This window comes from Oncorhynchus keta, chromosome 15 (genome assembly GCF_023373465.1).
Source record: "Oncorhynchus keta strain PuntledgeMale-10-30-2019 chromosome 15, Oket_V2, whole genome shotgun sequence".
NCBI classification, from domain to species: Eukaryota; Metazoa; Chordata; class Actinopteri; order Salmoniformes; family Salmonidae; genus Oncorhynchus; species Oncorhynchus keta.
The window spans coordinates 41,824,794-41,889,987 of record NC_068435.1 but is presented as its reverse complement, the minus strand read 5'-3'; the positions used below and the strand labels follow the sequence as shown (position 1 = coordinate 41,889,987).

The 65,194-nt window shown below is 42.9% G+C and overlaps 3 protein-coding genes across 5 annotated transcripts; 2 read left to right on the top strand and 1 right to left on the bottom strand.

Annotated features, from left to right (window-relative positions):
- Window positions 1-9,474: 9,474 nt before the first annotated feature.
- On the bottom strand, window positions 9,475-14,656 carry LOC118394969 (myeloid-associated differentiation marker homolog). The gene is made up of 2 exons (XM_035788689.2): window positions 14,492-14,656; window positions 9,475-11,559 (listed from the first exon to the last, which is right to left on the bottom strand). The coding sequence occupies exon 2, from the start codon at window positions 11,423-11,425 to the stop codon at window positions 10,544-10,546; it is 882 nt and encodes a 293-aa protein (XP_035644582.1). The 5' UTR covers window positions 11,426-11,559; window positions 14,492-14,656; the 3' UTR covers window positions 9,475-10,543.
- An 11,122-nt stretch (window positions 14,657-25,778) lies between these two features.
- Window positions 25,779-34,522, top strand: LOC118394967 (peroxisomal biogenesis factor 19-like). 3 transcript variants are annotated; one of them, XM_035788688.2, is made up of 8 exons: window positions 25,779-26,034; window positions 28,607-28,704; window positions 28,930-29,092; window positions 32,875-32,960; window positions 33,122-33,295; window positions 33,428-33,586; window positions 33,678-33,722; window positions 33,834-34,522. In XM_035788688.2, exons 2-8 carry the CDS (start codon window positions 28,669-28,671, stop codon window positions 33,918-33,920), a joined length of 750 nt encoding a protein of 249 aa, XP_035644581.1. In that variant the 5' UTR covers window positions 25,779-26,034; window positions 28,607-28,668; the 3' UTR covers window positions 33,921-34,522. The 3 variants fall into 3 exon arrangements, with proteins under 3 accessions (XP_035644581.1, XP_035644579.1, XP_035644580.1); XM_035788686.2 differs by lacking the exon at window positions 25,779-26,034 and adding an exon at window positions 26,076-26,602; XM_035788687.2 differs by lacking the exon at window positions 25,779-26,034 and adding an exon at window positions 27,589-27,755.
- Window positions 34,523-36,561: 2,039 nt separating this feature from the next.
- Window positions 36,562-64,900, top strand: LOC118394966 (coatomer subunit alpha-like). Its single transcript, XM_035788685.2, has 28 exons — window positions 36,562-36,801; window positions 39,337-39,450; window positions 39,552-39,625; window positions 44,082-44,162; window positions 44,331-44,407; window positions 44,516-44,625; window positions 46,597-46,706; window positions 49,106-49,205; window positions 49,477-49,695; window positions 49,933-50,083; window positions 50,255-50,321; window positions 59,572-59,647; window positions 59,787-59,869; window positions 60,008-60,233; window positions 60,479-60,617; window positions 60,722-60,884; window positions 60,976-61,122; window positions 61,214-61,403; window positions 61,500-61,595; window positions 61,719-61,931; window positions 62,062-62,151; window positions 62,671-62,777; window positions 62,891-63,037; window positions 63,124-63,447; window positions 63,535-63,645; window positions 63,771-63,932; window positions 64,050-64,244; window positions 64,420-64,900. Exons 1-28 carry the CDS (start codon window positions 36,762-36,764, stop codon window positions 64,477-64,479), a joined length of 3,672 nt encoding a protein of 1,223 aa, XP_035644578.1. The 5' UTR covers window positions 36,562-36,761; the 3' UTR covers window positions 64,480-64,900.
- Window positions 64,901-65,194: the final 294 nt, after the last annotated feature.

Below are 65,194 nucleotides of genomic sequence, written 5' to 3'. Positions count from 1 at the left end.
ATAAAAACATCACCATGAAAATATGTCCGTTTAAGATGAAGATGTCCGTTTTCTTTGCATTGGAATGCGTCTCAATCCACCACATCTGCATATGTGACACTTCCACATCTGCGGTGAAAGGTGACAGAGCTAGAGCGGTGTTTGTCAGACCATGAGACATCCCGAAAATCAGTCTTCTCACAAAATCGTCAGTAGCGTCCGAACGGTTTGGCCTACAAACTATTATGGGAAGATGAGATCACACCATGGTGTTCTCCGTTTTGCCCTACGACCCCCACAAGCGTCTTTGGACTCATCTGAAGTTGGTCCAGCTGATCTGCCAACTTCTGTCCGTAGCGTCCGAACAGTTTTGGCTACACACTAATATGACCCCTCTATGCAAAGGTGAGGCTCTCACGAACACGTACATGTCGGTTTTGTTCTAGGACAGGGCTCTCAAGACTCGTCTGAAAGGTCTCCCAGTACCAGTCAAAAGAATTCATGGAAGTATACAGTATATGGAGACTGTTCACTGAGAGAAATAAAGGGTTAAATACATGTATTTAAAAATAATATGTTTCCTGATCTTTCTTCTATCTCTCAGATATAGGACACACACTTCAGATCAAACTTCCTTTAGATAATTGTTTTGGGGGGGTGGGAGGGACTATCTGTTATTCAATGCATTTGTATGGGCTAATAGCAGTAAGGCCAAAAACATTTAATCAAATATTTTTTTAAATATATTTTTGGAATACTTCAAGGGGTCTTAAAATTCTAAATCAAATAGCAAAATTATCCTTGGTATGACCTTAAAACAATTCCAAATAGCTTAGTAGAACCCCTCCCACAGCTTAGACAGGGCTTAGACTATTTTAGTGTCAGAAATAAGGGGTTAAATGCGTGTAAAAATGTTAAACGATCATTGGCATGATTTTCTGAAAACAATTCCATATAGTTTAAACTCTTATGGGTTAAGACCATGCATTTGATAACAGTTCTCTTACATTACATCTGTATGGAAATGCTTCTCTGTGTCTCTTTCTCCAGTCTGATGAAGAAATAGAGGATGCATGTTGAATCATAATCGGAGGGTGATGAGAAATATTTACTTTCGCACACTTAGAGAACACACCCCCTTTACAAAGTTGCGCAACTAAGAAGAATAATACAGCACTCATATCCTCTGGTCCCTCTGGGGTGTGTGAATGCTATGACAAGCCCCACCTGTCGGTCTGTCCTCCCTGCTGTAGCTGAGACTGTATCGTGGCCCCTGTGTTTATCTATCACACACAGCAGACAGACACCCTCCTGATCAATATGGTAGTAGATCTCCAGTAATCTGTCATGCTGTGCTGTTGCCACTGAGGTTACCTGTGACACTTTTGATAAAAACATACCACAGTGCGTGTGTTATATAAAACACAAATCATCAGTGTCATTGATATTGCCATTGATATGAACAGTCCTTTCCAACCAAACATCATTCAACTAAAACCACCACCACAAGGGGGTAGCAGCATCCTCTGCAAATGATAACAGATGTGTTTCTAACGCCATTAGTTTGGTGGCAACAGCTGATATCAGGCTTGTGATAAAGAGCCGTTGGGCTAACAGTGAGGCCATTAACCCGGAACCTGAGTGAGGTTGATATAAAACAAAATCCTCATAGGACACTAACTATAGCAAATCTGTTTTTGGGCTTTGGGGATAGAGAGTCGGATAGGGTCGGATAGGGTCAAGAAGACCTAAACGTGATAATGTGTAATGGGGATGTGATGGCGACAAATGAAGAGTAGAGAATGGGGAAACAGGATCCAATTTTCTTTTCGCTTCACAACGTAGCAAGAGGGTATTAGTATTTCAATGATTGTACTTGACTTGTTTAAAGGTCTTTCTCACGTCGGCTGCGGAGAACGTGATCACACAGTCTTCCGGAACAGCTGGTGCTCTCATGCATGTTTCAGTGTTATTTGCCTCGAAGCGAGCATAGAAGTAGTTTAGCTCTTCTGGCAGGCTCGTGTCTCTGGGCAGCGCTCGGTTGTGCTTCCCTTTGTAGTCTGTAATGGTTTGCAAGCCCTGCCACATCCGATGAGCATCAGAGCCGGTATAGTACGTTTCGGTCTTAGTCCTGTATTGACGCTTAGCCTGTTTGATGGTTCGTCGGAGGGCATAGCGGGATTTCTTATAAGCTTCCGGGTTAGAGTCCCGCTCCATGAAAGCGGCAGCTCTAGCCTTTAGCTCAGTGCGGATGTTGCCTGTAATCCATGGCTTCTGATTAGGGTATGTACGTACGGTCACTGTGGGGATGACATCATCGATGCACTTATTGATGAAGCCAATGACTGATGTGGTGTACTCCTCAATGCCATCGGAGGAATCCCGGAACATATTCAAGTCTGTGCTAGCAAAACAGTCCTGCAGCTTAGCATCTGCTTCATCTGACCACTTTTTTATAGATCTAGTCACTGGTGCTTCCTGCTTTAATTTTAGCTTGTAAGCAGGAATCAGGAGGATAGAATTATGGTCAGATTTGCCAAATGGAGGGCGAGGGAGAGCTTTGTATGCGTCTCTGTGTGTGGAGTAAAGGTGCTCCAGAGATTTTTTCCCTCTGATTGCAAATTTAACATGCTGATAGAAATTCAGTAAAACTGTTTTAAGTTTCCCTGCATTAAAGTCACCGGCTACTAGGAGCACCGCCTCTGGGTGAGCGTTTTCTTGTTTGGTTATGGTGGAATAAAGCTCATTCAATGCTGTCTTAGTGCCAGCCTCAGTCTGTGGTGGTATGTAAACATCTACGAAAAATACAGATGAAAACTCTCGAGGTAGTCAGTGTGGTTTACAGCTTATCATGAGATACTCTACCTCAGGTGAGTTATAGCTTGAGACTTCATTAGATATTGTGCACCAGCTGTTATTTACAAAAATACATAGTCCGCCGCCCCTTGTCTTACCAGACGCCGCTGTTCTATCCTGCCGGTACCGTGTATAACCAGCCAGCTGTATGTTGATAGTGTCGTCGTTTAGCAATGACTCTGTGAAGCACAAGACATTACAGTTTCGAATGCCCTGTTGGTAGTTTAATCTTCTGCGTAGGTCATCGATTTTATTCTCCAAAGTTTGCATGTTTGTTTGTAGAATGGAAGTGGGGGTTTATTCGTTCACCTGCGAATTCTCAGAAGGCAGCCCGCCCCCTGGCCCCTTTTTCTCTGCCTCCTCTTCACGCAAATCACGGGGATCTGGGCCTGTTCCCGAGAAAGCAGTATATCATTCGCACCGGGCTTGTCAGACTCGTTAAAGTAAAAAAAGGATTCTGCCAGTCCGTGGTGAGTAAGAGTCATAAGAGACGATAGCGGCAACATTATGTAGAAAATACGTTTAAAAAACAAGTTACAAGCAACACACATAAACTAGCAAAAAAACAGTCAATTGGGGACACGTACAATGTCAGCCTTCTTCTCCGGGGCCTAGAGGTTGGAATGGGTATTCTAGTGGCCACATTATTGTGCCAGACATTTTCTGGAACAGAACAAACTCATTACGTCCAAAGTGGGAGTTGTTGCCCTCTCCTCTCCTGGTCATCTCTTTGTACGCCACAGCCATGTTAATGCCACTACCCCTCTACTAGGCCTCCCAGTAGTAGTGCCTTGACAGAGCCTCAGTGCACAGCACTCCAGTGATCAAACCTCTCTGGGTAGTCAGGACAGGAGTGGTCCCTGGCCCTCACTGGCACCACCCTGTTCTCCTCAGACATAAGCTGAGCTGACAGGAATCTACGAGCTGACAGGAATCTACGAGGGAAGAGGATGGAGGGAAGGAAAGGAAAGGAGGAGTCAGTTTAGTAAAGTACAACACTAATATGAAAGGAATGGTAACAAGAGGATTAATAGAATCAACAGAACACTGCCACGGTGAAGATTTAGCCCTGAGCTAAGACCAGATGCAGCACTCTTGTCATTAATGGAGTTGAAACTGACTTAAAGTATAATAAGATCTCTGGTCTGATCTGGGGCTCTGCAGGAGTTTCACTGTGCCTGCTATGAAGGAGTAAGAATTGGACTTTTACAGTGAGGAGTAGTAATGTTCTATAGAAAATGCTAGCATGACAGTGGTGTCCATTCTCACCTGCCCTAGATTTGTTGGGCCATTCCCCTTTGAACATGTCCTTCAATCTCTACCGACGTCACACTTTACCAAAATCCCCCAGAGGAACCAATGTGATTCTGGGTGTTTCTGTGAGTTCAGTCGATGTAGAGATTGACTGGCACTTCTAGAAACCAGGAGAGAGGAACGAGAAAACAAATACATAAAACGGTACCAGTCAAAAGTTTGGGGACACACCTACTCATTCAAGGTTTGTCTAACAGTTTTTGCTTTGTCATTGTAGGGTATTGTTTGTAGATTGATGGGGGGAGGGGGGCTACAATTTAAATCATTTTAGGATAAGGCTTTAACGTAACAAAATGTGGAAAAAGTCAAGGGGTCTGAATACTTTTCGAATGCACTGTATATACAGAACCAGTCACCTACTCATTCAAGGGTTTTTCTTTATTTGTACTATTTTCTACATTCAAAACGATGAAATAGCACATATGGAATCATGTAGTAACCAAAATAGTGTTAAACAAATCAAAATATGTTTTTCTTTTTTGATTCTTCAAAGTAGCCACCCGTTGCCTTGATGACAGCTTTGAACACTCTTGGCATTCTCTCAACTAGCTTCATCAGGTAGTTAGTTACCTGGAATGCATTTCAATTTAACAGGTGTGCCTTGTTAAAAGTTCATTTGTGGAATTTCTTTCCTTCTTAATGAGTTTGAGCCAATCAGTTGTGTTGTGACAAGGTAGGGGTGATACACAGAAGATACCCCTATTTGGTAAAAGACCAAGTCCATATTACGGCAAGAACAGCTCAAATAAGCAAGAGAAATGACAATCCATCATTACTTTAAGACATGAAGGTCCAGAAAATGTCAATAACTTTGAATGTTTCTACAAGTGCAGTCGCAAAAACCATCAAGCGCTATGATGAAATTGGCTCTCATGAGGACCTCCACAAGAAAGGATGACGTAGAGTTAACTCTGCTGTAGAGGATAGGTTCATGAGAGTTACCATCCTGAGAAATATCCACCCAAATAAATGCTTTACATTTTTTAACTAGGCAAGTCAATTTAGAACAAATTCTTATTTACAATGACAGCATACCCTTGGGAAACCCAGAAGACGCTGGGCCAATTGTGCACTGCTCTACGGGACTCCCAATCACAGCCGGTTATGATACATCCTGGATTCGAACCAGGTTGTCTGTATTGACACCTCTAGCACTGAGATGCAGTGTCTTAGACCGCTGCACCACTCAGGAGCTCTGCTTCACAGAATTCAAGTACCAGACACATCTCAACGTCAACTGTTCAGAGGAGACTACGTGAATCAGCCCTTCATGATCAAATTGCTGCAAAGAAACCACTATTAAAGGACACCAATAAGAAGAAGAGACTTGCTTGGGCCAAGAAACACGAGCAATGGACATTAGACCGGTGGAAATCTGTCCTTTGGTCTGCACAGAGTAGATGAACGGATGATCTCTGCATGTGTTTCCCACCTTAATGTGTGGAGGAGTAGGTGTGATGGTGTGGGGGTTCTTTGCTGGTGACATTGTCAGTGATTTATTTAGAATTCAAGGCACACTTAACCAGCATGGCTACCACAGCATTCTGCAGCGATACGCCACCCCATCTGGTTTGTGCTTAGTGGGACTATAATTTGTTTTTCAACAGGACAATGACCCAACACACCTCCAGGCTGTGAAAGGACCAAGAAGGATTGCTGTCTCTGGCTCCACACCCACTCACGCCTGGCCAAAATACAGAACTGCAGACCTGAATGTGCCTCAGAAAAAACACAGCGGGGAGGCGTCGTTGTATTCTCTGCCACAAGAAATTGGATCAGCGTTCTCGTCACTTCTCCTGTTAGTGCCTTTTATGTAGGGAAGATAATGATCCATCATGTATGACATTCCTGGGAGTTTGGAAACTTAAATGTTTTATTACCATAGCATTTTTGCATGTTCTCTATAGTTATGTAGTTGAAAATGTATCAATTGACCAATTTGGCCACCTGGGTACATTTGGGCAAACCCGTGAAGGACACCTGGGAGACTTCATACTAAATATTATGTTGCTCTCTCATTCTTGAATGTATCAGTCTGAAACTTTGCACACACACTGTTTCCCTGTTGTGGACACAATCCCCAGCTTCCTACCTCAATGTATTGCCTTTGTTTTGCATTTAAAAAAAAAAAAAAAATAAAACTCACGTTTTTTAGTTTGACCAGATCTATTGTGTTATATTCTCCTACAATTAATTTCACATCTCCACAAACTTCAATGTGTTTCCTTTCAAGTAGTATCAAGAATATGAATACTGTATCCTTGCTTCAGGTCCTGACACAACAGTAGTAGGCCTGATTACCAACAATGACAAGGCAACCTACAGGAAAGAGGTGAGGGCCCTATCAGAGTGGCGCCAGGAAAGTAAACTCTCCCTCAATGTCAAACTAAATGAAGGAGCTAGCAGAGGGAGCATTAAAGACACCCAGAGCCTGCAATGGCATTACCATAACCTCTAGGCTGTGTCAAGTTCAACGAGATGCCCACTAGACCGTAGATTGCTTGGTCTGAGCTCATAATGAAGCCTGGCCCTTAATTGCAGGTGCTTTTGGGTGACAGCGGGAGAACAGTTAGGGTTAGAAGCACAATTCGACCTCAGGAACATTCCCGAGGTCCTCCCGATCAGTGCAAGCCTAACCTTGACCGTGTGGCATTAACCCTTAACAGTTAACTACTCCTGGATTTTTTTTGCCAAAGATACGCCAGAAATAACACCTTTTACCGGTGCCCTGCTCCGAAAATCAAAGCTGTTCACTTCATGCATCAATATTTTTTGCGAGCCACAATGCACGCTCCTTTTGCTCTTTAGATACACACGATATCAACACCATACCACTCCTGGTTACTTTGATTGCATCCACTTTTCCCAACGCCTTCTTCACCATCCTCGTGACTTCCAAAGGGTTTCCCAAATACACATCTTTATCCCCAAAAAATTGCTACAACAAGGAATGATTCATTTTTCCAAAACAATTTTTGCCCTTTTTGTTCCATTCTTGGACTTTTTTCGCTAACTGTACTCTACCGCTTTCAGCTTCAAATTACACTTCTGCTTCCGTCATATCACAGTCCTCCTCCAATGCCAGTCATGGCCCAGCACACAACTGATTTCTGATCCCTTCTTCTTCTTCTTCTTCATCTTCTTTGGACTTTATATGGCGATTGGCAACCAACTAAGAATCGGAACCTATTTTTCAATTTTCGCCTAAAATGACATACCCAAATCTAACTGCATGTAGCTCAGGACCTGCAGTAAGGATCTGCATATTCTTGATAACATTTGAAAGGAAACACTTTGAAGTTTGTGTAAATGTGAAATTAATGTAGGAGAATATAACACATTAGATCTGGTAAAAGATAATACAATGAAAACAAAACACGATTTTGTTTTGTTTGTACCATCATCTTTGAAATGCAAGAAAAAGGCCATAATGTATTATTCCAGCCCAGGAGCAATTTAGATTTTGGCCAATAGATGGCAGCAGTGTGTAGGCAAAGTGTTGGACTGATCCAATGAAAAATTGCATATCTGTTCAAAATGTTATATCAAGACTGCCCAAATGTGCGTAATTGGTTTATTAATACATTTTCAAGTTCATAATTGTGCACTCTCCTCAAACAATAGCATGGTATTCTTTAACTGTAATAGCTACTGTAAATTGGACAGTGCAGTTAGAGTAACAAGAATTTAAGCTTTCTGCCAATATCAGATATGTCTATGTCCTGGGAAATATTCTTGTTCCTTACAACCTCATGCTAATCGCATTAGCCTACATTAGCTCAACCGTCCCGTGGACGCGACACTGATCCTGAAGCTGACTTGCTAAGTTAAATAAAGGTTAAATAAAATATTTAATAAAAATATGACTGAGCTTATGTGTGACACGGGTGCAACTTTTACTGGGGACGGAGGGTGGCATGTCCCCCCCACATTCTGAAAATGCATTTAGTATCGCATTGGAATATGATACAAAACGAGGCACGGGTGTGCTTTAGGACCATGTGGACGCCTCCGAGTGGTCGGGTAGACTGTTTGGAGTGTTTATCCGACTGGATAAAAATAATATAAAAAGAAGAAGAATCATGTCCCCCCCACTTCTAAATCCAAAGTTGTCCCCCTGGTGTGACATACTGTATACTCATGCTGGCCACACCGCTCGCATTCAAAATACATTTATACATACATGTTATTCAATAATTTCATTCAAACTGCTAGCGCTTGTCAACGAGCGTCTGCATAGCCAGGTGCTAAAACAGAACATAGTTCTATTTTTGACACTTGTCGCACTGCTAGTCCCTCCTGTCCAGTTTGTGGTGGTATTGCACCTTAAGAACAAATTATTATTTACATTGACGGCCTTCCCCGGGCAAACGACGCTGGGCCAATTGTGTGCCACCCAATCATGGCCGGATGTGATACATAGTCAGATAGTCTGAAGAGATGGAGATGCTTTGCACGTGGAAACATAGTGCCACATTCAAAGCAACTGCCTGAACCAATGGCAGACACCTGACAGTCCTTAACCCAGAATGGACAAGTCACTCAGATCCCTGATACAGAGTTCACATTTTAATATGGGAAACAAAGTTCTATAAATGTATATATATCTTTTTAGAATTGTACCCCACTTTTTCTCCCCAATTGTTAGTAGTTACTATCTTGTCTCATCGCTACAACTCCTGCTCGGGAGAGACAAAGGTCGAGAGCCAACCAAGCTACAATGCTTCTTAACACAGTGCGCATCCAACCCGGAAGCACCAATGTATCGGAGGTAACACCATGCACCTAGTGACCTGGTCAGCGTACAATGTGCCCGGCCCGCCACAGGAGTCGCTAGTGCACGATGAGACAAGGATATCCCTACCGGCCAAACCCTCCCGAACCTGGATCACACTAGGCCAATTGTGCGTCGTCCCACAGACCTCCCAGTCATGGCCGGCTGCAACAGAGCCTGGGCTCAAACCCAGAGTCTCTGGTGGAACACTGCGATGCAATGCCTTAGACCACTGCACCACCCGGGAGGCCTTAGTTCTATAGATTTTGATAGAAACTTACCTTTAACCTTTAGATTTAATTTTGTTGAAATTATATCCATCAATCCCAGTCTAGAAGGCGCCAAACATATTGCTTCCTTATAGTTTTCAGTCACAGGAATGGGCATAAGTATTCTTTGTGCACATAACATGCTTTCAGAAATGGCCATATTCTGTCATGGTTAAACAACTGAGGTTGAATGGCAAGAGATGATTGTTTTTCAGTCCTTACCTGTTTCTTGGTGCTTTAAATAGTTACAGACACAAGAAGTGACTGTCACACAGGCTCAAATAATATATCACATGGCTTTTATTGAACACTGGATTATATTCTCCCAAAACACTGATGTGGTAGGCACATTGTCAACAGGCACAGTGGAATAAAAAAAAACGAAACAAAAGGACATGTCATGTATCAGTAACAGCAGGAAGTGGAGCCGAAGACAATGCCGCGAAAAGATCTCCCTCTCTATGACAAAGTGGACATTCTCATCCACGAGAGCAGACTGACACAGTAGTACAAACCAATGGGCCTGATTAAAGAGAATACATGTAACTAACAACTTTCTTTTTTTATTCTAAAAGATGTTTGTTTTTTTTACAGCTCATCACCGACAGAGAATGAGTTATAGCAAACAAGTGTCAAACAGTAAATGCGCATTACCTTTTGAATATAGTCTTTCAACATACAATAAACTCTTGACCAAACAGCTCGGCAGAATATGAAAATATATATTTTTTAAATGCGAAAACAGGAATATAAAATCACCAAAAAGCTAGGCAACTTCCTAAACTTTCATTTTTTTCAAACTTTGGAGCAGTGTACACATGTTCTAGGACTTACTTAAGGGTTTGAATGACATTTTTGTTGTTGTTACTTCTTAACTCCAAACTAGGTAGGTGTGAGTTGTTCTGTAAACTAAATATTACATCTACTAACAGTATTTCATCATTTCTAAAAAGCCATGCTCATAAAAAGACCATTCAAAGTTAAGATTGAACTATAGTAACATCAACATACTCAATAAATCCATCCTGTCTATGGAACACTGTGTGTGTTTGTGTGTCAGATAATCAGAGATAAAAAAATAAAAAAATAAAAAAAAGATCTGGTCCATCTAATCTGAGTTCTTGGGTCCATAACACCATCATTGTATAAGGATGTTTTCCTTTGCATGAAATACCACAGCAATTCCCTCAATGTATAGTCCCTCTCTGGGTGAGTAGGTGACCTCTTTCTGAATATTGATATATAAATGCCGCAAAATACAGTAAGCAGTTTATTTCGTTACCTCTTCATTTCTACTCCTCAACCTCTCTCTACATTGTAATCAAATCAACTACCTCCCGCTTCCTTCCTCTTACACAGTAACAAACACCAGTCGGGCAGAGTAGATCAGGTCTGCCAGGTAGAGCACAAGGTTAACTGCGGTGAGCACAGCCACAGCCATCTGCCTGTCCCAGTCGCACAGCCCTGCATATCTGCCACAGCCATAGGGCCTGGAGGATCCCCCGTGCTTCTTGTCAAACTTAAAAATGGGCCAGATGATGGTGGCGGAGAGGTACATGGCGACAGCCAGAACGGCGTAGGCGGACAGGAAGCGGGCAAAGGGGAAGGGCAGGCAGCCGGTGCACTCACAGATACACAGCACTATAATGGCCGCTGACAGGATGAAACAGATGCAGAAGACGGCCAGGCACCACCTCAGTGCATTGTGTGAGTCGTAGGACACTGGGTCGCTGATGAAGACGAAGATGACGCAGGCTACAAAAGTCTCACACACCTTCAGCAGACCCGGGGCGGTGGCCATGTAACCTGCTACCTCTCCTGGCCTGGCTTTGCTGATGCTCACCTCACAAATGTAAGCGATGGTTGCCAGGCAGGAGAAGACGGTGGCCACAATGCGGTAGTTTTGAGTCTCGCTGCGGTAGGTCTGGCCCTTGAGGAAGTAGAGGGGGAAGATGATGGAGGCAGAGAGGCAGAGCAGGGAGGCGTAGCAGGCAAAGGTGATGGGGAAGTTCTTCCAGGAGACAGGGGCACGGGTCTGCAGGCCAAACAGCTCCACCAGCAGCACCAGCAGGGTCCCAGCGAAGCTGAAGGCCCAGCAGAACACACACCAGTCCCCTGTGCCATGGGAGAGGTTGGCCCCATGGACGGTCACAGCAAAGGCCACACAGGAGAACACCAAAGCACACAAACGCACCCAAAACAGGGGGTTGGAGTGCACCACTACTATCGGCATGATGGGATATGGATGATGCTTGACAACTAGAATGGGTTAGATTAAAGTGAAAGGCTGAATAGGCTGGAGATGAGATATTTATGTGGAATACTGTAGGACTACTGTTCTTGGTGCATCAGGTGCAGAGGGATCTTCTAAGGAGACACAGAATTGAGAGCAGCTTCAGTAACAAAGAACAAATTAACAGAATGCATTCATATAAAAACAATAAAGTTCTAATGGCAAGTCTTGATTCCATTATGGTTCTCATAAAACATTCGTAATGGTGTATCATATTTGACGACATGAGGGCAACAGTTATATTTTCTTTCCAATATCTCCTTGTAAATGTAACATAATAGTGGGTGACAATACACAAAAGTTTATCAATTCAATCATGGATTTTGCATTTTAAAGATCATGTACAGTTGAAGTCAGAAGTTGATATACACTTAGGTTGGTGTCATTAAAACTTCAACCACTCCACAATTTTCTTGTTAACAAACTATAGTTTTGGAATGCCGGTTAGGACATCTACTTTGTGCATGACAAGTCATTTTTCCAACAATTGTTTACAGACAGCTTATTTCACTTATAATTCACTGTATCACAATTCCAGTGGGTCAGAAGATTACATACAATAATTTGACTGGGCCTTTAAACAGCTTGGAAAATTCCAGAAAATTATGTCATGGCTTTAGGAGCTTCTGATAGGCTAATTGACATCATTTGAGTCAATTTGAGGTGTACCTGTGGATGTATTTCAGGACCTACAGAGCCTCTTTGCTTGACATCATGGGAAAATCAGTTTTAATAACTCCAACCCAAGTGTATGTAACCTTCCGACTTCAACTGTATAAGAGGATGTGAAAGTATATAGGTTCCTTCTTTTAATTTTCATTCTCTGAGAAGGCTTAATCAACTGAGGGATTCCTGTTCTAAAAGTCAGTGAGTCAGTGTCACTGGACATGCTTTTACCCCCCACCCCCGCTTTTCAGACAGGCGTGGTGCTGAGAGACCCCCACCCGAACTCACAGCCAATCTGTCATCGGTCACTAAAAGTCTCATTATCCAGAGACACAACAGGCCTGAGTAACTATTGCTCCCTCCCACTCCCCCAAGCCACTCTCTCCTCCAGTCCCCTCCACAAATGGTAAAGAGTCTATGCTCCCAGATTACATAACGTAGGAGGGACTAAAAGAGACACACCTGTTTACATTAACAAAATGTCTTGTTCAGACAGCAGGGGACAGAGAGTGGGAGCAAGAGGGAAGGGATATGGATAGAGAGAAATAGAGGAAACAGACAGATGAATAAAGATGTTAAACTATGGACAAACTCAAAGTGAGAGTGACCAAAGCAGTCAGGCAGAACAGGCTAGTTGAAGTAAGTAAAATGGGGAAATCCCTGTGCCTTAATCTCAGAAAGGCACACTTTAAACACAACGATGAAGAGGAATAGCAGAACAGTGAGTCACCTCCCTCTGTCATTCTCTCTCTCTCTCTCATGCACCCTCCCTCTTGTAAGATTTTCCGACTCGTTTATTTATCCCAGCTATGCAGACTACTGCCAAACTGCTAACTGAGTCAAAAGGTGCCAAGTCCCCTCTCCCGATCTCTCTTTTTTAAATATTTGACTCTTTTACCTTCATAAATCTCTCTCTCTTTCTGTATCCCTCTCTTTTTCTGTCTCTCTATCAAAGAGAAACACAAATCACGTAAACCACTTAAAATAAACCTATGGGAGGAAGTAATGGAAAAATCCATCCACTCCCAGCCATTACTTGGTACTTATGAAATCATGTTAGGAAAATGGGTAAGCCACCTTTTAGGGGGTGGCATGGAAAAGACAGCCTTTCCTTTAGAGAGGTGCTAAAAATAGGCTCATAGGCTCACACATAGCCTGGACAGGAGGGGAAACAGGATATACAATAGTATACAATAGCATACTTTTGCACAGTCACACACACACAAGCTTGAGGGTGAAGAGGGCAGGCTCAGTGTTTGTTTGAGGCAGGGGTCAAGAGCGTTGTCATGACACAACAGGGTTAACTCGATTTCACCCTTAATCCAGATAAAGAGCCATAGGCTCCCAGACTGCTGGGCATAGACACAAGGGACTCTAGTCTGTCAGCTAATGATCCCACAATGGAGGGAGGGAGAAAGGGAGAGAGGGAGAAAAAACGAAATAGAGGCACAATACAGTGATGTAAACAGGAGACACTGAATACCATAATATTGATATATTTTAGTCACTGAGGATGTCACAGAAATACCCTTGGCCATGATGTACTGTATTGTTAAAACCAACGTGTCCTAAATGTTCACGTTGTTTCACCATGCTCCATAAGTGAGCTGGTCAGATGCAACAATATAGGGGGAAATATTTGTCTTATAACAAGTGATCTGATCAAGTAGTAGTAGGTACTATAGGAACGCCTGCACCCACATTCCCACAAACTACCAGAGCCCTCATAATCAAAATATTCATCTGAAATCGTTTCACTACTTTCCTGTTATTCTGACAGCCGTAGCCTACTGTTATTCTTCCGTTATTCTGGTTGCTCATTGACAACCACAGTCTGGGGTGGGTGTGACGCTCAATTGTGCCGCGCCCTGGAGTTTCTCAGTGTTAGAACAAAACGAGTGTATCCCCCCCCCCCATCAAGTCATTCATATGAGGCAAAAGACATTTAAATGGCAGAACAGTTTTACAACACTGCAGAAGTTATTTTCGTGACTATCCCTGTGTCCAAAATACTTCTAGGCTATTTGATGTGCAAAAGGGATGTCTCAATTGCATAGTGTAGAAAGCTGACTCTGAAAGAGAAACAACAAAAACTGTAAAAGGCATGCAGTTAGGACGTGTTTAAAACTATAAAAGGCATGCAGTTAGGACGTGTTTAAAACTATAAAAGGAATGCAGTTAGGACGTGTTTAAAACTATAAAAGGAATGCAGTTAGGACACGTTTCAACTGGTTGTACAATTTGTCGTCATCGTGTTGAGAAACAACAAACAAAAACACTCTCAAATAGACCTCTATATTTCACAATCTCAAATATAACACTGTAACCAAAATGTATTACCTTTGCTACGTTGTGGCTGCAATATCCTCAGTTCTCTCTCAGGATCTCCAATCGAATGGGAGTTTGCAAGCGTAGCCCTCCTAGTCCGTTCTTCCTAGTCATAGTAAGAAAAGCACATCCACCCAGCTCCCCGCCCAGTGCAAACCAAATTAGGTATCAAATGTCGCCATCATCTTTCTACTGCGCGCCATCCCATCCCTCCTCCACGCAAAATTGCACTCGACTAAGTAGGCTAGTTTCTAAGATGAATTGGTTGTACGTTTTCTGTAGGCTACAAGTGTGTTGCCAAATTCTAGAAGTCTGGATCTGTGCCTCCTCCATCAATAGGTCAGTATCTGAATAATCACTATATTAGCAACCTGATATACACAGTGCCTTCTGCAAGTATTCACAAACCTTTAGATTTTCCACATTATGTTGTGTTACAGCAGGCCTGGGCATTTTCCATGGAGGGCCACATTAGAATATACTTTTGGCATTGCGGGCCAGAATCATATTACAGGATTATACATCTTGACAGATATACCTACTATAAATGACATCCAGATATGCTACTTATTTTACTTTTTTTAACATGCAGAAATAAACCACATCCATGTTCTCCTTTTGGTAGATGAGTAACAAATAAAAAGCAGACATTGAATATCCCTTTGAGCATGGTGAAGTTTTGTTTTAAATGTTTTTTTTTCACCTTTATTTAACCAGGTAGGCTAGTTGAGAACAGGTTCTCATTTGCAACTGCGACCTGACCAAGATAAAGCATAGCAGTGTGAACAGACAACACAGAGTTACACATGGAGTAAACAATTAACAAGTCAGTAACACAGAGAAAAAAGGGGAGTCTATATACAATGTGTGCAAAAGTTATTAATTACACTTTGGATGGTGTATAAATACAACCAATCACTAGAAAGATACAGGCGTCCTACCTAACTCATTTGCTGGAGAGGAAGGAAACCGCTCAGGGATTTTACCAAGAGGCCCATGGTCTTAAACAGTTAAGAGTGTAATGGCTGTGATAGAAAACTGAGGATGGATCAACAACATTGTAGTTACTCCACAATACTAACTTAAACGACAGAGTGAAAAGAAGGAAGCCTGTACAGAAAACAAACTATTACAAAACATGCATCCTGTTTGTAATAAGGCACTAAAGTAAACCTGTTAAAAATGTGGCAAAGGAATAAACTTTATGTCCTTATGTTTGGGGCAAATCCAACACAACCCATCACTGAGTGTGATGAGTGTCAATCTTCATATTTTCAACCATGGTGGTGGCTGCATCATGTTGTGGGTATGCTTGTCATCAGCAGGGACTGGGGATTTTTTTTTTAGGATGACAATAAACAGAATAGAGCTAAGAATAGACAAAATTCATGGAAGAAAACTTGGTTCAGTCTACTTTCCAGCAGACACTGGGAGAAAAAAAAAATCACCTTTCAGCAATAACCTAAAAGACAAGGCCAAATATACACTGGATTTGCTTACTGAGATGACATTGATTGTTCATGAGTGGCCTAGTTACAGTTTAGACTTAAATCACCTTCAAAATGTATGGCAAGACTTGAAAATGGCTGTCTAGAAATGAACAACTAACTTGATAGAGCTAGAACAATTTTTAAAAGAATAATGTTATACAATCCAGGTTCTTAGAGACTTACCCAGAAAGACTCACAGCTGTAATCGCTGCCAAAGGTGATTCTAACATGTATTGACTCAGGGGTGTGAATACTTAGGCTGAATGAGATATTTCTGTATTTCATCATCAATAAATATGCAAACACTTCAAAATACATGTTTTCACTTTGTCATTATGGGGTATTATTGTGTGTAAATGGGTGAAACAAAATCTATTTAATCCATTTTGAATTTAGGCTGTACCAACAAAATGTGGAATAAGTCAAGGGGTATGAATACTCTCTGAAGGCACTGTAAATTAATGAAAATAATTACAGATTTATTAATTCAATTGATTGTCATTTAGTTATTACAGTTTCATTTAACATAATGGTTCATATTTATAGCAGGCAATGTCCTTCAAATGGTATAATATTACATCTGTAACCTATAACAATATGTTATCAGTCAATGGCTACCAAAAAATTATTTTGCAGGTACTTCTTTGTTGTCGTTGACATTATTTGTATATGTTGCTAAGAAACAGAGACAGTTCCCATGGAAACCACTATTTATTTACTCCCCTAATGACTAGTTTCTCAGAAACAGACTGAAGGCATCTGAAGTTTTACAATGCTGCACCACAAGTATGCAAGCACGCACACAACACACTCTCTCTCACACACACACTGGTGCCTGTTTGCAACTGAGGACTATGTCCACGAGCCCACAAGAACACCTGAGCCCTATACTACTAATGTAGTTTAAAGTTTTATTGTCACGTGGCACACAAGTGCAGTGAAATGCCTCTGGCAAGTTCAACTTTGGATTTCAAATATATATTTAATTTAACTAGGCAAGTCAGTTAAGAACAAATTCTTATTTACAATGACGGCCTACCAAATAGAAAAAGGCCTCCTGTGGGGAAGGGGACTGGGATAACAAAAAGAAGAAGATGTAGGATAAAACACACATCACAACAAGAGAGACACCACAACACTACATAAAGAGAGACTTAGAACAACAACATGCATGGTCGCAACACCACATGACAACAACATGGTAGCAAGACAACATGACAGCAGCACAACATGGTAGCTGCACAAAACATGGTACAAACATTACTGGGCAGAGACAACAGCACAAAGGCAAGAAGGTAGAGACAACATTACATCATGCGAAGCAGCCACAACTGTTAGTAAGAGTGTCCATGATTGAGTCTTTGAATGATGGGATGGAGATAAAACTGTCCCGTTTGAGTGTTTTTTTGCAGCTCGTTCCAGTCACTAGCTACAGCAAACTGAAAAGAGGAGCGGCCCAGGGATGTGTGTGCTTTGGGGACCTTTAACAGAATGTGACTGGCAGAACGGGTGTTGTATATGGGCTCCTGAGTGGCGCAGCAGTCTAAGGCACTGCATCTCAGTGCAAGAGGTGTCACTACAGACCCTGGTACGATTCCAGGCTGTATCACAACCGGCCATGATGTGGAATTCCATAGGGCGGCGCACAATTGGCCCAGCGTCGTCTGAGTTAGGGTTTGGCCATCACTGTAAATACATATTTGTTCTTAACTGACTTGACTAGTTAAATAAAATACAAATGTGGAGGATGAATGCTGCAGTAGGTATCCCAGATAGGGGGGAGTGAGGCCTAAGAGTGTTTTATAAAAAAGCATCAACCAGTCAATCAATCAAATTTATTCATAACACCCTTTTTACATCAGCCGATGTCACAAAGTGCTGTACAGAAACCCAGCCTAAAACCCCAAACAGCAAGCAATGCAGGGATAGAGGCACAGAAAAACTCCCTAGAAAGGCAGGAACCTAAGAAGAAACCAGGCTATGAGGGGTGACCAGTTCTCTTCTGGCTGTGCCAGGTGGAGATTATAACAGTACATGGCCAAGATGTTCAAACACTCATATATGACCAGCAGGGTCAAATAATAATAATCACTGTGGTTGTAGAGGGTGCAACAGGTCAGCACCTCAGGAGTAAATGTCAGTTGGCTTTTCATAGCCGATCATTCAGAGTAAGAGACAGCAGGTGCGGTAGAGAGAAAGAGTAGAAAACAGCAGGTCTCGGACAGGTAGCACGTCCGGTGAACAGGTCAGGGTTACATAGCCGCAGGCAGAACAGTTGAAACTGGAGCAGCAGCGCGACCAGGTGGCAGGTGGACTGGGGACAGCAAGGAGTCATCAGGTCAGATAGTCCTGAGGCATGGTCCTATGGCTCAGGTCCTCCAAGAGAAAAGAAAGAAAGAGAGAATTAGAGGGAGCATACTTAAATTCACACAGGACACTGGATAAGACAGAATAAATACTCCAGATATAACAGACTGACAGCATAATTACTGGGGGCTGAGACAGGATGAGGGGGGGGTGAGACACTGTGGCCCCGTCCGGCCATAACCCCGAACAGGGCCAACCAGGCAGGATATAACCCCACCCACTTTGCCAAAGCACAGCCCCCACACCACTAGAGGGATATCTTCAACCACCAACTTCAACCAGCCGAGTATAGCCTAAAAAAGATCTCCCCCACGGCACGAACCCGAGGGGGGCGCCAAGCCGAACAGCAAGATCACGTCAGTGACTCAACCCACTCAAGTGACGCACCCCTCCTAGGGACGGCATGGAAGAGCACCAGTAAGCCAGTGAGTCAGCCCCTGTAATACGGTTAGAAGCAGAGAATCCCAGTGAAGAGAGGGGAACCGGCCAGGCAGAGACAGCAAGGGCAGTTAGTCGCTCCAGTGCCTTACCATTCACCTTCACACCCCTGGGCCAGACTACACTCAATCATAGGACCTACTGAAGAGATGAGTCTTCAATAAAGACTTAAAGGTTGAGACCGAGTCTGCGTCTCTCACATGGATAGGCAGACCATTCCATAAAAATGGAGCTCTATAGGAGAAAGCCCTGCCTCCAGCTGTTTACTTTGAAATTCTAGGGACAATAAAGAGGCCTGCGTCTTGTGACCATAGGGCAACGACCCCAAGCAATAGGACAACGACCCTAAGCACACGGCCAAGACAACGCAGGAGGGGCTTCGGGAGCAAGACTCTGATTGTCCTTGAGTGGCCAAGCCAGAGCCTGGACTTGAACCTGATTGAACATCTCTGGAGAGAACTGAAAATAGCTCTGCATCAACGCTCCCCATCCAACCTGATAGAGCTTGAGAGGTTCTGCAGAGAAGAATGGGAGAAACTCCCCAAATACAGGTGTGCCAAGCTTGTAGCGTCATACCCAAGAAGACTCGAGGCTGAAATCGCTGCCAAATGTGCTTCAACAAAGTACTAAGTAAAGGTGTCTGAATACTTATGTAAATGTGATATTTTTGCTCATTTATAAAAAATATTTAAAACATGTCTAAAAACCTGTTTTTGCTTTGTCCTTAAAGGGAATTATGTGTAGATTGATGAGGGAAAAAACAATTTAATCCATTTTAGAATAAGGCTGTAACCTAACAAAATGTGGAAAAGGTCTGAATACTTTCCAAACCGTAAATGGATGGGAGAGCTTCCTACTGCCTGAGTTATGTTGTTGATGTAAATTGAGAAGAGCCTGGGGCATAGGATCGAGCTTTGGGGTACTCCCTTGGTAACAGGCAATGGCTGAGACAGCAGATGTTCTGACTTTATACACTGCACTATTTGAGAGAGGTAGTTAGCATGCCAAAGATCCTCAGAGACACCAATAGTCCTTAGCCGGCCCACAAGAATGGAATGGTCTACCGTATGAAAAGCTTTGGCCAAGTCAATAAAAATAGTAGCACAACATTGCTTAGAATCAAGGGCAATGGTGACATCATTGAGAACCTTTAAGGTTGCAGTGACACATCCATAACCTGAGCGGAAACCAGAATGCATACCAGAAAGAATACAATAGACTTCAAGAAAGCCATTCAGTTGATTATTGACACGTTTTTCCAACACTTTTGATAAACACGGCAAAATAGAAATTGGCCTTTAAATAAAGGACAAACTGTGGCTGCCTTCCAAGCAATGGGAATCTCCCCAGATAGGAGAGACAGGTTAAAAAGGTCAGAGATAGGCTTGGTGATGATAGGGGCTGCAACCTTAAAGAAGAAAGGATCTAAACCATCTGACCCAGATGGTTTTGGGGGGTCTAGTTTAAGGAGTTCCTTTAGCACCTCGGACTCAGTGACTGCCTGCAGGGAGAAACTTTGTAGCGGGGCAGGGGAAGAGGGAGGAGCATCGGGGCTAGTCACATTAGAAGGGGTAGGAGATGAGGAAATGTTGGACGGGAAATGAGGCATGGCTGAGTCAAATAGGAATCCTGACTTAATGAAGTGGTGATTAAAGAGCTCAGCCATGTGCTCCTTGTCAGTAACAACCACATCATTAACATTACGGGACATGGACAGCTGTGAGGAGGAGGGTTTATTCTCCAGGTCTTTAACCGTTTTCCAGAACTTCTTGGGGTTAGACCCACAGAGAGAGAACTGGTATCACGAAAACGGCTTCTAATTCAAATCAGATTCCGTCCCTCTTGCAAAAACTGCATCCTCATCCACTTCATTTGCGGAATACAACTGATTCAATATTTTGAATCTGTTTTTGTGTACTAAAAAATTGTAACGTTAAAATCACATTACACATTTTGTAATGACAAATGCATTTGAAACTTCAGGCACAGTAAAACTTTTGTATGACTTATTATTTCATTAATAGGAGTGGAGAAAAAGGTGCTTGTGCATTGATAATATCATGACTTTCCAGTCCTGAGATGGAGATCGGGCGTGCCGGCTAGGCTAAGGTCTTAAGACCCCCCCAGTTTTATGATGGTCATAAATACCTTCCCTTGGAGGGAGAGACCTAAGTAGAACAAAGGATCATCTCCTGTCAAATCTCCTGCATCCCCAAAATTTGAGAATTAAACAATATTTCTATTTGTTAGAAATGGTCAGCGGAGACTAAAATAACCCTCAAGTTAAATTTGTTTTCATGTTGCGACATCATGAAAGACAGTATAACCACATAACTGTATCTCTGTCTATACTTCTCAATTATGTGGTTTGCATCTGAATGAATGTTGTATAAAATGAATGATTAAGTATCAGAATACTTTTGAAAATATAGAAATGTAACTAAAGTCTTCTAAATAAGAAAATGTTTTTTTTAACGTAAAGTTTATCCAGTCAGTAACTAAGCCCACGTAAGCACAGACATTATGCCAAACATAATGGAACACCCTTTTTCCCCAAGTGTTTAAAAGGACTTGCTGAAGAATTGACATATTAGACCAGTTACGTGCAGCGCCAACTGAATACGTTACAAATGGTTAAGAAATCTACCACTCTATAGACCAAGCAGACTAAGGTGTGAGCCAGATGTTGCAAAATGGTTTAAAACTACAACTCCACCAAAGGACAAGACCAGAGAATGTGAGAACGCTAATCCCCACGTTGAAATGGTTACATCTACAGAACAAGCCGAATGTTGCAAAATGGTTATAAGCTATCGATCACTACAGAAGAAGCAAATCCTAGATGTCGCGTTATCAGTCTGCAGCTGAAAACATACGTAGCCCAGGAAGAGAACACCGGCTACCTCTGAAGCATTCTAACGAGATCAACTCTAAGAACTACTGTACAGGGTATGTCGAAGTATCAATTCTTACCACCACCACGACTTCTACCTAAGGACATGGTGATCTCTGGTGACTGAACCAGAGTCATACACCCAACATCTCCGAGACCAAAGGATTTCGACGATCAAGGCCAGCTCAATCGTAAATATATAAATTGCATTCTCTTTTTCCAAATAAGCAGTTATTAGAGTGCTTAAGATTTTGTATTTTCGTGAGCGCAGCTTCCCAATGTCTGATAGAGTAACTCCTTTGTCTCCCTTTCTCCCCCCTTCTTTCTCTGAATTCGCCACCGTGTTATAACCACTGTCCTGTTTTGTTAGTCTTCTAGAGACTGTTTACTGTATGTTGTTAGTGTGTATTCTGTAATTGTTTAATTAGTTAGTAAATACATAATTGACCTAATTTGTGTATCGCTGATTCATCCATAAAGTAGGGTTCGTGCAGACTACAAGAAAGTACGACGTTCAGAATGTCCGATGAAGTAATAATACATTAATAAGTGACTGTCGATAAGATATGAAAATATCTGAAGAGAGTTCAATTCGGGAAATAGTAACTCTAAACATAATTTTCCCGTGGTGCCCCGACTTCATAGTTAATTCATGTTTACATGATTAGTTTAATCATGTAATAATTACACAGAGAATATATTTGATAATATAATGATAGTCAAGACACGACAATAACCACACCAAAGCACAAGCTAATAAAATAAAGTCAATTTTACATGATAGCCTGCTGAATTTGCAAGACAACTTTTCTTTCATTTCGATTTTGGCACAAATGAAAATGTGCTACCGACTTGCCCATGGATTGATGTTTCAGCTATAGAAATAAGAATAAATAGAAAGGACATCTCCACTCAAGTCAATGATGGTGTAATGGGTGGACTGGCTGCCATTTTGAGTGTACCCATGCCAGGAAGTTAAAGCAGGAAGTGTACCCTTCAATCTGTGCTGTGCTATCAGAGCATGCACAGACCAGCTGGATGGTGTGTTTACAGACATATTCAATCTCTCCCACCATTGTTCCTGTACCCAAGAAGGCAAAGGTAACTGAACTAAATGACTATCGCCCCGTAGCACTCACTTCTGTCATCATGAAGTGCTTTGAGAGGCTAGTTAAGGATCATATCTCATCCACCTTACCTGCCACCCAAGACCCACTTCAGTTTGCGTACCGCTCCAATAGGTCCACAGGCAACACAATCGCCATCACACTGCCCTATCCCATCTGGACAAGAGGAATACCCATGTAAGAATGCTGTTCATTGACTACAAGCTCATAATTAAGCTTGAGGCCCTGGGTCTCAACCCTGCCCTGTGCAATTGGGTCCTGGACTTCCTGACGGGTAGCCCCCCCAGGTGGTGAAGGACCCACAAGGGTCCGTGCTCAGCCCCCTCCTGTACTCCTTGTGTAACCGGTGTGAAATGGCTAGCTAGTAAGCGGGGTGCGCGCTAATAGCGTTTCAATCGGTGATGTCACTTGCTCGGAGACCTTGAAGTAGTTGTTTCCCTTGCTCTGCAAGGGCCACAGATTTTGTGGAGCGATAGGTAACAATGCTTTGAGGGTGTCAGTTGTTGATGAGTGTAGAGGGCCCCTGATTTGAGCACAGGTAGGGGCGAGGAGAGGGACGGAAGCAAAACTGTTACCTGTTCACCCATGATTGCGTGGCCATGCACGCCTCCAACTCAATCATCAAGTTTGCAGATGACACAACAGTAGTAGGCTTGATTACCAACAACAACGAAACACCCTGTAGGGAGGAGGTGAGGGCACTCGGAGTGTGGTGTCATGAAAACAACCTCTCACTCAACGTCAAAAAAACAAAGGAGATAATCGTGGACTCGCAACAGCGCCTCTTCAACCCCAGGAAGCTGAAGAAATTGGCCTTGTCACCTAAAACCCTCAAACTTTTACAGATGCACAATTGAGAGAATCCTGTCGGGCTGCATCACCGCCTGGTACGGCAACTCCACACCCATAACCGCAAGGGCTCTCCAGAGTGTGGTGCGGTCTGCACAACGCATCACCGGTAGCAAACTACCTACCGTACCCTACAGCACCCGATGTCACAGGAAGGCCAAAAAGATCAACGACAACCACCCGAGCCACTGTCTGTTCACCCTACTACCATACAGAAGGTGAGGTCAGTACAAATGCACCAAAGCTGGAACCGAGAGACTGAAAAACAGCTTCTATCTCAAGGCCATCAGACTGTTAAACAGCCATCACTAACACAGTGAGGCTGCTGCCTACATACAGACTTGAAATCACTGGCCACTTTAATAAATGGATTACTAGTCACTTTAATAATGCCACTTTATTAATGTTTGCATATCTTGCATTACTCATATGCATCTATTGCATCTTGCCTATGCTGGTCGGTCATTGTTCATCGATGTATTTCTATGCATATATTCTTATTTAATTCCTTTACGTAGGAATGAAATACTACTATTAGGTAGTTGCTGTGGAATTGTCAGATTACTTGTTAGACATCGCTGCATTGTTGGAACTAGAAACACGAGCATTTTGCTACACTCACAATAACATCTGCTAACCATGTGTATGTGACCAATAAAATTTGATTTGAGTCAACTCAACTGACATTACAAAAAATACATTCCATTGCATGAGCCACATCAGTTCGCATCATTTGAATTAACATTCTACATTACCATGGCAATCCAGCATCAGTTGCTAAAACTGATGCTGGATCGCTACCGGCACCTGCCCTCACTACTCTGGACGGTTCGGACTTAGAATATGTGGACAACTACAAATACCTAGGTGTCTGGTTAGACTGGAAATTCTCCTTTCAGACTCATATTAAACATCTACAATCCAAAATTAAATCTAGAATTGGCTTCCTATTTCGCAACAAAGCATCCTTCACTCATGCTGCCAAACATACCCTCGTAAAACTGACTAACCTACCGATCCTTGACTTCGGCGATGTCATTTACAAAATAGCCTTCAACACTCTACTCAGCAAATTGGATACAGTCTATCACAGTGCCATCCGTTTTGTCACCAAAGCCCCATTATTACTACCCACCACTGCGGCTGGTATGCTCTCGCTGGCTGGCCCTTTCTTCATATTCGTTGCCAAACCCACTGGCTCCAGATCATCTATAAGTCTTTGCTAGGTAAAGCCCCACCTTATCTCAGCTCACTGGTCACCATAGCAGCACTCACACGTAGCACACGCTCCAGCAGGTATATTTCACTGGTCACCCCCGAAGCCAATTCCTCCTTTGGCCGCCTTTCCTTCCAGTTCTCTGCTGCCAATAACTGGAACGAATTGCAAAAATAACTGAAGATAGATGGATAGATATGAGTCATATCTCCCTCACTAACTTTAAGCACCAGTTGTCAGAGCAGCTCACAGATCACTGCACCTGTACATAGCCCATCTTGTAAATAGCCCACCCCAATACTGTTATTATTTTTTTGTGCTTCTTTGCGACCCAGTATCTCAACTTGTACATTCATCTTCCGCACATCTATCACTCCAGTGTTTAATTGCTGAATTGTAATTATTTTGCACTATGGCTTATTTATTGCCTTACCTCCCTTAACTTACCTAATTTGCACACACTGTATATAGACTTTTTCCCCATTGTGTTATTGAGTATATGTTTGTTTATTCCATGTGTAACTGTGTTGTTGTTTGTGTAGCACTGCTTTGCTTTATCTTGGCCAGGTTGCAGTTGTAAATGAGAACTTGTTCTCAACTAGCCTACCTGGTTAAATAATAAAAATATAAAAATAATTTCAAAATACCATGGACATTATTGTATCACAATTCCAGGCAGCCATTGCAAGTGTACCCATGAGTTTACCAGTCAATTGCCAGATTAGTTTAATCATGTAATAATTACACAGAGAATTTATTTGATAATATAATGATAGTCAAGACACGACAATAACCACACCAGTCAATAGAAGCCCATTCTATTCATTCTTATTTATATGGTTTCAGCATAGAGCCCCACAGTGGCGGTGTAGTACTACCCATAAAACCTAGCGGTTAAACAGGGAAATGGTTCCAATAGTTTTTACACCATTCATTTTCCCCATAGGGGATTTTTTGAAACTTAAAATAAGGACTGTGTTATGTGTAGGCTAACCCTGACGTAACGTTTTGATAACCATGTAAATCTTTTTCGAACAAGACTACTTTTATCAGTATATTCGACTCTATTTACTCTTGGATTCAGAAATGCTAAATAGCATCTAAGTAGACATCATGTAAGATGACAAATTCCTGCATGCTGCTGCACGTCATCTCTAGATGACAACTACTAACAGGTATTGTGTCACTTAACTTGCCCAAGACAGTTTACAGAATTGTCAATTTAAAGAAATGTAGACAATTGATTAATTGCTACATTTACGCTAACATTGGATAGTTAATCCAGAGATTCATACATTTGCCTCGATTCAGCAGTCTCGTCCAGATCATCATGACGCTTATACTTCACGATAGCCACATTAGCAGCTAATTAGCATTTCATTTGTGTGGGGGTTAATAGACTAATATATTTATAAGTCAACCTTGTAAATGTCTCTCGGACAAGTTATCAAAACGCCTCTCCTGAGTAAGCCTTCACGAAACACAGCCCTTTAAGTGTTTCTAAAATCCCCTATGGAAAAAACGATTGGAACCATTTCCCGTTTGACCGCTAGGTTTTATGAGCATTATGACCCATACTGTGTGACACTATTGTCTCAATGAAGAATCGGACATTTCCGAGTTCCCAGTTATTTTTAACGCGGTATACGGACGAGCAATATCCACGGTCAGAGCATGGTAGAAGGGGACTTTCTAAAAACACGCCACTTCGATACATCTACAACCAAAGTGACTTTATAGCAGGTTAGGAGAGCATTTTCGCCAACCCTTTTCCTAACCTACCGGTATGTGATATTCATCATTAGGGTGGATAATTGTTATTTCACATTCAGGCATAGACTGCTTTTTACATTTCTTGAAGGTCATTTTCCATTATCTCATGCCTCTTAGTGCTGAGCGATTCGTGCTTTTGAGGTCGGCTCGATTATTTAAAAAAATAATGTTTTTTGATTTCGGTTTTGATTATTTGCATTGAATGCTGTATTCAACGCAGAATATATCCATTAATAAAAGTCCCATGATGGTAGTGACTGCCCATTTACTGCTTATCACTTATTAACCATCATGTATTCACATTACTTTAATAAAATATTTCAGTTGTGTATATTAGGCTACATTTGTTTTATTTGATGACAATTATTTAATTCCAAGTCATCACCTCAGCTCTATAGAGCTGCCGCCTTTTGCTGTCTGACAAATTCACTATTTTGTAGTTCTTCAAAGTAAATAACGCATACTTTAATGATTTCTGAACTATGAATCACTTAGATCATGTATTTTCAAATCTCTCCGTACGTAGCAGGTATAAAAGAAAAACAGCGGATAAGTAGATGTGCAATGGATTATGGTCATTGTATGCCATAGCAGGTGCTCCGAATGTTTTGTGTATAATTTGTCATCTCTGTCACCTCAAATAACATGACGTCTGAAAAGGTCTGACACCAAAGAATGGACATATTCACTGATTTGGAAAATAACTGATATTCATTTAGGATTTACAGATTAACCATAAATGGTATGAGCTCACTGGTAATACTAAACATTTACATTTGAATAAGATTAAACAGCTAAAATGATGGGATGTATACATAGGCTATTGGTAAACTTGTTTGCTGTTTTAAATGTATTGAACAATTCTACAAAGCTGCTATTGATATTCAATTTTTGACTATCTATGATTTGACATTCATCATTTTGGAACGAATGCGTTCTCCTTATTCGTCCCTCCCACTGCAAACCTAGCAGTGCCGCGTTCAGAACAAATAGGAACTGTGAACTCTGACAAAACATTTTATACTCACGTCATTTTACTGCGTCTACGGCACAGTTGTTTGGATAGAGAAGATGGCTTCAGGGTCAGCCGGACAAGACACAGAACTGGATGAGTTATTGGACAGTATGATTTTACATTACTCCCTGAGTGAAGTGTGATTGTTATCAACCCTGCCAAAAGATACATTCATTCAAGTAATGTGTAAAACGTGGATCAACGCGCCTTGTTAGCTAGCTAACTTTAGCTAGCTTAGATGGTGGAATTTGGTTGGACCTGTATGCCAAGTCCAAAACGAAAACCAGGCATTATCTCACAAAATCTCATGCCTTTTGCTGTTTACAACGGGGTCATCATTAGCATTACAACGCCACCGCAGTATATCTGATATCATAATTTGTCGTTCGCTTTGACCCCGATTTGACAGAAATAGAACGGCATCGAATGTGGTTGCAAGTTAAACTCAAGCTGCCCTTGAATTATTATTATTTTATTTTTTATGTTTTACAGCTAGTGTGATCTGGATTGTCAGACAGCTGTCATTGTTTATGTCAACTGGATAACCAATTTGAATTCATAATATATTGCATACTAGTAACCAATACCACTTTGTATAGCCGGCTACTAGACTAGAGACTACTGTTATCTTAATAGCAGGAATGCAATTACCATATCATAATCTCACGTTTTTAATAATTCCAGTAGGTTGGTGAAGTTGTACTCCTAACATCAGAGATGGTAATAGTGGTAATGTATAAAACAATTGGGTATCTGAAGTAGAAGTAGTGACCTCATCATACTGAGTTTGATAATCAACTAATACATGACTGTATTGCACATTGACCCCAACGTTGAAGAGTTGACCTTTGTCCTCTAGCTACCTGCACAATCTCTTCACCTTGTCTTGACCTGCTCCTGCAAAATGCTGATAACTGTGCCACAACATCTCCACTTCTACTGTCTTTCCTCTATTAAAGGTGCGCTCGATGACTTTGAGAAGACAAACTCGGCCACCTTGGGCCCAGCCCCTGCTGCTGCCATGGCTCCCCCACCAGCCAAGGGCAGCGAGGAGAAAGTATGTTAATATTTTCCCTGGTTTCTAGAATGCCCCCTAGCTTCACCAATTGCCTGGTGCTTCCTTATAAGAAACTCTGGTTGTTGGTGTTCTGATTGTGGTACAGAAGGTATCTTTCAGTGTCTCCTCAATGTCTGTCAACCCTTCCCTATACATTTCTATCTGTGAATGGGGGAAAATCAATTGACCAAGAGTTTGTTTACCTGTTGATGCAAATCTCTCTAGCTCCCTCTACTGGAGGACAGTCAGTTCTTCGAGGCACTGTTTGAAGGTGAGATGGCCTCTCAGGCAAAGGAAGAGTGGGAGAAAGCCATGACTGAACTCGCACAGGAAGAACCTGAGCTGCTGCAACACTTTCACAAATTGTCAGAGGCAGCAGGGAAAGTTGGTAAGCATATCCACATATTTTCAGTTCTGTTTTTACGTGCCCGTCTGTTTTTATCCATGTCAGTTTTCCCCCCCTGTGTTTTCAAATCAAATCTTTTGTCACATACACATGGTTAGCAGATGTTAATGCGAGTGTAGCAAAATGCTTGTGCTTCTAGTTCCGACAATGCAGTAATAACCAACAAGTAATCGAACTAACAATTCCAAAACTACTGTCTTATACACAGTGTAAGGGGATAAACAATATGTACATAAAGATATATGAATGAGTGATGGTACAGAGCAGCATAGGCAAGATACAGTAGATGGTATCGAGTACAGTATACATATGAGATGAGTATGTAAACAAAGTGGCATAGTTAAAGTGGCTAGTGATACATGTATTACATAAGGATGCAGTAGATGATAGAGTACAGTATATACGTATGCATATGAGAAGAATAATGTAGGGTATGTAAACATTATATTAGGTAGCATTGTTTAAAGTGGCTAGTGATATATTTTACATTTCCCATCAATTCCCATTATTAAAGTGGCTGGAGTTGAGTCAGTGTCAGTGTGTTGGCAGCAGCCACTCAATGTTAGTGGTGGCTGTTTCACAGTCCGATGGCCTTGAGATAGAAGCTGTTTTTCAGTCTCTCGGTCCCAGCTTTGATGCACCTGTACTGACCTCGCCTTCTGGATGATAGCGGGGTGAACAGGCAGTGGCTCGGGTGGTTGTTGTCCTTAATGATCTTTATGGCCTTCCTGTAACATCGGGTGGTGTAGGTGTCCTGGAGGGCAGGTAGTTTGCCCCCGGTGATGCGTTGTGCAAACCTCACTACCCTCTGGAGAGCCTTACGGTTGTGGACGGAGCAGTTGCCGTACCAGGCGGTGATACAGTCCGCCAGGATGCTCTCGATTGTGCATCTGTAGAAGTTTCTGAGTGCTTTTGGTGACAAGCCGAATTTCTTCAGCCTCCTGAGGTTGAAGAGGCTGTCTGTGTGAGTGGACCAATTCAGTTTGTCTGTGATGTGTATGCCGAGGAACTTAAAACGTACTACCCTCTCCACTACTGTTCCATCGATGTGGATAGGGGGGTGTTCTCTCTGCTGTTTCCTGAAGTCCACAATCATCTCCTTAGTTTTGTTGACGTTGAGTGTGAGGTTATTTTCCTGACACCACACTCCGAGGGCCCTCACCTCCTCCCTGTAGGCCGTCTCGTCGTTGTTGGTAATCAAGCCTACCACTGTTGTGTCGTCCGCAAACTTGATGATTGAGTTGGAGGCGTGCATGGCCACGCAGTCGTGGGTGAACAGGGAGTACAGGAGAGGGCTCAGAACGCACCCTTGTGGGGCCCCAGTGTTGAGGATCAGCGGGGTGGAGTTGTTGCCTACCCTCACCACCTGGGGGCGGCCCGTCAGGAAGTCCAGTACCCAGTTGCACCGGGCGGGGTCGAGACCCAGGGTCTCGAGCTTGATGACGAGCTTGGAGGGTACTATGGTGTTGAATGCCGAGCTGTAGTCGATGAACAGCATTCTCATATAGGTATTCCTCTTGTCCAGATGGGTTAGGGCAGTGTGCAGTGTGGTTGAGATTGCATCGTCTGTGGACCTATTTGGGCGGTAAGCAAATTGGAGTGGGTCTAGGGTGTCAGGTTGGGTGGAGGTAAAATGGTCCTTGACTCGTCTCTCAAAGCACTTCATGATGACGGAAGTGAGTGCTACGGGGCGGTAGTCGTTTAGCTCAGTTACCTTAGCTTTCTTGGGAACAGGAACAATGGTGGCCCTCTTGAAGCATGTGGGAACAGCAGACTGGTATAGGGATTGATTGAATATGTCCGTAAATACACCGGCCAGCTGGTCTGCGCATGCTCTGAGGGCGCGGCTGGGGATGCCGTCTGGGCCTGCAGCCTTGCGAGGGTTAACACGTTTAAATGTTTTACTCACCTCGCCTGCAGTGAAGGAGAGTCTGCATGTTTTCGTTGCAGGCCGTGTCAGTGGCACTGTATTGTCCTCAAAGCAGGCAAAAAGGTTATTTAGTCTGCCTGGGAGCAAGACATCCTGGTCCGTGACTGGGCTGGTTTTCTTCTTGTAGTCCGTGATTGACTGTAGACCCTGCCACATACCTCTTGTGTCTGAGCCGTTGAATTGAGATTCTACTTTGTCTCTATACTGACGCTTAGCTTGTTTGATAGCCTTGCGGAGGGAATAGCTGCACTGTTTGTATTCGGTCATATTACCAGTCACCTTGCCCTGATTAAAAGCAGTGGTTCGCACTTTCAGTTTAATATATATATATATATATACTGCTCAAAAAAATAAAGGGAACACTTAAACAACACAATGTTACTCCAAGTCAATCACACTTCTGTGAAATCAAACTGTCCACTTAGGAAGCAACACTGATTGACAATAAATTTCACATGCTGTTGTGCAAATGGAATAGACAACAGGTGGAAATTATAGGCAATTAGCAAGACACCCCCAATAAAGGAGTGGTTCTGCAGGTGGTGACCACAGACCACTTCTCAGTTCCTATGCTTCCTGGCTGATGTTTTGGTCACTTTTGAATGCTGGCAGTGCTTTCACTCTAGTGGTAGCATGAGACGGACTCTACAACCCACACAAGTGTCTCAGGTAGTGCAGCTCATCCAGGATGGCACATCAATGCGAGCTGTGGCTAGAAGGTTTGCTGTGTCTGTCAGCGTAGTGTCCAGAGCATGGAGGCGCTACCAGGAGACAGGCCAGTACATCAGGAGACATGGAGGAGGCCGTAGGAGGGCAACAACCCAGCAGCAGGACCGCTACCTCCGCCTTTGTGCAAGGAGGAGCACTGCCAGAGACCTGCAAAATGACCTCCAGCAGGCCACAAATGTGCATGTGTCTGCACAGACTGTCAGAAACAGACTCCATGAGGGTGGTATGAGAGCCTGACGTCCACAGGTGGGGGTTGTGCTCTTCACAGATGAAAGCAGGTTCACACTAAGCACATGTGACAGAGTCTGGAGACGCCATGGAGAATGTTCTGCTGCCTGCAACATCCTCCAGCATGACCGGTTTGGCGGTGGGTCAGTCATGGTGTGGGGTGGCATTTCTTTGGGGGGCCGCACAGCCCTCCATGTGCTCGCCAGAGGTAGCCTGACTGCCATTAGGTACTCGAGATGAGATCCTCAGACCCCTTGTGAGACCATATGCTGGTGCGGTTGGCCCTGGGTTCCTCCTAATGCAAGACAATGCTAGACCTCATGTGGCTGGAGTGTGTCAGCAGTTCCTGCAAGAGGAAGGCATTGATGCTATGGACTGGCCCGCCCGTTCCCCAGACCTGAATCCAATTGAGCACATATGGGACATCATGTCTCGCTCCATCCACCAACGCCATGTTGCACCACAGACTGTCCAGGAGTTGGCGGATGCTTTAGTCCAGGTCTGGGAGGAGATCCCTCAGGAGACCATCCGCCACCTCATCAGGAGCATGCCCGGGCGTTGTAGGGAGGTCATACAGGCACGTGGAGGCCACACACACTACTGAGCCTCATTTTGACTTGATTTAGGGACATTACATCAAAGTTGGATCAGCCTGTAGTGTGGTTTTCCACTTTAATTTTGAGTGTGACTCCAAATCTAGACCTCCATGGGTTTATAAATTTGATTTCCATTGATACTTTTTTTGTGATTTTGTTGCCAGCACATTCAACTATGTAAAGAAAGTATTTAATAAGAATATTTCATTCAATTCAGATCTAGGATGTGTTATTTTAGTGTTCCCTTTACTTTTTTGAGCAGTGTATATTTTGTTTTACAGGTAGTGATGTAGCCTCCCAACAAGAATTCACTTCCTGTCTCAAAGATACCCTCAGTGGATTGGCTAAAAATGCAGACAATTTACAGGTAGTTCAGATGATTATAATTTGGAAGTTTTTTAATAAGTAATGAAAGGTTTGGTTATTAACACGCTTGGACAATGTTCTGAAAATATTGACCATTGGTGGAATTTCCCTTTCTTTGTACTTCAATGCATTTCAGATTGTTCTCGTGTTTTTATTAATCAGAGTGCAGGATTGGCTGGAGAGGATCTGGCAAAGACTCTGGAAGGGCTGGATTTGGATGAGGATGGAGAGCGGGACGGGCAAGATGGAAACATCCTGCCGATCATGCAGTCCATCATGCAGAATCTTCTCTCCAAGGAAGTGCTCTACCCGTCTCTCAAAGAAATCACTGAGAAGGTTAGTGTGTGTTTTTTCTTGGCTTATGTTTGGGTTTTCCCTCAAATTATACGTACTCTTATTTTTTTATATACCTTGCCCTTTACCCAACTTTCTAACTGGATAACTGATTGTAATTCACTCCTCATGCAGTATCCTGAGTGGCTGAACAGCAATCGTCAGTCCCTCCCCCCAGATCAGTTCCAGCGCTACGAACAGCAGCACAGGGTCATGGGAGAGATCTGCAGCCTGTTTGAGAAGGAGGGAGATGGGGAGAATAGCTTTGAGAGCATTCTGGAAATCATGCAGCAGGTGAGACAAATGTGCATGAACTGTTGGTTGTCATCCATACTGATGGTTTCCTGTGTATGGATATTGATTGAATTATTATCTGAATTTTCAGCTACAAGACCTGGGCCAACCACCCAAAGAGCTGGCTGGTGAATCAGTATGTTTCTCCTCTCACTTGCTCTCTCTTTCTTTGTCTACCAACCTATCTTTATTAGTGCAGCTGTGGAGTAACGTTAAATTGATCGCCTTATCTGTTTTCCCCCATCAGCCACCTGGCCTAAACTTTGACCTGGAATCCTTGAATCTCTCAGGAGCCTCTGGGACTGGAGCTGCAGATCAGTGCTCGATCATGTGATCTCAGAGCAGCCAGTTCAATTGATACACAGGCTAGGGCCGTGTGCTACCGGGCTGACGAGGGAGGACCATCAATCACTATAGCAGAAGGAGGAGAACAAGACTGTTTGCACTGCTCTCCTCCTAACATATGTTTCTGTGTCAAAATAGAAGAGCACTGTGAAGGGTGGCAAAACAAACCAATGTGACCACACCCTTCGGTAACTCACTGATCATTACATAACTGATTTTTAAGTCAATTGCTTTGGTTTGTCATAATAGGCTCTTCCAGGTCATTTATAGTACAGGTAGTACCATTCCCACGCACAGCTCAACTGACTAGCACTAGACTTATCTGGCAGTTTTTACACTCACCACTGTTTAGCCTAATGAGCACTGAAACTGGTTGAACTGCCCTGTTGGTTAAAACAGTGCCTTGCACATTTTTCTTCAGAATTTGAGAATGTTCATTACTGTTATGAGTCTTACAGCAGGGATATTAGGTTTCTCTCTTGTAAGAGTTGCTGGGTGAAGATTGAGTTGTATCATGGGGCTGCGTGCCTAACAAAGGTTGTTGAGTCAGTGTCACGGTTCCACTCATCAATAAAGTAACACTAACACCTCCGGGTTGATTCAGGTTGTTATTTACAAAATGTGTCATTGAATTATTTAAGGAAAAGAAAATGGAAGAGTTAAACTTGCCTCCTTCTCATTTCATAACATAATCACAAGACGGCTCGCTGATTTCAGAGACTTTACCTGGGTTCTTGGTTAGTTATATCTTCCCAATAGCTGCCATGTTGTACTGCAACTTTCAAGGAGTGGAAGACTGATCCGGACGCTTATAAGAAATCCCACTATGCCCTCAGACGAACCATCAAATAAGCAAAGCGTCAATACAGGATTAAGATTGAATCCTACTACACCGGCTCTGACGCTCGTCGGATGTGGCAGGGCTTGAAAACTATTACGGACTACAAAGGGAAACCCAGATGCGAGCTGCCCAGTGAAGCGAGCCTACCAGATGAGCTAAATGCCTTTTATGCTCTCTTCGAGGCAAGCAACACTGAAGCATGCACGAGAGCACCAGCTGTTCTGGATGACTGTGTGATAACTCTCGGTAGCTGATGTGAACAAAATCTTTTAAACAGGTCAACATTCACAAAGCCGCTGGACCAGGTGGATTACCAGGATGTTTACTCAAAGCATGTGTGGACCAACTGTCAAGTCTCTTGACTGACATTTTCAACCTCTCCCTGACCCACAACTGCGTGGCCAGGATTTGCTGAGGACACAATCACCGACAACGAGCAGTTGCCATACTGCTCGTTGTGACCTCAGCAAACGTAATGATGGTGTTGGAGTCATGTTTGGCCACGTGGATGAACAGGGAATACAGGAGGGGGCTAAGTACACACCCCAGAGGAGCCCCAGTGTTAAGGATCAGCGTGGCAGACGTGTTGTGGTAGACGTGTTGTTGCCTATTCTTATCACCTGGGGGCGGCCCGTCAGGAAGTCCAGGCCCGTCAGGAAGCCCAGGACCTCCTCCTATAGGGATGAGACAGCCTATAGGCAGGAGTTCGGAGAACTGGCAGTGTGGTGCCAGGACAACAACCTCTCCCTCAATGTGAGCAAGACAAAGGAGCTGATCGTGGACTACAGGAAAAGGCGTGCCAAACAGGCCCCCATTACCATCGACAAGGCTGTAGTGGAGCGGGTCGAGTGTTTTAAAGTTCCTTGGTGTCCACATCACCAACGATCTATCATGGTCGAAACATACCAAGACAGTTGTGAAGAGGACATAACAAAACCTTTCCCCCTCAGGAGACTGAAAAGATTTGGCAGAAGGTCCTCAAAAGGTTCTACAGCTACACCAGTGTGTATCCTGACCGGTTGCATCATCACCTGGTTATGGCAATTGCTCGGCATCTGGCCGTAAGGCGCTACAGGGGGTAGTTCAAACGGCCCAGTACCTCAGTGTACCTCGGCCCAGTGCCAAGCTTCCTGCCACCCAGGACCTATATAGTAGGTGGTGTCAGAGGAAAGCACATAATATTGTCAGAGACGCCAGTCACCCAAGTTATAGACTGCTTTCTCTGCTACTGCACAGCAAGCGGTACCGGAGCGCCAAGTCTAGGACCAAAAGGCTCCTCAACAGCTTCTAACCCCAAGCCATTAGACTGCTGAACAATTTATAAAAATCGCCACTAGACAATTTACATTGACCTCCCCCTCCCTTTTGTACATAGCTGCTACTCACTTCACCCCCACCTACATTTACATATTACCCTCCTGCACATTTACTTGGTACCAGTGCCCCCTGTATATAGCCTCCTTATTGTTGTTCTTATTGTTACTTTTTATTTTAGCCTACCTGGTAAATATTTTAATCTTCTTGAACTGCACTGTTGGTTAAGGGCTTGTAAGTAAGCATTTCACGGTAAATCCTTGTAATGCCACATGTTCAATGGCTCAAATTGATTAATTCACATGATTGAGGTTTTATGTGAGCTATATAAACGATAATTGTGAGGAAAGGTTGATGCCACAGAATTAATACAGTACAACTCATTGGGATACAAGCCCCACCCGTAGACTGTAGTAGTGACTCCATCACTGCGCCGTGGCGTGGAGCTTTTTGCATCAGCTGCAAAGACCTATGTGTATGAACTTTATTGTTCCCAAGCAAAAAACATTGCACCAACAGGTCGACGTGTCAGGAAATAGTCGGCGCAAGTAAATGGGCTAAAGAAGGGTTGGGTAACAGTCTACGAAAAACAACAGTTTTAAAGACTTTAAAAAATACATTTTCAGCGTGAAATAAATATAGCTAGCTAACGTTGGTTGTCACCGCTTTCTTACGATGTTGACCAAATTCGAGACGAAGTCGGCCCGTGTGAAAGGTAAGTTAATGCCGTTAAGTTAGCAACCTGTGTTAGCTAGTTAACGACGTTGCCCATGTTAATGTAAAATGTTATCTTTAGTCGTTGTACATTTACAAGACATATTTATTGATTATATTAGCAATGCCATTGTCACGATCTCTAGATTGTTCATGACTTCGCTAGCTAGCTTCTTCCCTCTGATTGCAAGGAAACGTATGCTATCTTTGCTAATGCTAACGACACTACATGACCAAAACACATCTCGATTTGTTCAAACTTATAGGCGATTCACGATAAAACAGTACCAGTCAAATGTTTGGACACCTACTCATTCAGGGGTTTTTCTGTTTTGTTTCCTAGTTTCTACATAGTTGATGTCTTCACTATTATTCAACAATGAAACAACATATGTAATCATGTAGTAACCAAAAAAAGTGTAAAATCAAAATATATTTTTTATGAGATTCTTCAAAGGAGCCACCCTTTCCCCTGATGACAGCTTTGCACACTCTTGGCATTCTCTCAACCAGCTTCACCTGGAATGCTTTTCCAACAGTCTTGAAGGAGTTCTCACCTATGCTTTTCCTTTACTCTGCGGTCCAACTCCCATCTCAACTGGGATGAGGTCAGGTGATCTGATGCAGCACTCCATCACTCTTTCTTGGTCAAATAGCCCATAAACAGCCTGGAGGTGTGTTGGGTCATTGTCCTGTTGAAAACAAATGATAGTCCCACTAAGCGCAAACCGGATGGGATGGCATATTGCTGCAGAATGCTGTGGTAACCATGCTGGTTAAGCGTGCCTAGAATTCTAAATAAATCGCTCACAGTGTCACCAGCAATGCACCATCACACCAACTCCTCCATGCTTCACGGTGGGAACCAGACATGCAGAGATCAACCGTTCACCTACTCTGCAGCTCACAAAGACTTGGCAGTTGTGTCCAAATTTTAGATTTTTGGTTCCATCAGACCAAAGGACAGATTTCCACCAGTCTAATGTCCATTGCTTGTGTTTCTTGGCCCAAGCAAGTCTCTTGTTCTTATTGGAGTTTTTTAGTAGTGGTTTATTTGCAGCAATTTGACCATGAAGGACTGATTCACGCAGTCTCCCCTGAACAGTTAATTTTGAGATGTCTGTAACGCATTCATTTGGGCTGGAATCTTGAGGTGCAGTTAACTCTAATTAACTTACCCTCTGCAGCAGAGGATACTCTGGGTCTTCCATTCCTGTGGCGGTCCTCATGAGAGCCAGTTTTATCATAGGGCTTGATGGTTTTTGCGACTGCACTTGAAGAAACTTTCGGTTATTCAAATTTTCAGGATTGACTTACCTTCATTTCTTAAAGTAATGATGGACTGTAATTTCTCTTTGCTTATTAGAGCTGTTCTTGCCATAATATGTACTTGTTCTTTTACCAAATAGATATGCCACCTCAACCTTGTCACAACACAACTGATTGATTGGCTTAAATGCATGAAGAAGGAAATAAATTCCACAACACCTATTAATTGAAATGCATTATGAAACTGGTTGAGAGAATGCCAAGAGTGCAAAGCTGTCATCAAAACAAAGGGTGGTTACTTTGAAGAATTTCAAATATAAAATAGAAACGGGACCCTGTCTTTCAAAGATAATTTGTAAAAATCCAAATATCTTAAAAGATCTTCATTGTAAAGGGTTTAACCACTGTTTCCCAACAATTAATGAACATGCACCTGTGGAACGGTCATTAAGACACTAACAGCTTACAGACTGTAGGCAATTAAGGCCACAGTTATGAAAACTTAGGACACTAAAGAGGCCTTTCTACTGACTCTGAAAAATACCAAAAGAAAGATGCCTAGGGTCCCTGCTCATCTGTGTGAACGTGCCTTAGGCATGCTGCAAGGAGGCATGAGGACTGCAGATGTGGCCAGGGCAATAATTTGCAATGTCCGTACTGTGAGACGCCTAAGACAGTGCTACAGGGAGACAAGACGGACAGCTGATCGTCCTCTCAGTGGCAGACCACGTAATGCACATACAGTTTTAGTGACTCAGGCATTATAGAAAATGAACACCTGTCTCATATACAATCTCTCAAGCACAAGCCCACGTGCTAGTGAGTCGCCAGCTTATATGTATGTATGTGTGTGTGTGTGTATGTTTTGAACATGGCTTCCGATCTCAGAAATCTGACTTCAGTGCGTTCAAGACAACTGATAACTTGGGGGGAAAAACTATCTCCGATTGGGGCTAATATTTTTTGAGAGCGGTCATCCAACTCAGAATTTAAAATCTGAAACTAGGGTATCTTTCTAGAATTCCGACCTGAAGATCAGTGACATCGTTCATCGAGTTCCAAGTTTCTTGAAAGCACCAATAATCATTGATTGTGTACTTGATGACCATGTTGCCATTCATTGGTGTCATAGCTAGTAGACACAGGTTGTATAACTAGCTAGTCTCCCTTGGCAAACTTGTTACCGCCTACAATGTGTCAAGCTTTGCCACGGGGCGGATTTACAAGACTAGTAAGTCAACTTTCTAAAACCATTTCTTTTCCATAGGGCTGAGTTTCCACCCTAAGCGGCCCTGGATCCTTGCTAGTCTTCACAATGGAGTCATCCAGCTGTGGGACTATCGAATGTGCACACTGATTGACAAGTTCGATGAACATGATGGTAAAATGAGTTTTGTAACAAATTTCAACAACAAAAAAATGTAAGGATTTGATCCAGTTTGATTGGTTATTGATTATGATGTTTGTGTTTTTATTGTAAAGGCCCTGTCAGAGGAATTGATTTCCACAAGCAGCAGCCTCTTTTTGTGTCTGGAGGTGATGACTACAAAATCAAGGTTAGACATTTATATTAGGGATGTGAAAAATTTACAATTTTGCTTAAAAAAATAGTTTTTCCGTTAAAATTATAAGGGAAAAAATCATACAATTCCATGTCAATTCACAATGCAGAATAATGGTCCTATTACATATGTGTATATACCCTTGAAAGCGCTACGACATGTTTGTTTGTCTGTAAGAGCATACAATGGCTTTTTAACATTAGAACTGCCTGACCTTTCAGCCTATTAGTACCCGCTAGAGAACATTGCTAACGTTGCCGGGCGTCCCCATTAGCATACGCATCAGATGCATATCAACCCGCAAAGTTGCGAGGATATTCTTGGAGAAAGTGATATTTGGAAAAAGAGCTGCACCTCTTGAATTGAGTTATTTGACAGAAGTTAGTGTCACAAAGTGCAGAATATGTTATTTTTGGTACTATATATAAATCAAAAAGTTTCACATGCATGTGACTGAAGGAGGATTTGATAAAGTGATGCAGGTAGACTGGCTTCGTTTGCTTCCACTCGCTCATCAACTCAGTCAAAGATATGTTTTGCATTATTCCAAAGGCCTCTACTGCAACATAGGACATTTTTGTTTCCCTTACAGTAAATTTAATTCGTAATAATAGAATTATGGTAAATAAAACAGTCCCGTAAAGCTTATTTTAATGTAAAATAAGATGATATCGACCTGCCATAAACTTGGTCAAATTATTTGCCATAAACATGAGTGCCAATGCTGATTAAATTGGCAAAACGCAAACTCATCGTTACACTATTGTTCTAAATTAAATCAACCTCTTGACCCTCCTTGTCTGTAGATGGTTTCAAAGCGCCACTGAATGGGCATTTTACTTGTCTGTAAAGGAATGCCGCTTCTGAAGCAGGACTAACGTCCATTACTAGGCGACCAGAACTGTCAAACAAATAATCTCAATCTGCCTGCACACAGCCTGTCTACTTCTTACGGGCAGACCCACTCATTCCTAAATTAAATTCAATGTTATTGGTGTATACACACGGTTAGCAGATGTTAATGCGAGTGTAACAAAATGCTTTAAAGTTACTTAAATACTGTGACTTACCAAGACGTTTAGTAGAAAGAGAACACCCCTTCTGCTAGGAATCGACTCCTAAGATTCAGTGTTTTTGAAAAGGAGGAGACTGATTAGCTTCCGTAATTTAGAGAACACAAACACTTGCATCTTGGCTCATCTCCAAGATGGCATAGCAGTCAGACGTCTTTTGTCCTCGTCTTGTCGTGTACCATATATATATATATATATATATATATATATATATATATATATATATATTTACAACTTTCTTCGCATACCTTTTTATACATATATTTTTATTTTCCATAAACTCATCTTCAAAATACTCTCCTGCAACCCGCCTCACCAATTTATATATATTTTTTAAAAAAGAAAGCATTATTTACCTCAAATCTGTAATCCTCCATAGAAGCCAGCCAGAAGCTAAGTTTTGTACGGCGTGGCCAGGACCGGAACATACCGGACCTATTTTTAATTTTTTTCTCTCCGTGTCCCCGGATTTCAACCGCTAACTCTGGACATTTATACCTGGATCTCGCAGCTAACTAGCTGCTATGTGTGACTATCGGCTTACGTCGATTCCGGAGCAAACATAAATTATTCCGGAGTTAGCCAGCTGAAGAGTTCCATCAGTCACCCCTGGGCTACAATCACTTATCCGGACCCGTTTTACTGCCAACGCGGAGCCCCACCGGGCCTTCACAACTGGACTACCGACGTTATCTGCCCGAGGGAGTTATCCGGTTGGCTCCTCCGTCGCAACGTTACCTGAACGCCCATCTGCGGTCCGCTAATCGTTAGCTGTCTTATCTGCTACTATCTGAATAGACCTATCGGACAATTTTCTTATTTTTTTTTACATTTTCTATAACTATATCTATTGGGGTTTTTTCGAATTGGATTGATAGCGTCTACCACTCGGAACACCACTAATCCTATCGACGGAAACGCAACAAGGTGGCTAAAAACAGACCTCCATCCTATGCTAGCTTGCTACCGATGGCCCGGCTAGCTGTCTGAATCGCCGTGACCCCAACCAACCTCACTACTCACTGGACCCTTTTGATCACTCGACTAAGCATGCCTCTCCTTAATGTCAATATGCCTTGTCCATTGCTGTTCTGGTTAGTGTTTATTGGTTTATTCCACTGTAGAGCCTCTAGTCCTGCTCACTATACCTTATCCAACCTATTAGTTCCACCACCCACACATGCGATGACATCTCCTGGTTTCAATGCTGTTTCTAGAGACAATATCTCTCATCATCACTCAATACCTTGGTTTACCTCCACTGTATTCAAATCCTACCATACCTTTGTCTGTACATTATACCTTGAAGCTATTTTATCGCCCCCATAAACCTCCTTTTACTCTCTGTTCCAGATGTTCTAGACGACCAATTCTTATTGCTTTTAGCCGTACCCATATCCTACTCCTCCTCTGTTCCTCTGTCGATGGAGAGGTGAATCCAGGCCTTGCCGTGCCTAGCTCCACTCCTATTCCCCAGGCGCTCTCTTTTGATGACTTCTGTAACTGTAATATCCTTGATTTCATGCATGTTAACATTAGAAGCGATTACTGCCTCATTGCCTGCATCTGTAATGGGTCAGCGGTCAAACGACCTCCACTCATCACTGTCAAACGCTCCCTGAAACACTTCAGCTAGCAGGCCTTTCTAATCGACCTGGCCGGGGTATCCTGGAAGGATATTGATCTCATCCCGTCAGTAGAGGATGCCTGTTTTTTTTTTTTAACCATCTTAAATAAGCATGCCCCATTCAAGAAATTTAGAACCCGGAACAGATATAGCCCTTGGTTCTCCCCAGACCTGACTGCCCTTAACCAACGCAAAAACATCCTATGGCGTTCTGCATTAGCATCGAACAGCCCCCGTGATATGCAGCAGTTCAGGGAAGCTAGAAACCATTATACACAGGCAGGCTAGCTTTTTCAAGCAGAAATTTGCTTCCTGCAACACTAACTCAAAAAAGTTCTGGGACACTAAAGTCCATGGAGAATAAGAACACCTCCTCCCAGCTGCCCACTGCACTGAAGATAGGAAACACTGATCACCACTGATAAATCCACTATAATTGAGAATTTCAATAAGCATTTTTCTACGGCTGGCCATGCTTTCCACTTGGCTACCCCTACCCCGGTCAACAGCACTGCACCCCCCACAGCAACTCACCCAAGCCTTCCCCATGTCTCCTTCTCCCAAATCCAGTCAGCTGATGTTCTGAAAGAGCTGCAAAATCTGGACCCCTACAAATCAGCCGGGCTAGACAATCTGGACCCTTTCTTTCTAAAATTATCTGCCGAAATTGTTGCCACCCCTATTACTAGCCTGTTCAACCTCTCTTTCGTGTCGTCTGAGATTCCCAAAGATTGGAAAGCAGCTGCGGTCATCCCCCTCTTCAAAGGGGGGCACACTCTTGACCCAAACTGCTACAGACCTATATCTATCCTACCATGCCTTTCTAAGCTCTTCGAAAGCCAAGTCAACAGATTACCGGCCATCTTGAATCTCACCATACCTTCTCTGCTATGCAATCTGGTTTCAGAGCTGGTCATGGGTGCACCTCAGCCACGCTCAAGGTCCTAAACGATATCTTAACCGCCATCGATAAGAAACATTACTGTGCAGCCGTATTCATTGTCAATCACCACATCCTCATCGGCAGACTCGACAGCCTTGGTTTCTCAAATGATTGCCTCGCCTGGTTCACCAACTACTTCTCTGATAGAGTTCAGTGTGTCAAATCGGACGGTCTGCTGTCCGGGCCTCTGTCTCTATGGGGGTGTCTCTATGGGGGTGCCACAGGGTTCAATTCTTGAACCAACTCTCTTCTCTGTATACATCAATGATGTTGCTCTTGCTGCTGGTGAGTCTCTGATCCACTTCTACGCAGACAACACCATTCTGTATACTTCACGATATAGGCAGATCGGCCACCAGGCAGACGGAGTCAGAACCATAAACTAGGCCTATCTATCAGCAGTCAAAAGTTGTATCTCGCATTAAAATACTGTATTTAGCAATTTCTTGGCCTCCAATATCTCGTAACTCCAGTGAAGTAGGGCCTATCATCAATGAACAGGATAGGATATTCTACACACAACAGACTGAAGACGGAACACACACTCTCATCATTAGCGAAGAGAAAGAGCAAGCGAGCCAGCTGCACTGTGATTTACATTTTGTGAGGGGGAAAAAACATTGTTTTCCATTAAGGATTTTTCTTAACGTTAAGGATCCCAATTTCTGTTGAACGTTTAAACATTTACACTCCTAATTCATACACCCTCACCTTCTCCCTCATTTGTTTTAGCAGAGAATACATCCTAAAACATACTGGGAAACTGTGATGTCACTGCTCTATTAACTGTGTATCTCCCTTTACCAGGTGTGGAACTACAAGCTGCGGCGTTGCCTCTTCACTCTTCTTGGACACCTGGACTACATCCGCACCACCTTCTTCCATCATGTGAGTCCTTTCTCATTTTTACATACAAAGTGGCTAGCCTACATCCATTTTGTTGTCACTTACGTTACGGCCCAACCTTTTGAATGTCATGTTTATCCCTTAGTTTCATGTTCTGGTATAGAATGACAAATGGCTCTAATGCGTTCTGAAACCCTTTCCTTTCTCCAGGACTATCCCTGGATTCTGAGTGCCTCAGATGACCAGACCATCCGCATCTGGAACTGGCAGTCCAGGACATGCGTGTGGTAAGTCTGTGCCTGAGCTAAGAGTTGGCACCTCACTCAAACGCTTGCATGTGTCTGTTTTTCTAATTGTAAATGATGATATCATTTTTTTGTGTTTCTCCCCTGCAGTGTCCTGACAGGGCATAATCACTATGTGATGTGTGCTCAGTTCCACCCATCTGAGGACCTGGTGGTGTCGGCTAGCCTGGACCAGACTGTGCGCGTGTGGGATATCTCTGGTGAGATCGTGGGGATGGGACTCAGGGTAGCGGGTGGGGGTGAAGTTTGGGGAGGGGACTGGGTGGTATGGAAAGGAAGCCAGGGACAGGACATGTCCTGAACCCCTTCCTCTCCTCTTTGTAGAGAATGAATCTCTATGGGCTCTTTGCAGAAACACCTCTCTCCTTAGTTGAGATGGACAGGTGAATAGAGAGATTGAAAAGGATATCGTTTTTAGAATAGGGGAAGAGGATAATGAGAGCATAGCTATGAACGGAACTAAATACCTTTCAGTGAAGAATTGTAGAGCAAGGTAGTAAAATGAGCTAACACTTTGTTAGATGGTGAGAGAGATAGAATATGGGAGAGGTGTTTCTGTGCTTCTGCATGTTTAAATATCTATTTGTCGTCTGATCGTGTTTGACTGTCCTTCCATCATTCTTTTACTCTTCTCATATACTAACCCATTTTAGGTATCTAAGTTTCCTACCCCATTCTCAACTCACACACACCACATAATTCTGTTCCTCCTTTGGTAGATCAGTGTTGGCATGCATGGCTTCAGTGACTTCTCATAACCAAATATAATTGTATTTGTCACATGCTTTGTGAACAAAAAGTATAGACTAACAGTGAAATGCTTAGTTACGGGTGCCTCCCAACAATAAAGAAAAATATAGAATAAATAATAACACAAGGAATAAATACACAATGAGTAACAATAACTTGGCTATATACACAGGGTACCAGTACCGAGTAAATGTGCAAGGTTATTGAGGTAGATATGTACTGTAGCTCACAATCCTGTGCAGCTGGGAGGTGTGGATTTCCCTTATTTATTGTCACTATTCTGTGTGCATGAATGTCCCAGATTACATGATAGCCAACCGCTGTCTCCAGGCTCAGTTGGCCGTTACCATTTCACCTCTCAAATACCCTAAGTGAACTAGGCATCAGTGCCGTGCTACTACTCACTATTAACTGCTCCCATTGATGATAACGCATCACCTCGCAAACTTACCAATTGTTATTACCCTTTACTAATACGTCATATATGCGTGATATAATGCTCTACCTGTGCAGTGCGCAATGTCTCCACGGCACAGTCAGTAATACTGTAAGTAGCCATAACATCCTCTTTCAGACTTTCTCAATATCATCTTTGCATTTCCTGATCAATGCTGTAGATTACATTAACTTGTAATTGATAGGTTTGTTGGTCAGTAAGCATGAACTCTTGGCATGACTCAAACCTCAAAGCAGCAGAAAGATGTTTAGTTTGTAGTAGTGTCTAACCCAAGCATGGACTCTCCAAAATACTACTCACCCCTCCTGACATTCAACGCCCAATCAGAGCACCTCTTTACAACCCCAACCACCAGCCCATCAGCCAAGTCCATCCCTTCCCATTTACACCTGTGTCACCTGTCCCCATGCTCTCCCTGGAAACATCAACACCTGCACATGGGTTCCTAGTGCAGTTCTCCTTCATGAATCCTCTTCCTGATCCTGTTGGCTTATTTGTTCACCACATGATTTCCCTGGGCTAGCGACACTGACACAAACTGTTCCCTCCATATTAAGTGTGTGTTCTGACTCGAGTCCTGGACATCATCTTTTTTTGATTGTTTAATTGTGATCCAATGACGGGGAACTGGGATGCTCTTTGTGTGTTGGTGATTAATTAACCCCATCATGGCTGTTTTGAAGTGCCGTTAAAAAGAGATGGTAGTTCCTGGACTCGAGTTAGGACCACACTGAGAAAACAGGTTGTGTTGTTGCTTTTCAGTGCCTGTGTGTGTGTGTTCCAACAGCTACGTTTTTGTGTTAGAGCTCTCAAATCATGCACTGCCTTTCCTCTCACTGATGGTATCTCTGAGTGTATTAACGTGTGTCAATCCGTCTCTTTCTCCCTCCCCTGTATGTGGGTTCCCCTGTGTAACGTGTATATGGATTCCCCTTGTGCGTGGTGCTATGTTTGTTGGTTCCAGGTCTGAGGAAGAAGAACCTCTCTCCCAGTGCCGTGGAGACTGAGGTGCGAGGCATCTCTGGCGTCGATTTGTTCGGCGCTTCCGATGCCGTCGTCAAACACGTGCTCGAGGTGAGTCATTGATGTATGGTGAAAGTAAAGTCAGTGTTTCCCCTAGGATATTTTTCAACAGTGGTTACAAAGTTAGCGTGGGGGCTGTGGTAGTAGTTGTGGTTTTAGAGGCCCTCTTGGCCACAAAGACATGTTGCCGTTTTACAGCATATCTCTTGCAATTCTACACATTTGCCATGTTTTATGCTTTGTTCTTATGCAATCTAAGTGACTCAAACATAATAAAATGGGAGCTCCATGCCATGACTAAAAAAAAATCCCTATCTGTAGTTTTTATTTTGATTGTTAGGTCTCAAAGATGGTCTTATATTTAAAAATATATATATATATATATATATATATAGCTCCATTATCTTTTCTACATAATTTGTGTCTGGTTTTACTTTTACACTGAAAACGTTTTTACCATCCTTAAAATTAAAGTATTCACACCCCTTTACTTTTTCCACATGTTCAGCCTGAATTTAAAATGGATTCCATTTTTTTTTTTTGTCACTGGCCTACACATAATACCACCTAATGTCAAAGTAGAATAATGTTTGTAGATTTTTTTAAAACAAATTAACGAAAACCTAAGTTGTCTTGAGTCAATAAGATTTCAACCCCCCTACTCAGGAGTGAAACAAGTCACGTAATACGTTGCTTGGACTCACGAGCCCTCTTTCCGTTGGCTCGAATGTAATGATCAAATTCAAGCTGGGCCAGCGCAGCCCATTTTCACAATTGCTGCCAGCTCGATTAGTATTCGGGCTGGTGATGCCGTTACTATGTAACCACCAGCTGATCACTGCTGGATGCTGACACCAAGTTTAGCTAGCTCATCTGGGCTTGTTGCTGTTAGCTAGCACATGGACAAGCAGTACTGCACTAGTCAGACAGAACATGAATTACCACCATAACTGGATCCTTCATTCATTTTTGCATTACACAAACGTTTATGAGAACAGTCAGCCCTCAAATGCTAGCTACCTAACGTTAGCTAGCAAATCGTAATTGTTAAGGACTGGGGAGTTTTTCAGGATAAAAAAAGAAACAGAATAGAGCTAAGCACAGGCTAAATCCTAGAGGAAAAACCTGGTTGTCTGCTTTCTACCAGACACAATTCACCTTTCATCAGGCCAATAACCTTAAACACAAGGCCAAAGCTACACACACACACTGAATAAAAATATAAATCCACGTGAAGTGTTGGTCCCAGATTTCATGAACTGAAATAAAAGATCCCAGAAAATATGCACATAAAAACCTTCATTTCATTTAAATGGCACATGGTTTTTTTAGGTCCTTGTTAACCACTTGGGAGCCAGGCCCACCCACTGGGGAGCCAACTCAGCCAATCAGAATCCGATTTTCCCCACAAAAGGGCTACATTACAGACAGAAATAATCCTCAGTCTGCGGTTGTGAGGCCGTATATATATATATACTGCTCAAAAAAATAAAGGGAACACTAAAATAACACATCCTAGATCTGAATGAAATATTCTTATTAAATACTTTTTTCGTTACATAGTTGAATGTGCTGACAACAAAATCACACACAAATTATCAATGGAAATCAAATTTAGCAACCCATGGCGGTCTGGATTTGGAGTCACACTCAAAATTAAAGTGGAAAACCACACTACAGGCTGATCCAACTTTGATGTAATTGCACAAAGGCGAAGGTAGCGGTCCTGCTGCTGGGCTGTTGTCCTCCTACGGCCTCCTTCACGTCTCCTGATGTACTGGCCTGTCTCCTGGTAGTGCCTCCATGCTCTGGACGCTAAGCTGACAGACACAGCAAACCTTCTTGCCGCAGCTCGCATTGATGTGCCATCCTGGATGAGCGGCACTACCTGAGCCACTTGTGTGGGTTGTAGACTCTGTCTCATGCTACCACTAGAGTGAAAGCACAGCCAGCATTCAAAAGTGACCAAAACATCAGCCAGGAAGCATAGGAACTGAGAAGTGGTCCGTGGTCACCACCTGCAGAACCACTCCTTTATTGGGGGTGTCTTGCTAATTGCCTATAATTTCCACCTGTTGTCTATTCCATTTGCACAACAGCATGTGAAATTTATTGTCAATCAGTGTTGCTTCCTAAGTGGACAGTTTGATTTCACAGAAGTTTGATTTGACTTGGAGTTACATTGTGTTGTTTAAGTGCTCCCTTTATTTTTTTGAGCAGTGTATATATGGCATCCCAGGTCTATGCCCTATATATTTTAATATATATCCGAATGTTCTATATAGTATCCTATATGCCCGTCTTTGGAGAAGCAGAGCGGTGTGAGCTGAGCAGATCACTGAAATGAATACATATTTAATTTGTAGGTCCTGGAGTTTGTACTGCCCAAGATTAGCTCTGAGCTGTCTGAGGGCCAGCTATGAGCCATGTGAGTTTTCCTCTCTCTAAAGGGTCACGACCGTGGGGTCAACTGGGCCGCCTTCCATCCCAGCATGCCTCTCATCGTCTCAGGGGCTGACGACCGGCAGGTCAAGATCTGGAGGATGAACGGTGAGTGTGTTTAACTGGATGATGTATTGTCTTACTATGTACAGTGCTTTCAGAAAGTATTCACATCCCTTGACTTTTTTCACATTTTGTTGTTACAGCCTGAATTTAAAATGTATTAAATTTAGTTTTTGTGTCGCTGGCCTACACACATTACCCCACTCTGTGTGCAATAATAGTATTTTACATGATTTTTGAATGCTTACCTCATCTCTGTACCCCACACATACAATTATTTATAACTTGATTGTCTTACTTTCTCCTACCTCTCCAGAGTCCAAGGCATGGGAGCTGGACACCTGCAGGGGCCACTACAACAACGTGTCCTGTGCTGTCTTCCACCCCCGCCAGGAGCTCATCCTTTCCAACTCCGAGGACAAGAGCATCCGTGTGTGGGACATGTCCAAGAGGACTGGCGTCCAGACCTTCCGCAGGGACCACGACCGCTTCTGGGTGCTGGGCGCTCACCCCAACCTCAACCTATTTGCTGCCGGTAAGTGACTAACGTATAATGATAACAATGAATCAAATTGAAATGGAGCTTTTTATTGTGCTCAAAGTAGATTATATTGTAAGGCAGATGATGGTATTCTTGACTCACCTCCTATGCAGATGGGCACACATACTGAATATTGTTGCACTTAATTTCACTGTTTGTCAGTGACAGTGTGTTGTTGAAGACTTTTGTTAATTAGAGGTGGAGTGCGTAACCAGGCTGTTTGTCCTCCAGGTCATGACAGTGGTATGCTGGTTTTTAAGCTGGAGCGTGAGCGTCCGGCCTACGCTGTGTACGGAAACATGCTCTACTACGTCAAGGACCGCTTCCTGCGACAGCTCGACTTCAGCAGCAGCAAGGACACTGCCGTCATGCAGCTCCGCAGGTGTGTGTGTGTGTGTGTGTGTGTGCTCATATAACACTGCGAAGACTGTATTGTCCTTTAACTGAATTCTGAAGGATGAGACGGACTGCTTGCGATTTTCTAAAAGAATGTGAGAGGTCAGCTGGTTTTCTCATGATGTGATTTCCAACCACTGTTCTGTTTTTCTACTAGTGGGTCAAAGTTCCCAGTGTTCAGCATGTCTTACAACCCCGCAGAGAATGCTGTCCTGCTCTGCACTGTGAGTCTCGCTCTTAAAACAAACTTACATGCACATAATAGGTTATACAGTCATGTCCAAAATTATTGGCACCCTGAGCATCATGTCCAAAATTATTGGCACCCTGAGCAGACTATACAATAAATAATACAAAATACTGAGCTATATTGTGTACTTATAAAATTGGGAAATTATATCTATTTTATACTTAGACCATTGAGAGATTTTGTCTTTATTATTTTTATTATTTGTAACCCAGTTTTCATTACCTCACCTTTGCGAGGATAACGGCACTGAGCCTTTTTCGAAAATGTTTTATGGGATTGGAGACACCATTGGGAGGGATCTTAGACCTTCCCTCCATACAGAACCTTTCCAGATCCTTGATATCCTTCGTCTGTGCTTAAGGCAGTGTTGTATGTAGTGCCTGAGACCGGTCTCGAGACCACGACTTATCAATTATGTAGTACAATAGAGAAATCATGCACAAAGTAGCCTACACAATCGCCAAGCACGTGAAATATATTCACATGCGCTCCGCACAAAACCTAGTTTCAGCGGATAATCATCTGCAGGCAGCAAGAGTGTGGAGCATGGAGCAGCTCACAGAAGAATGACATTGGTAGCCGGTAGAGTTGGAAAGACGTTTCAACTTATATCTACCAGTACACGCTAACTAAGCCAGCAATTGGTATGCAAACCAGGTATTGGAAAAGCTGAGTCTGAAGTGTTGGTTAGTAGGCTATTTGTGATGCACAATTGTATTTATGCCTGTTTGCATCAGGGGCGTAGACATGGATGGGCCTTGATGTGGTGGTTTAAGCATTGTTGTGGACTTAGACATCACCTTTTTATTTCTAGAAAAAGTGTTATTTTAGGGAGTGGAAATCTGATCAAACAAAAATGTAAAAAAGGATTTTTCACACCGGGTGCCTTTCCGTATGGGAACTTTTTGGCAAAATTAGAGTATACTCACTTTTACAGACGCCACTGCATAGGACCGATGGAAAGACAGCAGTCACACACAGCATGATGTTAAAGGATAAGCAGTCCATAAACTCAGACATAATAAGCCAGTAGGTCCCAGTCATAAGAATACAAAAACACAACCATTAAGGATTTCCCAATCAAAATGTACAACTATTACTTCCCATTGAAAAAAAACATTTCACGCAAAGTAACCGGTGACCTTAAATTTGCAGTGGAACTGACAGCGTTTGAACTACTTTGTCTGTTTCATATCTGCAATCATATCAGTCAATATTTGAATATATAAATATCAAATTCTCTGTTTCTACTACAAAACCAACTTTATAAGATGTTTTAAAAATAGGTTATATTTGACTCCGTGTTCCATGACGTACGGTAAGGCATTGTTGGCAGGATAGATGGATGCAGTTCAATGCATGATTCATGTAATGCACCACTACATGTCTATTAATTGTCAAAACGCACGGCCGCTTTCCTACTCTGCATTAGTATACGTAATTCCCAAACATTGTAAGAATTCATAACTTGAAAATGACCATATCTAAGTTTAATTCTTCCTGGGGGTGTATATGAACAGATGTGGCTAAAATGCTGTCAGTTCCACTTTAAATGCAACAATGTTTCACACACAAGCTATTTTCAAAGAGACTAACATCAAAGTGCGCTGCAATAAACCCAGTTCCACTCACCAGATGATCATTTGAAACTTAACTTCTTGTTTAAAGTTATTCTTGAAAAGGGAGAAGCTACCAAATTAGCAATAACGTCCTCTTTGATCACCTACTGCAGCCGCTACAAACTAGCAGAAAACAAAAGCTAACAAGCTAGACCATGGGAAAACTACTCGCTATTGTGCAGTGACCTGTTGGCCTTCAATTTTAAATATGTTTTTTATAAAAATGGTCCCACTCAGGGCCTCCTGAGTGGCGCAGCGGTCTAAGGTACTGCATTGCAGCGCTAGAGGTGTCACTAGTGTACCTCATTTGCACATGCTGTTTATAGATTTCTACTGTATTATTGATTGTATGTTTGTTTATTCCATGTGTAACTGTTGTATGTGTAGGAACTGCTTTGCTTTATCTTGGCCAGGTCGCATTTGCAAATTAGAACTTGTTCTCAACTAGCCTACCTGGTTAAATAAAATTTAAAAAACTATAGACCCGGGTTCGATTCCGGGCTGTATCACAACCGGCCATGATTGGGATTCCCATAGGCGGAGCATAATTGGCCCAGCGTCATCCGGTGGAGGGTTTGGCAAGGGGGGGCTTTACTTGGGTCATCGCGCTCTAGCGACTCCTTGTGGCGGGCTGAGTGCCTGCAGGTAGACCTCTGTCATCAGTTGAACAGTGTTTCCTCCGACACATTGGTGCGGTTGGCTTCCAGATTAAGCGGGCTGGTGTTAAGAAGCGCTGTTTGGCGGGTCTTGTTTCGGGGGAAGCATGACTCGACCTTCACCTCCCAAGCCCGTTAGGGAGTTGCAGCGATGAGACAAGATCGAAATTGGGGAGGGAAAAGGGGGTAAAATACAACAACAAAAATAACTGTCCCACTCATTTAAGTCAAAATGTTATTGGTTGAGTTCACTGTCACTCTAAAATGTTGCCCTAATACAGTTGAATGGCAGATGCCTTTATCTAGCTCCTGATGGCCTAGCCAATGGCTGACTTAGCTAGCTAGATTTATCTCCCCAGAGACTGCAAAGAAAAATCCTGATTGGATCCTTTTCTCTCTTCAGTGTTAACCTTTCCAACACTAACTGAAGCGATTAAATCAGATCATAATTTAAAATAATATAATTAGCATTATTATTATATTCTAATTATTATTTTATAAATCCTAAACTCTTCTCTGAAGGCGTAGAAGGCCAATTGTTCCCCACTGTGTTTGGGTTAGTAATCGTTTTTAGTGGCTCTATTTTCTCTCTGCATGCATTTTTTTCACTTCTGAGTGTCTAAAGAATCCATTTCTTAAATATGAACTCAAAAATACTGGACATTTTGAACTCCGTTCTTGACTCGGACTCAATTTGCTCGGTCTTGGTCTTGAATCGGTCTCGCTTTAGGTGGTCTCGATCACAACACTGGCATATGGACTGGTCTCTTCAGTTCAAACCACACGTTTTCAATGAGGTTAAAGTCTGGAGACTGAGATGTCCACTACAGAATCTAGATTTTGTGGTCAATTTAACAATTTCTTTGTTTATTTTGATGTGTTCTTGGGATTCTATTTCTAATACTTGTTTTGATGAGCTCAAAGTATCCAATCACACTGCGTCTGTTGAGACAGACAGGTCGAGTAGCTATTCAGGTGAGCCCCTCTCCAAGGGAGTCACTTCCCGCCAGCTGGTCATTCTCGCCTCTTCCTTGCGGAAGTGACTGCATTCACAAGAACCTCTCCTCAGCACAACTAGATTCCTGTCTTCTTACTGAACTGGTTTATTACGAACCAAGATGTTAATTCCTAGGCCTGCAATCCCGTTAACAGGATTGATATGACAACAGCCAGTGAAAGTGCAGGGTGCCAAATTCACAACAACAGAAATCTCATAATTAAAATTCCTCAAACATACATGTATCTTATACCGTTTTAAAGGTAATCTTGTTGTTAATCCCCACCACAGTGTCCGATTTCAAATAGGCTTTACAGCGAAAGCACCACAAACGATTGTTAGGTCACCACCCAACTCACAGAAAAATTCAGCCATTTTTCCAGCCAATGAGAGGATTCACAAAAAGCACAAATAGAGATAAAATGAATCACTAACCTTTTGATGATCTTCATCAGATGACACTCATAGGACTTCATGTTACACAATACATGTATGTTTTGTTACGTTCACTAGTTCCAAAAACATCCGGTGATATTGCAGAGAGCCATGTCATTTTACAGAAATACTCATTATAAATGTTGTTGAAGTCCATTGTTAGACATGGAAATATAGATATACCTCTCCTTAATCTAACCGCTGTCAAAATTCAACAAAAACTTTACGGAAAAAGCAAACTATGCAATCTGAGAAGGCGCTCAGAAAATAAATAAAATGATCCGCCATGTTGGCGTCATCAGAAATAACGTTATAAATATTCACTTACATTTGATGATCTTCATCAGAATGCACTCTCAGGAATCCTAGTTCCACAATAAATGCTTGATTTGTTAGATAATGTCCATTATTTATGTCCAAGTAGCTACTTTTGTTAGCTCGTTTAGTACACAAATCCAAACGCTCGTGCAGGTCCAGCCGAACATCGGACAAAAAAGTTATATTACAGGTTGAAGAAACTTGTCAAACTAAGTATAGAATCAATCTTTAGGATGTTAGCATAAATCTTCAATCAAGTTCCAACCAGAGAATTCCTATGTCTGTAGAGAAGCCATGGAACGCAGGTCGCTATCATATGAAATGCGCATGACCAGGACCTGGCTCTCTGCCAGACCACTGACTCAAACAGCTCCACCACACAGAAGCCTCATTCAAGATTCTAAAGACGGCTGACATCTAGTGGAAGCCCTAGGAAATGCAACTTTATCCATATCCCACTGTGTATTCAATAGGGGCTGGGTTGAAAATCGACCAACCTCAGATTTCCAGGTTTTTGCCTGCCATATGAGTTATGTTATACTCACAGACATCATTCAAACAGTTTTAGAAACTTCAGAGTGTTTTCTATCAAATTCTAAATGATAATATGCATATATTAGCATCTGGGAAGAGTAGGAGGCAGTTCACTCTGGGCACTTCTGGGCTCCTTTTATCCAAGCTACTCAATACTGCCCCTGCAGCCAAAATAAGTTAATGCTGCCGAACATAGGACCTCAGCTCCTGACGATAGTGTTGAGTACTGACCGACAGGTAAGTTTTGCTTCGAGTAGAGTTCATTTTCTACTTGTCAGTCTCCATTGTAGCTAGCATCACACAGCCAGCTATCTAGACTTGGTTAGCCCTTGCTTTGGCTAACCTGGCTAGCTAACAAAGGACTAGCTTTCACCACTAGGCTTAAAGCTAACCTGGCTTACTTGCTGTAAGGCAAGCTTACCATACCAGCACTACTAACTGCAACAACGTAATAGCTAGCTAACGACACTACAAAGGGATAGCTCTTGCCTTAAGACTTAGCTATCCCGGGTAACTCACTACAAGGCTAGCTACACCAAACTAGCTTTTCCACCTGCAAAGGTAGAATTGCTAGCGCGCCTCTTGCATTTAGCTCAACCCATGTTCACCCATGCTGTGTTGACCTGACTGACCACCCTAGCTTCACCGCTCAACAGTCGAGAGACATGGGAAGCACACACTTTTCTCCAGCTAGCGGAGCTAACTAGCTAGACTCTTAGCCACAAGGTCGATCACTAACTAGTTAACACCTTGCTTCAGAAATACTATTTTAGGGCCCAATGCATCCGTTTTTATATCAACTCATTTCTGGATAACAATTAAGTACCTTACTGTAATAGACTGGTTAGCTGACAACGTCACGAAAACGATGGGCGCGCATCAAAGGGGCATAAGGCCATGTGTTATGGTTCTGAAGGCCAGATAGCTAGCAACTATTGAAAACTGCCATGTGGCGAATCGTAAATGGCTCGTTTGATCTTGTTCTTGATACCATGGGTTGTTTTGGAGTGTTTTGACTGTCACGTCTATGATAATATGGCTAAAATTTGCTAGCTAGCTAACCAACAACTGTAATGATGCATTTGAGAGAATTGCTCGTTGTGCAACTTTGTTTTCAATAAACATTGGCTACTAAATATAGTCTACATGTTATCAACCATCTAAGCCAACTCCGTCTGTTTTGCCCCATAGTTGCCCACAAGTCCGTTTTGCTGCTAAACAACCAACCCGTCTATAGATTTCCAAGCTTCCGGGTCAGTAGCTTCAGCCCAACATCACATAAACACACATACTCCAACTGACACTCACATGCTCCTGATTAACCGACTATTAGCTAAACAATGTTTTTAATGTACTTATTATTAATTTTATCCTTATGTCTACTGTATCTCCAATAAGCTACTCAGGAAATGGCTAAGAATAGCCCATATTAATATATGTAGGCTTAGAATAAATAATTTATTAAATGTCTATAGTGATTTTCTGAACCATCAAGGTGCTTCAAAAGCAAACAAACAAGCAATACATCATGAGTAGCCTAACTATAGATAGGTGAACCAATAGAGAGGCCAAGTCTTTGACTGTATGCATCCTCCAAGGATGGAGAGGGACAGTTCATGGCTTGATCACGGGAAGGTGGTCAGAGAGATGTTTGATGAAGAGTCTCGTGATGAACATTTAGAGGGCTACTCTGGGAATCAAACGGTGCCATTTTTTAGCATGTAAATCTTGGTGAGATAAAAAAAAATCTATATGCATGCTACAACACAACAGTAAACAATACATTAATTGCACTATAACGGTAACAAACGGTGCCCACAAACTGTTGGGGCCTACTTAAAGCTGTCTCAACAGCAGAGTCCCAACACCTTTACACTGCTATACCTGGCTGTCAGCGGAGCCTTGTCTGGCAGCCTTTAAAAATTAAAAATGCTGGTATGGCTGGCTTGCTTAAACAAATGTGGGTTCTACTGACAATTGAGATGAACAAACTTTGGCATAAGGGGACGACGAGCAGATAAGTGGCAATCCACAATTTGAGCGAGCGAGGACGGACGTAGTCAGCAACGATTTGTTCAGCACTTTTGAAATGTACATTATTATAAATGTACATGATTCTCCCTGTACACCCAAGTCAGAACCACATGATAAATAAAGGGGGCATATAAGCAGACAATGAAATCTCTTACAATATTCAATGATTACATTTCTCTAAAACAGGCTATGGGCTACATGTGTAGTAAGCTGGTAACTGTTGGTGGTGCACAAGATACATTTAGTATTACTTTCTTAGCTACCATATACATATCTCCCTGGCATATTACATAATTTATGCAGCAGCATACAAGACATTTTTGCACTCCTCTTGTTGTGCTGTATTCACTTTAACAGGAAGGTGGCGTGGCGGTCCTTGTGTGGGCAAATTTTGTCATCAAAGTCTGGCATTCTCTGGATTTATGGTGCTTTCAAGACAACTGGGAACTCTGAAAAAAACCATGTTGAATCATGATGACTTCAGTGATCTTCGGGTCGGAGCTCTAGAAAGCTCTGACTTGCAATTCCGAGTTGGAGGACCGTTCAAAACTTATTTTCCCCGTCTGAGTTCCCAGTGGTCTTGAACGCACTGTAGTCAGGTTTCTCAGTTACGAGTTTCCAGTTGTTTTGAGTACGGCAGAAGTCATGCTGGATTGACAGCATGGCCAATGTTGAATGTTTATCCTTTGAAGCTTGATAAAAGAGACATTTAAACTCAGACTTGGCACCACCCACCCTCTCCACTGAACAGCAGGCTAGTGATTGCTTTACTACAATGCTTTGTTAGCCACTGATTCCTTCCAAACCACTCATTGTTGATTTTGCGATTTCTAACTTGTTGTGTAACGTTTATGTCCTATGGCCGATGTGCACCGATGCGTTTTATCTTCATTATTTCTCTTGATATGACAAGGATTGAAAGTGATTTACCAGTAGATTGTCGACTTGATTCATGATAATGACTGATAGTTAAGATTTTGAAAGTATGGACTGATCATATCAACATCCTATCAACATCAATCAAAGCTACTGTAGATATGATTTCATGTCATTTTGTCTGTGGCCAATGACCTTGAGCCCTCTTGGATGGGCACTTCTAATGTAACTATGGCAGCACACAAGGGCCTTTGAGCTCTACTCTTAGATTTTGCAGTGACGTAGTGTCCCTATGGGTGACAGAACACTGAGCCAATCACGGCGCAACTAGAGAACCCCTACGCTCCGTATTTTCTGCTTGCTGCCCCACCACAGAAAGCACAGAGCTAGGCTGAAACACCTGCATTTTGGAGCTGCCTTACTGATGTGACCTGTATTAATGCCAAAATAACATGCAAACTGGTACACCAAATAGTGATTTATTTTGTATTATTTTAACTAAACAGGTGGGGCTCAAAACAGGTGGGGCGCTGTCATGGTCAAGTCATATTGGCAAATTTGTTGTGAAAATGGAGAGCAGTATGTCTGTTATAAAAAAAGATGTTCTGCGTTTTTGATTCAAATCAACTATACTAGATGTTCCAACGGTCTGCACAAATGACTTGTCGGCTATGCGTGGAAGCCAGGAGATGCTTCATGTCTTTGTTAGTTAATGGTCAATTTCCATGAGACTGGCAGTTATTTGCTTGACAATCACTGGCTGACAAAATGTCATGACTGCCACAGCCCTAGGCTTTACTATCATATAGCACAATGTTTTATGGGTACATAATCATGATAGGACAAAAGTTGACCTCACCCAACCCTACATTCAACAAATGTAAACTCCACTTGGCTTGAAACCGGTGCTATGGTCAGATGAGCCCTTTGGCCACGCACACGCTATTGTATTATTTATTTGATAGTCTTTTTTGCTCATCTTTATCGAGGTTGCCAATCATTTTGGACCTGACTGTACTTACACATACAGTGCCTTCAAGTATTCACACCCCTTGACCTTTTACACAATTTGTGTTACAGCCTGAATTTAAAGTGGATTAAATGTAGTTTAGTCACTGGCCTACACACAATGCCCCATAATGTCAATGAAATTATTATTCTTTTATTTTTAAAAAAAATTACAAATGAAAAGCTGCGTTCCACCAGACACTGAGAGATTAATTCACCTTTCAGCAGGACAATAACCTAAAACACAAGGGCAAATCAACACTGGAGATGCTTACCAGTTGCCGAGTTACAGTTTTGACTTAAATCTGCTTAAAAATCTATGGGAAGACCTGTAAATGGTTGTCTAGCGATGATCAACAACCAATTTGACAGAGCTTGAAGAATTTTGTAAAGAATAAATGGCAAATGTTGCACAATCCAGGTATGGAAAGCTCTTAGAGACCTACCCAGAAAGACTCACCAGCTGTAATCGCTGTATTGACTCAAGGGGTTGAATACTTAATCACAATATTTGTTTTTCATAAATTATAACATTTGTAACAAATGTTTCTTCCATTTTGCCATTATTTTGTGTAAATTGTTGTCCAAAAAAATGACAATTAAATCCATTTAATCCCACTTTGTGACACAACAAAATGTGGAAAAAGTCGAGGGATGTGAATACTTTCTGAAGGTACTGTACATACTCATCATTTAGACACTTTCTTCCGTTGTTGAAAATGTATTGACGTGTCTCTTCTATTGCAGAGGGCAACTAACCTGGAGAACAGCACCTATGACTTGTACTCCATCCCCAAGGAGAGCGACTCTCAGAATCCAGATGGTAAAACTACACTCTTATTCTCTCTTATAACGAGATGACATCTGTGAAATGTGAATGCATTTCCAATTTCATATCTTGCTTTTTAGATGATTTAATAACCCCACTAGACCCATGTTAATTCTTTCTCCCCCTCCTGCAGCTCCTGAGGGGAAAAGATCCTCTGGTCTGACCGCAGTCTGGGTCGCCAGGAACCGGTTCGCTGTTCTGGACCGCATGCACTCGGTAAGTGTGTGTGTGCACATGATTAAATAGCATGTATTGTCTTGACCAGTGGCTGTAGTTGTTCTAAATATGGTTACAGTACAGTTAAAGAGGTCAGAGGATGACTAGTAATGATGGTGAACCCTGCTCTCCCTCCAGCTGCTGATCAAGAACCTGAAGAATGAGATTGTGAAGAAGGTACAGGTACCTAGCTGCGAGGAGATCTTCTATGCCGGGACGGGCTCCCTGCTGCTGCGCGACGCAGACGGAGTCACCCTCTTTGACGTGCAGCAGAAACGCTCGCTGGCCACTGTGAAGATCGCCAAGGTCAAGTATGTGGTCTGGAGCGCCGACACCAGCCATGTTGCCCTGCTGGCTAAACACGGTATGTACTGAACACACCCTAAACACACATCTTATCAGTCTTTTCATCTCGGGTTTTGCTGCCAAGATTTTCTCCCTACTAGTTGTTTTTCCAAACTTTCACAGATTCTCTCTCTCTCTCTACCTGTTGTCAACAACCTATCCTAAATGTACACCCTATCTAGCTGTTCACTCGCTTTCTAGTACCCCCAGATGTTAGCCTTCCTTTACCTGTTAATAAACCTGATTGTCTGCTTGCCCCGGCAGCCATTATGATCTGCAACAGGAAGCTGGAGAGTCTGTGCAGCATCCATGAGAACATCCGTGTGAAGAGTGGAGCCTGGGATGAGAGTGGAGTCTTCATCTACACCACCTCCAACCACATCAAATACGCCCTCACCTCAGGGTAAAGACACACCACTACTGCACAAGACAATGCTCTAGTGACTAGTTTGAGAGAGGAGAGCCGTATCAAACTTTTCTAATCACACTCCACTCCTCTTTCTGTAGTGATCATGGTATCATCCGGACTCTGGATCTGCCCATCTACGTGACCCGGGTCAGAGGCAACAGTGTCTATTGTCTTGACCGTGAGTGCAGGCCCCGCGTGCTGAACATTGACCCCACGGAGTACCGCTTCAAACTGGCCCTGGTCAACCGCAAATATGAGGAGGTGAGGAGGAGGTCATTTGATGCTCCTTCTCTCTTTTCCCTTTCTGGAGTTACTTTTTGACTGACTCTGTTTGACCCCTGACCTCCTACAGGTGCTGCACATGGTGCGTAACGCCAAGCTGGTTGGCCAGTCCATCATCGCCTACCTGCAGAAGAAGGGCTATCCGGAGGTGGCCCTGCACTTCGTCAAGGATGAAAAGACCCGCTTCAGTCTGGCTTTGGAGTGTGGAAACATTGAGGTGAGTTTGAGACCCCAGGTTTCATTCAACATCTCTGAGAGACCGTCTGTGTGAAACACTGTGTGGTGTAATTTGCCCTCCGATCCTGTAGGTGGCGTTGGAGGCTGCCAAGGCTCTGGATGAGAGGGGCTGCTGGGAGCGGCTGGGCGAGGCGGCGCTGCTGCAGGGTCACCACCAGGTCGTGGAGATGTGCTACCAGAGGACCAAGAACTTCGACAAGCTCACCTTCCTCTACCTCATCACCGGCAACCTGGCCAAGCTACGCAAGATGATGAAGATAGGTTAGACAGATAGAGGAGTGTGTTTTGTTTCAGACCAATAGCGCTTGTGTTTGTCAGAGTTATTTGACTGACAAGTGTTTGATCACTGTGTTGCAGCTGAGATCAGAAAGGACATGAGTGGACACTACCAGGGTGCTCTATATCTGGGGGACGTCAGCGAGAGAGTCCGCATCCTGAAGAACTGTGGCCAGAGTGAGTCTTCTTAAATGAACACACACCTCTTACTCTCTCTTTCCAACTTCCTCAATGTTTCTGACATGGGACTGTTGTTTGTGGTGCTTTTGGTCTAAACTGCTTGTTGTCTTCCATTTGTAGAGTCACTGGCATATCTGACTGCTGCCACCCACGGGATGGACGAAGAAGCGGAAGCCCTGAAAGAGACCTTTGACCCAGAAAAGGACACTGTCCCTGAGGTGGACCCCAATGCCCAGCTGCTGCAGCCGCCACCTCCCATCAACCCCCTGGATACCAACTGGCCCCTGCTCACTGTGTCCAAGGGCTTCTTCGAGGGAGCCATTGCAGCCAAGGGTGAGTCCCCTGCACGGACAGCACATTTTGTGTTAGCCATTTGGGACTAGCCTGGGGTAGTGTATTGTGTCGTGTCAGCATATTTGTTGTGCGGAGTTGTTTCATTTGTTTTTTATTGTGGGTGTTGCAGGGAAGGCTGGTCAGATGGCTGCAGACATGGATGTTGATGCCCCAGGAGGAGAGGGCTGGGGAGAGGACGCAGAGCTTCAGCTGGATGAGGGTGAGTCCCTCTCAAAAAATCCTTAAATGAGGTGACAAGACTTTAGATTGCCACTATCTTACCCCATCTCTTTCTATGTTTCTCTCATTTATCTCCTCTCTCTATTTATTTGTATATTTTTTTTAGGGGATAGATCAGCTTTATAATTTCAGATAGATTGTAGCTTCCGTCAATGTAATTTTCTGCATCACTTCCAATCCCCCACATATTTTTTTTGCAAAAATACAATACCAGTCAAAAGTTTGGACACACCTACTACTTCACGGGTGTTTCTTTATTTTGACTATTTTCTACATTGTAGAATAATAAAAAAGTGTTAAACAAATCTAAATATTTTAGTTATATTTTAGATTCTTCAAAGAAGCCGCCCTTGCCTTGACACTTTTTTGGTTACTACATGATTCCATATGTGTTATTTCATAGTTTTGATGTCTTCACTATTAAGCTCCATTCAACCCCTCCCATCTATTAACACCATCCATATTGGATTTCTATTTGACATCTCTTTCTTTCCATCAGATGGTTTCATGGATGCCCAGGATGGATTAGGGGAGGAAGGAGGTGCCACGAAGGAGGAGGGAGGAGGCTGGGAGGTAGAGGAGGATCTGGACCTGCCTCCAGAGCTGGTGAGATGATTCTCTTCCTTACCAAGAAATCTCCACTCTTTGGTTTAGCAGGACTCATAGCATGACTGATGACTAGTCAGTCTGAGAATGTTGCCTCTTCTCTCTCCCACTAGGAGTTGCCAGCTGGTGCCGGAGTAGGGGCTGAAGATGGTTTCTTTGTCCCTCCTACCAAGGGCATGAGCCCCACCCAGCTGTGGTGCAACAACTCCCAGCTCCCTGTGGACCACGTCCTGGCTGGTTCCTTTGAGACCGCCATGAGGGTAAGCTCTCTCTCTCTCACACACACACACTGGCCTTTTATACAGGTTTATACCTTATACTAGTCTCTCTTCCTTTCTCTTTTTAGTTGCTCCATGACCAGGTTGGGGTGGTTCAGTTCGGGCCCTATAAGCAGCTGTTCATGCAGACTCTATCCCGCGGGAGGACATGCTACCTGGGCCTGCCGTCTCTGCCCTGCCTGCGTGGTAACCCGCAGAGGAACTGGAAAGACTGTGGGGCCAAGCAGGGGCTGCCCGCTGTGGGTCTTCGTCTCTCAGATCTCATTGCCCGCCTGCAGCAGTGCTACCAGCTCACCACTGCCGGCCGCTTCGAGGAGGCCGTTGAACGCTTCCGCACCATCCTGCTGTCTGTGCCACTGCTGGTGGTCGACAACAAGCAGGAGATCGCAGAGGTACGTAGACTTGTTTAGACTAAGGTTAATCAAGTGTGGGCCTGATGGTAGTGGTGATAACCTGATTAAGGTCACTGTCTCTCTTAGGCTCAGCAGCTGATCACAATCTGCAGAGAATACATTGTTGGCCTCACCATGGAAACGGAAAGGAAAAAGTTGCCTAAAGACACATTGGACCAGCAGAAGAGGCTGTGTGAGGTATTGTCATTGTGTTTCTTACCTACTTCCCAACTGAACAATTAGTCCGCAATCTCCCTATTCATTGAGGAGCTCACTACCCATTGATTTAAAAAAAAAAAGATTGTATGTGTTGTTTTTCCCAGATGGCAGCTTACTTCACCCACTGCAGTCTCCAGCCAGTCCACATGGTCCTTGTCTTACGTACAGCACTAAATCTATTCTTTAAACTGAAGAACTTCAAGACAGCTGCCAGTTTTGCCTGTCGTCTGCTTGAATTAGGACCCAAACCAGAGGTGGCACAGCAGGTAACAAAGTGTGTGTGTGTGTGTGTGTGTGTGTGTGTGTGTGCTATGTCCCTTTATACACATTAAAGTATTTCTATATATTCACTGTCTCTTACCTTCTCCATCTCTGTATTAAAGACACGCAAGATCTTGGCAGCATGCGAGAAGACGCTGACCGATGCCCACCAGCTGAACTACGACCCCCACAATCCATTTGACCTGTGCGCTGCCTCGTACACGCCCCTGTACCGTGGACGCCCAGTGGAGAAGTGCCCCCTCTCTGGGGCCTGCTATTGCCCCCCCTACAAGGGCCAGGTCTGCAGGGTCACACAGGTCAGTCAAGAGAACTGCCCTACTGTGTTGTCATGTACAGAATGCCCCTCTATTTAGAAGTGTCCCGCTTTGATATGAAGTTGTATTAATTGCTTTGTAACTGAGTGTTAAAACATATTTTAGATGTCCTCTCCAGTCAGTGGTATCGCTGACCGTTAACCTTCTTGTTTTCAAGGTGACTGAGATCGGAAAGGATGTGATTGGTCTGCGTGTCAGCCCTCTGCAGTTTCGTTAGAGGACGTGAAAAGGACCAGGAATGGGGAAGAACGACATTGATCCATTCAGCGAAACACATCCACACTTTATTCTATATACACACTGTTTCTTTCTTGGATTAGATAGAAGAAAACATCATTAATGAGAGAAAAGGGTTGGTAGGGTGACATACGATTTATTGGTGAGCAAATGTTATTTTGATGTTAAGCCGTTTTATGTTTCTGACTGTGACTGCCTGCTTTACCTTTCCTGTGATGCTGTACTTGTGAGTGTTATATCATCTCTGCTCCAACGTTTGAGAATTGTTGTTTTATTAGAACCCTACTAGACAAACCTGTCTCTCTTTCTGACCTGTAAGCCCCATAAAATGAATAATACAAAATGAGCATCACTGCTTTGTGTAACTTGTTAAATAAAATAAAAGCTCTACTACTAATTTACTAATATGTGGAGTACACAATTCTGTAATTTCACAAGTGTCATTCTAGCTCGTGTCAAGTCCTGGTTTTCAAACATGGACACCCCAAACAATGCTTTGACAGCTCTGGATCAAAGTCATGTTCTGCTAATGTTGCAAGTACAACATGAAAGGGACAAAGTGGTGCAAATAAAAGTTGTCTTTAAGACCAAATGGCCCAACATTTAAATATCATTTCTTCCTTTTCCCCAGAGGAACAGGTTGAATCATTCATATGTAGAAATCATTGCCATTGTATCATTTTGAGAGTTTTCAA

Coding starts and splice junctions, on each gene's coding strand:
- LOC118394967 (XM_035788686.2), top strand. CDS start 26,458: ATGAAGAATCGGACATTTCCGAGTTCCCAGTTATTTTTAACGCGGTAT. Junction 28,705..28,929: donor CCAAGGGCAGCGAGGAGAAA/GTATGTTAATAT, acceptor AAATCTCTCTAG/CTCCCTCTACTGGAGGACAG. Junction 33,587..33,677: donor TTCTGGAAATCATGCAGCAG/GTGAGACAAATG, acceptor CTGAATTTTCAG/CTACAAGACCTGGGCCAACC.
- LOC118394966 (XM_035788685.2), top strand. CDS start 36,762: ATGTTGACCAAATTCGAGACGAAGTCGGCCCGTGTGAAAG. Junction 50,084..50,254: donor GCCGTCATGCAGCTCCGCAG/GTGTGTGTGTGT, acceptor TTTTTCTACTAG/TGGGTCAAAGTTCCCAGTGT. Junction 63,933..64,049: donor AACCAGAGGTGGCACAGCAG/GTAACAAAGTGT, acceptor TCTGTATTAAAG/ACACGCAAGATCTTGGCAGC.
- LOC118394969 (XM_035788689.2), bottom strand. CDS start 11,425: ATGCCGATAGTAGTGGTGCACTCCAACCCCCTGTTTTGGGTGCGTTTG.